This window comes from Oncorhynchus gorbuscha, linkage group LG11, assembly GCF_021184085.1.
Source record: "Oncorhynchus gorbuscha isolate QuinsamMale2020 ecotype Even-year linkage group LG11, OgorEven_v1.0, whole genome shotgun sequence".
Taxonomy (NCBI): domain Eukaryota; kingdom Metazoa; phylum Chordata; class Actinopteri; order Salmoniformes; family Salmonidae; genus Oncorhynchus; species Oncorhynchus gorbuscha.
In genome coordinates, this window is record NC_060183.1 from 30429885 (window position 1) to 30492460 (window position 62576).

Sequence of the window (62576 nt, forward strand, 5' to 3'; positions counted from 1 at the left end):
TGTTTGGGGTTTTAGGCTGGGTTTCTGTACAGCACTTTGAGATATCAGCTGATGTACGAAGGGCTATATAAACAAATTTGATTTGATTTCGCACCTGCCTGGTGTGTTCCTTGTTCTTCCTGATGCTCTCTGCACTTTTAACGGACCTCTGAGACTATCACAGTGCAGGTGCATTTATACGGAGACTTGATTACACACAGGTGGATTGTATTTATCATCATTAGTCATTTAGGTCAACATTGGATCATTCAGAGATCCTCACTGAACTTACATTACATTACATTTAAGTCATTTAGCAGACGCTCTTATCCAGAGCGACTTACAAATTGGTGCATTCACCTTATGACATCCAGTGGAACAACCACTTTACAATAGTGCATCTAAATATTTTAAGGGGGGTGAGAAGGATTACTTTATCCTATCCTAGGTATTCCTTAAAGAGGTGGGGTTTCAGGTGTCTCCGGAAGGTGGTGATTGACTCCGCTGTCCTGGCGTCGTGAGGGAGTTTGTTCCACCATTGGGGAGCCAGAGCAGCGAACAGTTTTGACTGAGCTGAGCGGGAACTGTACTTCCTCAGTGGTAGGGAGGCGAGCAGGCCAGAGGTGGATGAACGCAGTGCCCTTATTTGGGTGTAGGGCCTGATCAGAGCCTGGAGGTACTGAGGTGCCGTTCCCCTCACAGCTCCGTAGGCAAGCACCATGGTCTTGTAGCGGATGCGAGCTTCAACTGGAAGCCAGTGGAGAGAGCGGAGGAGCGGGGTGACGTGAGAGAACTTGGGAAGGTTGAACACTAGACGGGCTGCGGCGTTCTGGATGAGTTGTAGGGCTTTAATGGCACAGGCAGGGAGCCCAGCCAACAGCGAGTTGCAGTAATCCAGACGGGAGATGACAAGTGCCTGGATTAGGACCTGCGCCGCTTCCTGTGTGAGGCAGGGTCGTACTCTGCGGATGTTGTAGAGCATGAACCTACAGGAACGGGCCACCGCCTTGATGTTAGTTGAGAACGACAGTTTGTTGTCCAGGATCACGCCAAGGTTCTTAGCGCTCTGGGAGGAGGACACAATGGAGTTGTCAACCGTGATGGCGAGATCATGGAACGGGCAGTCCTTCCCCGGGAGGAAGAGCAGCTCCGTCTTGCCGAAGTTCAGCTTGAGGTGGTGATCCGTCATCCACACTGATATGTCTGCCAGACATGCAGAGATGCGATTCGCCACCTGGTCATCAGAAGGGGGAAAGGAGAAGATTAATTGTGTGTCGTCTGCATAGCAATGCTAGGAGAGACCATGTGAGGTTATGACAGAGCCAAGTGACTTGGTGTAACTTCTGGAGAGAGTTTGCTGCACTGAAAGTAAAGGGGCTGAATAATTTTGCACGCCCAATTTTTCAGTTTTTGATTTGTTAAAAAAGTTCGAAATATCCAATAAATGTCGTTCCACTTCATGATTGTGTCCCACTTGTTGATTCTTCACAAAAAAATACAGTTTTATATCTTTATGTTTGAAGCCTGAAATGTGGCAAAAGGTCACAAAGTTCAAGGGGGCCGAATACTTTCGCAAGGCACTGTATATATGCTGTTTTGGTCAAAAACCTGACATTTGAAATGTCACACTGACAAAACACGCGAGAAAGAGTCCATGCTCAGTAAAATACCCATTTCCAAAAGCTTTATTTCCAAATGCAGCAAATGTACAGGTTACTCAGCATCAGTGTTCTCATCAATGTCACACATTATGTTTGCTCTTACCAGGCAGTGTGGGAAAAATGCCCTTGTATGCCTTAGAAAACCCTGGCAAGACACCGCAGGCACATCACCACAGGCATCCACCTATGCCTCCAGGAGGTTTTGCTGGGCGTAGAGGTTGCAGTCAAACACTCTCCACTGCCATGTTGAGAAAAATTCCTCAATTGGATTCAGAAATGGGGAATATGCTGGCAAAAAAAAAAGAACGGAGAACCTGGGTTGGTCATTGAACCAGGCACGAACCAGAGCAGCCCGATGGAAACTCACGTTATCCCAAATGAAAACATATTGGACTTGCTCTGGTTGCCTTCCTGCTGAAGAATGTTATTGTGCAGCTTATCTAGAAATGGAAGGAGTTGTGTGTGTTGTGCCGTGTTGTATGGACCCACTTTGACATGGCGGTGGAGGACGCCACGATTGCTGATGGCTGCACATAGGGTGACGTTGCCTCCCCTCTGACCAGGGACTTGTATGATGGCACGCTGACCAATGATGTTGTTCCCCCTTTTGTTGGGTTGAACCCTGCCTAGTCGATGAAAATGTACTACTGTGGGTCAGCCATGGCATCCAGCTCAAAGATACTCTACAGAAGTATAAAAAATACAAATTAAAACACATTTTACTGTACTACAAATACAGTACTGTAGTGTACTACTGTACTGGTATGAAAGATTGTGTACTGCAACACATTACTATACAGTACTGTATTGATATGCTGGAGAGATGGGCCATACTCTAAAAATTATGTACAGTATGGCAATTACCTGCACATATTGGAATCGTTGCTCCTTATCTCTGAATTCCTCTCAAAAGGCACACAGTACAGCTGCCTTGTCCTTATGTGGTTCTTCTGAACGATCCGGTCAATTGTGGAAATGCTGATGCTGTCAATTCCTTGAAGACTCCCTGGTCTGCAACTATTTGGATTTGAATTTCCCTCAAACGGATTGCATTATTGGCAATCGCCATATTCACCAGGGCAGTCTCCTGCTCGGCTGTGAGAAGTCTCCGACTACCTCCAATGGATGGTCGCCTCTCAGTTCTGCAAAAATTTAATTTGATAGTTACTGACCTATGGTCATCCATTACTGTGGTAAAAACTACACTGAGAACAAAGTGGAGATTCAGTCCATATGCATTACAACATTACATGTATCACAGTAACAACAAGGCAAATGACCTGTTTTCCCTTCTGAAAGTACAGACAATGTATGCAACCGTGTAACGGCTTAGGTTGGCTTGCGCTAGCTGCCCAGCTTCTCTAATAGTCCTCCCATATATGAGCACATGATGAACTAGGGTGGCACGGATTTAATCTGAGATTACTTGTCTTTGTTGTTGTTGAGAGTTTTGAATATTGAAACGTGTGGAAACAGGTGAATAGTGTTTATGGTTATGGGAAATGTGTGTGTTTTGGGGAATGGCGTAAGGGTATGAGTTTTTGTGCTACAGGAACCAGTTTTTGTGTTTAAGCAATCAAGAAAAACTGTAATAAATGTAGGTTATTGACACTTTTATACTATTACGTGGGAGAATTTAATTTAGAAAATTTCTGAAATTCCATGACACGGAAGTACTTTTTTAGTGTTGCTGACGAGACGCTGATCATGTGAAGAGTTTGGAAATCAAATGCCCAATTGTGGTGCCACCAGACAGCAGAAAACAAGTAAGTTAACCTTTATTTATTCTAATTGAAATGAGTTTGTAGTAGTTAAGTGTTGAGTTAGATTACATACTGTGTACCCAGTCATTATTTCAAATAATTTTGGTGACTTCACAGCAATTGCTAGCTAGCCAAAACGTAGCTAGCTACCAGACTTAGCTAAATAAAAAGCCACGTGGATTCATCCACGACTCATAGTCACGTCATGAGATTTGTAAACGAAAGAGGAATACAATAAGACAAATCCAATGGAGTTTCCTATCTCCCCATTTATCCAGATGTGTGACACCGGCATTTCGAAATAGACCTGCTAACTCTATTGTTTCTTTTAAGGTTGGTACCTCCAGCAGGCAGAGAGGCAAGAACCATTCTTCCACCAGTTCAGGGACAAGCTACACTATTCATAATACTGTGTAATTGCAGTGCTGGTCTTTTTTAAACTTCATGTATTTGTATTGTTTAAAAAATGTACAAATAAAAGGAAATGTATGGTTGAAACATGCCTTTAATGATTATTTGTTGTAGCTGTTTGTGATAATTCCTTAAGTATTAATACATTCGTTTACATCATTAAGCATTCAATGTGTTATGAATGACCAAAGGTGTCTGACTTATAGTAAGTACAGGGTCATATTTGACCCGTTTCAAGAAGCTAGGGGTATTTTGCACGTCAATACTTCACAGGAGAGGCATTTTGATTTTGTAAAAATTATTATCAAAATGCATTTTTAGGGAGAAGTGCCTTCTGAAGCATGTGAACTTTCATGTGCCTTAATAACAAAGTTGTATGCCATCTGTAAATACGAATAAAATTGTTAGATTTACTAGCCTAGATGGTTTAGCCACAGAAAAAGACAGTGATGTTTTAAATGTATATATTTCGGTCCTTGACTAATAATGTTCTGAAGTATGTATTATGTCATGTTTCATGTGAAAACCAGGAAGAGTAGCTGATGCTTTTACAGCGGCTAATGGAGATTCTGATAAATACCGAACTCAATTTAGACAAGTGTCTGGGTAAGCATCATCTACTAATTATAAAATATGAATAAAATATTACTATCTGGGCACTTACAAGTTTTTCCTTATTGTAGGCTACTACTTTCACCACTTTTTGTCTTGAAATCATTGGTTGTTTACTACACTAGCTTACTCACTCTGTCCAGGACATGGCCTAACATGTGAATTCTTAAAGAGATGGGTGGGGCTAAGGCTTAAGAGGGTGTGAACGATTTTGAATAGGTGTAGACAAAGAGCCCTCCAGTAGGTGTACCAAAAGATTCAAGGGCCATTTTCTCAAAAGTGGAGTTACAAGTTCATCAACTTTCAAAGCAGAATTACTTTCCCATTGTTCCTTAACTGCAGTGTATGCTATACAATTTTGTAGCTGAGTCTCTACTTTTATCCAATGTAAAAAAACGAATTTCGCTACACAAGACCAAATAGAGGTGGTGGGTCACATATGATAAAAGACATGTATGTGTTATAAATGACCAAAGGGGTCTGACTATAATTTAAGTACAGCGTCATGCTATATAGAGTCTTTATGGATGTGTTATGAATGACCGAAGGTTCAGGGCGCTGTACTGCAGCGCCAGCTGTGCCACCAGAGACTCTGGGTTCGCACCCAGGCTCTGTCGTAACCGGCAGTGACCGGGAGGTCCGTGGGGTGACGCACAATTGGCCTACGTTGTCCGGGTTAGGGTGGGTTTGGCCGGTATCCTTGTCTCATGTGGCGGGCCGGGCGCAGTACGCGCTAACCAAGGTTGCCAGGTGCATGGTGTTTCCTCCGACACATTGGTGTGGCTGGCTTCCGGGTTGGATACTTGGTTGGGTTGTGTATCGGAGGACGCATGACTTTCAACCTTCGTCTCTCCCAAGCCCGTACGGGAGTTGTAGCGATGAGACAAGATAGTAGCTACTAACAATTGGATACCACGAAAAGGGGCAAAAAATTTAATAAAAATAAATAAATAGGTTATCAACGTTCTGCTGATTTATAGTCTCTTATGATCCACAGGTTACTGTAGGGTGTGAGAGGTATTTAAATGCTTGATGGACCTACAAAGCTTGCGTGTGTGTGTGCGTGTGTGTGTGTGTCAGAAACTAGATGATTTAGAGTAGTCCAACCTGAGATTACTGCACCAGGTATTCCTCTTCTGTTCCCATGCTGTTCCCATGCTTGATTACAACCTGTTACAATGGTGGTTGATCTTTCAGTGGGGGAGTAGGTGAATGTGTCAAAGACCTGATGGGCCCAACACCACACGGTATGGCTCGTTTTTGTTGCGTGCATGTTTGTGTACTGAGGAACATGTAACTTGGTTCCAGAAGAAAGCCACTTTCAATTTCTTTAGGTTGGCCTTTCAGCAAAGTACGTGTTTCTTGTTGTAATGTCATCCCCAGGCTATTGCACACACAGCACATATAAGCCTGGGATATCAACCATTCAAAGTTGGCCTTTATTTATTTATTTTTATTTCACCTTTATTTAACCAGGTAGGCAAGTTGAGAAGAAGTTCTCATTTACAATTGTGACCTGGCCAAGATAAAGCAAAGCAGTTTGACAGATACAACGACACAGAGTTACACATGGAGTAAAGCAAACATACAGTATAAACAAGTCTATATACAATGTGAGCAAATTAAGTGAGAAGGGAGGTAAAGGCAAAAAAGGCCATGGTGGCAAAGTAAATACAATATAGCAAGTAAAACACTGGAATGGTAGTTTTGCAATGGAAGAATGTGCAAAGTACAAATAAAAATAATGGGGTGCAAAGGAGCAAAATAAATAAATAAATAAAATACAGTTGTGAAAGAGGTAGTTGTTTGGGCTAAATTATAAGTGGGCTATGTACAGGTGCAGTAATCTGTGAGCTGCTCTGACAGTTGGTGCTTAAAGCTAGTGAGGGAGATAAGTGTTACCAGTTTCAGAGATTTTTGTAGTTCGTTCCAGTCATAGGCAGCAGAGAGGCGGCCAAAGAAAGAATTGGTTTTGGGGGTGACTAGAGAGATATACCTGCTGGAGCGTGTGCTACAGGTGGGAGATGCTATGGTGACCAGCGAGCTGAGATAAGGGGGGACTTTACCAAGCAGGGTCTTGTAGATGACATGGAGCCAGTGGGTTTGGCGACGAGTATGAAGCGAGGGCCAGACAAACGAGAGCGTACAGGTCGCAATGGTGGGTAGTATATGGGGCTTTGGTGACAAAACGGATTGCACTGTGATAGACTGCATCGAATTTGTTGAGTAGGGTATTGGAGGCTATTTTGTAAATGACATCGCCAAAGTCGAGGATTGGATGGTCAGTTTTACAAGGGTATGTTTGGCAGCATGAGTGAAGGATGCTTTGTTGCGAAATAGGAAGCCAATTCTAGATTTAACTTTGGATTGGAGATGTTTGATATGGGTCTGGAAGGAGAGTTTACAGTCTAACCAGACACCTAAGTATTTGTAGCTGTCCACGTATTCTAAGTCAGAGCCGTCCAGAGTAGTGATGTTGGACAGGCGGGTAGATGCAGGTAGTGATCGGTTGAAGAGCATGCATTTAGTTTTACTTGTATTTAAGAGCAATTGGAGGCCACGGAAGGAGAGTTGTATGGCATTGAAGCTTGCCTGGAGGGTTGTTAACACAGTGTCCAAAGAAGGGCCGGAAGTATACAGAATGGTGTCGTCTGCGTAGAGGTGGATCAGAGACTCACCAGCAGCAAGGGCGACCTCATTGATGTATACAGAGAAGAGAGTCGGTCCAAGAATTGAACCCTGTGGCACCCCCATAGAGACTGCCAGAGGTCCGGACAGCAGACCCTCCGATTTGACACACTGAACTCTATCAGAGAAGTAGTTGCTGAACCAGTTGAGGCAATCATTTGAGAAAACAAGGCTGTCGAGTCTGCCGATGAGGATGTGGTATTTGACAGAGTCGAAAGCCTTGGCCAGGTCAATGAATACGGCTGCACAGTAATGTTTCTTATCGATGGCGGTTAAGATGTCGTGTGATCCAGGATACCCCGGATTAGAAAGGCCTGCTCGCTGAAGTGTTTCAGGGAGCGTTTTACTGTGATGAGTGGAGGTCGTTTGACCGCTGACCCATTACGGATGCAGGCAATGAAGCAGTGATCGCTGATATCTTGGTTGAAGACAGCAGATGTGTATTTAGAGGGGAAGTTGGTTAGGATGATATCTATGAGGGTGCCCGTGTGTAAGGCTTTGGGGAGGTACCTGGTAGGTTCATTGATAATTTGAGTGAGATTGAGGGCATCAAGTTTTGATTGTAGGATGGCTGGGGTGTTAAGCATGTTCCAGTTTAGGTCGCCTAGCAGCACGAGCTCTGAAGATAAATGGGGGGCAATCAGTTCACATATGGTGTCCAGAGCACAGCTGGGGGCAGAGGGTGGTCTATAGCAGGCGGCAACGGTGAGAGACTTGTTTTTAGAGAGGTGGATTTTTAAAAGTAGAAGTTCAAATTGTTTGGGTACAGACCTGGATAGTAGGACAGAACTCTGCAGGCTATCTTTGCAGTAGATTGCAACACCAACCCCTTTGGCAGTTCTATCTTGTCTGAAAATGTTGTAATTTGGAATTAAATTTCAGAATTTTTGGTGGTCTTCCTAAGCCAGGATTCAGACACAGCTAGAACATCCGGGTTGGCAGAGTGTGCTAAAGCAGTGAATAGAACAAACTTAGGGAGGAGGCTTCTAATGTTAACATGCATGAAACCAAGGCTATTACGGTTACAGAAGTCATCAAAAGAGAGCGCCTGGGGAATAGGAGTGGAGCTAGGCATTGCAGGGCCTGGATTCACCTCTACATCGCCAGAGGAACATAGGAGGAGAAGAATAAGGGTACGGCTAAAAGCAATAAGAATTGGTCGTCTATAACGTCTGGAACAGAGAGTAAAAGGAGGTTTCTGGGGGCGATAAAATAGCATCAAGGTATAATGTACAGACAAAGGTATGGTAGGATGTGAATACAGTGGAGGTAAACCTAGGTATTGAGTGATGAAGAGAGAGATATTGTCTCTAGAAACATCATTGAAACCAGGAGATGTCATTGCATGTGTGGGTGGTGGAACTAATAAATTGGATAATGTATAGTGAGCAGGACTAGAGGCTCTACAGTGAAATAAGCCAATAAACACTAACCAGAACAGCAATGGACAAGACATATTGACATTAAGGAGAGGCATCCTTAGTCGAGTGATCAAAAGAGTCCAGAGAGTGGAGTGGTTGGTTTCGGGGTCAAGGCGATTTAGACAGCTAGCCAGGACATCGGTAGCAAGCTAGCATAGGAAGGGGGTCTGTTGTTAGCCACCTCTTGCGTTCCGTCAGTAGATTAGTGGGGTTCCGTGTGGTAGAGGGAATTAGTCCAAATCACACAACAACAAAAATAAAATAAAAACAATAGATATAGTTATAGAGGCCCAAGAATAAAAATAATAATAATAATAAAAATAAATAAATTGTCCGATTGTCTATTCTGAGAGCTGCCGGTAAGACAGCTAACGGTTAGCAGGCCGCAGATGGGCGTTCAGGTAACGTCGAGACGGAGGAGCCAGCCGGATCTCCTTCGGGTAGATAACGTCGGCAGTCCAGTTGTGAAGGCCCGGTGGGGCTCCGCGTAGGCAGTAAAACGGGTCCGGATAGGTGACTGCAGCCCAGGAGTGATTGACGGAGCTCAGGAGTGATTGACGGAGCTGGCTAGCTCCGCAGTAATTGATGTTTGCTCCGGAATCGACGAGAGCAGATAGACACACGGATAGCAGCTGGCTAGCTGTGAGATCCGGGAATGAATGTCCAGAGAGCAGTTGAAATCCAAGGACATGGAGAGAGAAATTGGTCCGGTAGGTTCCGTTCCGAGCCGCGCTGCGCCGTACAAAACTGGCGATAGATTTTCAAGCTAAAGGATAGCTGATGACCACAAACCGTGGTTAGCTGAATACTAACGATTTGCCAGTAAAGAAGCTAACTAGCTTCTGAACTAGCTTCTAGCTAGCTCCTGGCTAGCTTCTTGGAGTTTCTGGCTAGCTTCTGGCTAGCTTCTTGGAGGATTGCAGATTTGAGGTAAATAATACTTATTTATAAATATAAATTGGTGAGGCGGGTTGCAGGAGAGTGTTTTGAAGATGAGTTGATGGAAAAAAGAAAAAAAAATGTATGTGAAAAAAGTTGTAAATATATATATATATACAGGACACGACAAGACGAGGACAAAAGACTTGGTAGATAGTAAAAGAACAGGACGGACTGAAGACCTGTGGTCACTCAGAGGCTCTATGTCTTATGCCGTGTGACCAAGTTACTCAGAAGAAAAGATGATTTGGAACAATACAGGTATATTCTGTTCCTCAATTTATCTCCATCTCATGTACTTGGCTACACACCTAGACCAATTATGGGGAGTGAATGTGGAAGAGAGGAACCAACCTTCCTCAGAAGCACAGCATTGGTAGGATAGACATGTCTTACTATTGTTAAGCATATAATTGCCAACCATTAATATATACAGTGCCTTGCGAAAGTATTCGGCCCCCTTGAACTTTGTGACCTTTTGCCACATTTCAGGCTTCAAACATAAAGATATAAAACTGTATTTTTTTGTGAAGAATCAACAACAAGTGGGTCACAATCATGAAGTGGAACGACATTTATTGGATATTTCAAACTTTTTTAACAAATCAAAAACTGAAAAATTGGGCGTGCAAAATTATTCAGCCCCCTTAAGTTAATACTTTGTAGCGCCACCTTTTGCTGCGATTACAGCTGTAAGTCGCTTGGGGTATGTCTCTATCAGTTTTGCACATCAGTTTTTGATTTGTTAATTTTTTTAAAATATCCAATAAATGTCGTTCCACTTCATGATTGTGTCCCACTTGTTGCTGATTCTTCACAAAAAAAATACAGTTTTATATTTTTATGTTTGAAGCCCGAAATGTGGCAAAAGGTCGCAAGGTTCAAGGGGGCCGAATACTTTCGCAAGGCACTGTAAATAGTTGGCAATTACAATATTAATTTGAATGTTTACATATCTTGCATAACTCATCTCATATGTATATACTGTATAACATTATTGCATCTTGCCTATGCTGCTCTGTTATTGCTCATCCATATATTTATATAGTCTTATTCCATTCCTTTACTTTGATTTGTTTATTTGGTAGTTGTTCGATTGGAGTTGTTCGATTACTTGTTAGATATTGCTGCACTGTCGGAACTAGACTGTCTGAAACCAGCCACCCGGAGAGCTGATGAAAATGTGGGTTTGCACAACCAATGAATTTCTCCTCAAACTGTCAGAAATCGCCTCAGGGAAGCTCATCTGCATGCTCGCTGACCTCACCAGGGTCTTGACCTGACTGCAGTTCGATTTCAGTGGGCAAATGCTCACCTTCAATTGCCACTGGCATGCTGGAGAAGTGTGCTCTTCACGGATTAATCCCAGTTTCTACTGTACTAGGCAGATGGCTAACTGCGTGTTGTGATAGAAAAATTACATTTTAATTACATTTTGTTGGATATTTGACGATAATACACTTAACTAAACAGTGAGACATTTATGTTCTATTAAATGTCTGTGTGAACTGAGAGGAGCCTAAAAACCGACAGCTGTCATTCCATAGATAAGATGTGGTGGGTGTCACCGAGATTGAGAGAGCCTGGAGGAACAGAACAAAGGCCTCAGTATTCCTAATTATCCTGCCATCTGGGAGACAACACCAGAGGCAGATGACCATAGGATGAACCCAAAGTGGCTTATGGTGCCCCCCAATCTATATGGGAGGGGTGGTCAGCATGGTCTGTAAAGGGTAGGCTCTCAGGCCATTCTAATTATTTCAATAATTAATCAATATTAAATAAAGATGATTGCTTGAAGAAATGACAGTCTCTCTCAGTACTGAAATTTCCACGACAGTGTATGGTATCATGTTGGCGAGCGGTTTGGTGATGTCAACGTTGTGAACAGAGTGCCCCAAGGTGGCGGCAGGGTTATGGTATGAGCAGGCATAAGCTATGCACAATGAACACAATTGCAATTTATTGATAGCGATTTAAATGCACAGAGATATCGTGATGAGACATGACATGTCACCCATTGAGCATGTTTGGGCAAAATGAGCAACTAGGGGTCAGGAATATAATGTGAATGATGGTCTACATATCACATTTTCAGAGTTGTATTCATTAGTGCACACTGTAGCAAAACTTTTAAAACAGAAAACATGAGTTGTTGTTGGACAAGTTTAAGGTAGCCCCTCCCTGTTTCAGTCAGTTTTCTTCTGTGCAGTGTCTAATAAATACAACCCATTTGCACACGCAATGAATGAATGAGCACACATTGGAATATTCAACAAGGATTATTTTCCAAATTAAATGTAATACCATATCCCTTAACAATATATATTTGAAATGTCCAATGAAGCCTTGTTTTATATCAATATTAAATCATCTCCGAGTAACAACTAAAGATGCAATATGCAGAAATCGCTACGTAATTTCTTGGCTGCTAAAATTGGAAAAGTTCGACTAATTTTAGTTTGTGACAAAACAAGCAAGTATAGTGTTGAGAATTCTTGTACCATCTAAACTTTTCATAACCAAAAAAAAGCTGTTTGAAGCTGGTGTGCAAAACCAGAAGTAAAAGTAAAACGAGACTTAAGAACGGGAAGCATATAAAGAGCACACATAGACCAGCTTTACTGCTTCTTAGAAATCTGTCGTTTTCATTGAAAGCAAGTCTAACTCACATCTTTATTTCAATTTGGTCGGGTTGCCCAAAAATGTACATATTGCTGCTTTTAATTGCCTTACTGTAATTGTTTTCATTGTTTTGGTCACCATAAGGAAACTAACCAGCAAAGAAAAATTGGCACTTGCAACGTCCATTGGATTCCAAGAGTGTTTTCTCATGAAAAAAAATGTGCAAGCACCTCAATCCATGATGAACCAACATAGATATTGGGAAGAAACATTTGGCTGAATAGGGTCAAAATTGTGATTTCTAGTCGAAAGCGATGCAGCTATTCATTCCTTTCACATCTCATGTTTTAAAAAAGCAGGAAGTCTCTGTGAATCCAGACAACCACTCAAGCCCCCATTAACACGTTGGACAGTTCACAGTCCCTCCCTCCAAAACTTTCACACCAGAATACCCAGAATTGCTTCCTCTTTTTAAAGCAGACATGTTCACTGGTGGTGGGGACAGTTGGTAGGGGAGTTGTTAACCTTCCCATACGTTAACAAAGAAACAATGGCTCCATTGACTTGGCTGTATCCCGCCTCACAGCCAGAGCAGTTAAAGGTCCAATGCAGCCGTTTTTTATCTCAATATTAAATCATTTCTGGGTAACAAGTACCATACTGTGATTGTTTTAAATTAAAATGGTAAAAACAAGAAACCAAAATTGCTTCTTAATTATCAAAGAGCAATTTCTCAAGCAATACTTTTGCTGGGACTGTCTGGGAGTGGTCTGAGAGGGGAGGGGAAAACTAGCTGTTATGGGCAGAGAAAAATGTTCTTATTGGTCCATTAACTCATTGCCGGGTGCTGTCACCAGGCAGACCAAAACACCATCGCACTGAAACAGTATTCAATTTCAGGCAGACTTTTTAAACAGCTCTTACACTAAAAGGGCATTATCATAACTTTCACAATTTCACACTATTATTCCAACCTCATAGTGTGGAAATATGTAAAACGGAAAATCACATTTTTGAAGATCCTTTTTGCTTTATTTGTACTATTTTCTACATTGTAGAATAATAATGAAAACATCAAAATGATTAAATAACACATATGGAATCATGTAGTAACCAATAAAGGAGGGGTGCTTTGCTGGTGACACTGTCGGTGATTCATTTAGAATTCAAGGCACACTTAACGGACATGGCTACCACAGCATTCTGCAGCGATACGCCATCCCATCTGTTTTGCGTTTACCGGGACTATCATTTGTTTTTCAACAGGACAATGACCCAACACACCTCCAGGTTGTGTAAGCTCTATTTGACCAGGAAGGACCTGGCCTCCACAATCACCCGACATCAACCCAATTGACATGGCAGATTGAAGGAAAAGCAGCCAACAAGTGCTCAGCATATATGTGGGAACTCCCTCAAGATTGTTGGAAAAGCATTCCAGGTGAAGCTGGTTGAGAGAATGCCAAGAGTGTGCAAATAGAGTGGGGTGGGTGGAGTGAATAGAGTGGAGTGAAGAGTAGGGTGGGTGGAGTGAATAGAGTAGGGTGGGTGGAGTGAATAGAGTAGGGTGGGTGGAGTGAATAGAGTGGGGTGGGTGGAGTGAATAGAGTGGGGTGGGTGGGGTGAATAGAGTGGGGTGAGTGGAGTGAATAAAGTGGTGTGGAGTGGAGTGAATAAAGTGTGGAGTGGAGTGAATAGTGTGGAGTGGAGTGGAGTGAATAGTGTGGATTGGAGTGAATAGTGTGGATTGGAGTGAATAGTGTGGAGTGGAGTGAATAGTGTGGATTGGAGTGAATAGTGTGGAGTGGAGTGAATAGTGTGGAATGGAGTGAATGGAGTGAATAGTGTGGAGTGAATAGTGTGGAGTGAATAGTGTGGAGTGGAGTGGGACAGTGTGGAGTGGAGTGAATAGTGTGGATTGGAGTGAATAGTGTGGAGTGGAGTGGGACAGTGTGGAGTGAATAGTGTGGAGTGGAGTGAATAGTGTGGAGTGGAGTAGGACAGTGTGGAGTGAATAGTGTGGAGTGGAGTGAATAGTGTGGAGTGGAGTAGGACAGTGTGGAGTGGAGTGAATAGTGTGGATTGGAGTGAATAGTGTGGAGTGGAGTGAATAGTGTGGATTGGAGTGAATAGTGTGGAGTGGAGTGAATAGTGTGGAGTGGAGTAGGACAGTGTGGAGTGAATAGTGTGGAGTGGAGTGAATAGTGTGGAGTGGAGTAGGACAGTGTGGAGTGGAGTGAATAGTGTGGATTGGAGTGAATAGTGTGGAGTGGAGTGGGACAGTGTGGAGTGAATAGTGTGGAGTGGAGTGAATAGTGTGGAGTGGAGTGGGACAGTGTGGAGTGAATAGTGTGGAGTGAATAGTGTGGAGTGGAGTGGGACAGTGTGGAGTGAATAGTGTGGAGTGGAGTGAATAGTGTGGAGTGGAGTGAATAGTGTGGAGTGGAGTGGGACAGTGTGGAGTGAAGAAAAGTGCTATGTGCGGTTAACTATTAGATGTCTGTGATCATATGGTTTTCATTGTCATCCACTCAGACCTAAGGGATGAAATTAAATAAACATACAAGGATCAGAAAAACAACATGACACCGTGTTTTAGCGGCAAGCAGCCATCTGCACAATCTGTTAACTTTGCAGTGAATAGTGTGTCTAGTTGGAATATGTATAGGGGAGAGTGGGGAAACCTGAGCCTTACGGGTAAGTTGAGCCACCCTTGTTTCTAGGAAAACCATACAAAAAATGAATTATTTTAGGAAATATTTAGGAATTGGTGATCATTTCATGGAGTCTGAAGGAAGAAACCACATGGTAAAAGTGGTAAACAAGTTAGGTCCAAAAAACGGATTTTCAACAAGTCAAATTAATTTACCAAATCAATTGTGTTACAGGTTTCATGATGCTTGTATCTAAAGTAAATAATTGTAAGATTGTTTTATACATCAGTTGGGGTCTCTATCAGCTTCAATATGAGGTCCTAAACCTAGAATGAAAAGGCATCCTTCTAGCTGTGGGCTAATATAATCAACATGTTGGCCTTGGGGTAAGTTGAGCCAATGGCCTTGGGGTAAGTTGCGCCAATGGCCTTGGGGTAAGTTGAGCCAATGGCCTTGGGGTAAGTTGAGCCAATGGCCTTGGGGTAAGTTGAGCCAATGACAAGTTGAGCAAATTGAAATGTGTTCTGACCAAGCGTGTTGTAGGCATTATGGGATATGAGGTAACAACAGGGCCTGGCCTATGTTAAGTGTTTTAATAAAGATAGACATGGTTTTTAAAGGTGGCAGTAGTAGTATTTAATTCAATACAGAAATGTTTAGGCAGCTCAACGTACCCTGTACAACGTACCGTGTTGTACCAAGAGACCACTTTTTTTTGGACAAGGTATGTTTTCAAAACTTATATTTACATTAATTCTGATTTATTTCCAGGGATACACCACATCCTGAAATATAGCTAGATCTCTTTGTTAGAAGGAATACTATATTTTCCTTGACAGAGTGATGCTGAATGTAAAAAATGTCTCAACTTACCCCACTCACCCCTACTTGTGGTTGTCAACCATGGACCAGCACTCAGGCTGATGTAGTTATTGTTCCCACCGGGTGGGATTAAATAATTTTTATTTTGTTGTTACAAGTACTTTCAAAACAAAAAAAGAGGAGACCAGTCTCAACGGTCAACTGGTCCTTCTGTAGCTCAGTTGGTAGAGCATGGCGCTTGTAACGCCAGGGTAGTGGGTTCGATTCCCGGGACCACCCATACGTAGAATGTATGCACACATGACTGTAAGTCGCTTTGGATAAAAGCGTCTGCTAAATGGCATATATTATTATATTAAGGGAAAGTACCTAAAATATATTTGGATTATTTAACACTTTTTTGGTTACTACATGATTCCATATGTGTTATTTCATAGTTTTGATGTCTTCACTATTATTCTACAATGTAGAAAATAGTAAACATTTTGAAAAACCCTTGAATGAGTAGGTGTGTCCAAACTTTTGACTGGTACTGTATATCATTGCATGGTTTCCCCATGACTCCCAATGGTTTTGGTTAGCAGTGACGAAAGTTAGCTGAAGTTAGTACTGGCTGTTTTAAGAAATCCAAACCGAGGATTATGGTTTCCCTTGGGAGTAAGAAACAATATAACTGCAATGTCTAAAATACCGAACCTATCCTTTAAGTAATTCTTTTAGGCATTGTTATAGATCAATTGATACGAACTTCGGACTTAAATCTAAAAGCTTGGTTAGTAAAGTGTAATTCTTAGATTCTGTTATTCCATGTTTTCCCACAATATTTATTTATTCTGTTTAAGAATGCATTTCACACAGACACAAAATATTGAAGGATTTTTTCCCCATGTATTAAGTAGTGTATATAACCAATCATTACATAAAAAAATACACATTTTCTTCATAAAATATTTTCTTACATATGGACTCCTCTCTGCACTGTCGCCAGCATAGCTGCATGGTTAGTACACATACAACCATATTTCCTACAAAAAGCTTTTGTTTTCTTCCTTGCAAGTATTGTGTATGTTTACGTCATGTTTCTTTGGCTCACAGATAGGTAGGAAACATCCCAATCGGACAAACCCTCAATGTACAGTACCAGTCAAAAGTTTGGACACACCAACTCATTCAATGGTTTTTCGTTATGTTTTACTATTTCTACATTGTAGAATAATAATGAAGACATCAAATCTATGAAATAACACATATGTAATCATGTAGTAACCAAAAAAGTGTTAAACAAAATCAAAATATATTTTATATTTGAGATTCTTCAAAGTAGTCACCCTTTGAACACACTTGGCATTCTCTCAACAAGCGTCATGAGGTGTTCACCTGGAATGAATTTCAATTAATTGGGGTGCCTTGTTAAAAGTCCATTTGTGGAATTTCTTTCCTTCTTAATGTGTTTGAGCCAATCAGTTGTGTTGTGACAAGGTCGGGTGGTATACAGAAGATAGCCCCGTTTAGTAAAAGACCAAGTCCATATTATGGCAAGAACAGCGCAAGTAAGCAAAAAGAAAAGACAGTACATCATTACTTTAAGACATGAAGGTCAGTCAATTCAGAAAATGTCAAGAACTTTGAGGCGCTATGATGAAACTGGCTCTCATGAGGACTGCCACAGGACAGGAAGACCCAGAGTTACCTCTGCTGCAGAGGATAAGCTCATTGGAGTTAACTGCACCCCAGATTGCAGCCCAAATAAATGCTTCACAGAGTTCAAGTAACAGACATCTCGACATCAACTGTTCACAGGAGACGGCGTGAATCAGGCCTTCGTGGTCAAATTGCTGCAAAGAAACCACTACTAAAGGACACCAATAAGAAGACAAGACTTGCTTGGGCCAAGAAACGTGAGCAATGGACATTAGACCGGTGGAACTCTGACCTTTGATCTGATGAGTCCAAATCTGGGATTTTTGGTTCCAACTGTCATGTCGTCGTGAGACGCAGAGTAGGTGAACGGATGATCTCTGCATGTGTGGTTCCCACCGTGAAGCAGGGAGAAGGTGTGGTGGTGCTATCCTGGTGACACTAAGTGATTTATTTAGAAGTCAATGCACACTTAACCAGCATGGCTACCACAGCATTCTGCAATGATATGGCCATCCAATCTGTTTTGCACTTAGTGGGACTATCATTTGTTTTTCAACAGGACAATGACCCAACACACCTCCAGGCTCTGTAATAGCTATTTGACCAAGAAGGAGAGTGATGGAGTGCTAAATCAGATGACATGGCCTCCACAATCACCTGACCTCAACCCAATTGAGAGGAGTTGGGATTAGTTGGACTGCAGAGTGAAGGTAAAGCAGCCAATAAGTGCTCAGCATTTGTTGGAACTCCTTCAAGACTGTTGGAAAAGCATTCCAGGTGAAGCTGGTTGAGCATGTGCAAAGCTGTCAGAAGGCAAAGGGTGGCTACTTTGAAGAATCAAAAATATATTTGGATTTGTTTAACACTTTTTTGGTTACGACATAATTCCATGTCTGTTATTTCATAGTTTCTCTCTTCACTTTTATTTTACAATGTAGAAAATTGTAAAAGAATAAAGAAAAACCCTTGAATGAGTAGGTATGTCCAAACCTTTGACTGGTACTGTATATAAAAATATTCACAAGAAAAAGTACAAAACGGCACCTGCGGTTCCATCTTCACATTAATTTGGTTTAAGGGGAGACTTGGGGAGGGTAGAGGCTGTTGAACTTGTGTTTTTTAGATCAACAACATTGCAGTTAGCAACTGCAGGCGGACTGATCCACAAATCATAGTGCATAGTCATTTAGGATGCAAGTTGATTTGTAGATCAGTCAGTCTGCAATCTCCGACAGCAATGTAGTCGATCTCAAACACGCATACACAGATACAGTGTCAGAGTGCAGAACTTCATGTAGGGGGAGGGAAACCCCAGTCCTGAAGGGTCAGCTTGGATTGCTTACGCCTCTGTGATTAACTTAGTTGCTGATTGGCTGATGAGCCCACTGATTAAGGCTTCCCAAGCCTAAATTAATCGATGTGGATGGGAGTAAGAATCTGGAGTTGTGTGGTAGCTCCTCCAAGTTTAGTGTTTTTTTGCCCTTGTCTGAAATCTCTGGCATTGTAAAATAGCACTAAACTCTTTAAGAGGCCCCAGATTTCTCATATCGTCACTGGAAAATCTTGTATCTCCAAAAAGTGAACTTTTCAGGAATTGAACAAACAAAAAAAATGTTTATTATAGTTTTGGAACCTCAAGGTATTTTGAATGACTTTGATTGGTCCTAGAGTCATGAAACTTTTACAGCACGTGGAAGGGAATGACTGTCAATATACTGTATGTAAAAATAAAAATAAACGATGTCAATGGCCCATCAGAAACGGCTGACAAAGCTTGTCTAAATTCTACGAGTACAAAACTGCTGGTTGTATGAAAAGCTATTGGCCGTAACATCGGAGTTGTATAATCAATATCTATCAAATTTGTTAAGACATCCCAAATGCTTCAGAAACAAAAGCAACACATTTATAAGCGGCTAAAATTGTAAGCTTACCCATACGAGGACAACAAGATTCCAAACAAATGTGGCTAGTGCTGGTGCCAATACCTCGGGGAAGATTTTTTTTTTTTTAAGTCATAAAAAAATTTTTTTTTTTTTAATAATCGATGAATACTTTAACCATCCCCACCCGACACTGACACACACAACTCATTGTTTTGGTCACTATCAGGAAAGTAACCATCAAAGATTCATTGGCACTTGTAAAGTACATTGGATTCCAAGAGTGTTTTCTCATAAAAACAAATGTGCAAGCACCTCAATCCATGATGAACCAATATAGATCTTGGGAACAAACATTTGGCTGAATAGGGGCAAAATGGTGATGTCCTGTCAAAAGCGTTGCAGTTATTCATTCCTTTCAGGTCACGTGTTTAAAAGTCTCTGAATCCATACAACCCCTCCGCCCCCCATTCAAAAATGTGGGATAGTTCCCAGCCCCTCCTCCATGCCAACTCCAAGGCGTTCACACCAGAAAACCCAGGATTTCTCCCTCTTTTCAAAGCAGAAGCATGTTCACTGGTGGTGGAGGGGACAGTTGGTAGGGGAGTTATTGATCTTCCCACACATCCATAGAGAAACAATGGCTCCATTGACTTGTCAGTATCCCCCTCACAGCCAGATAAGTTAAAGGTCCAATGCAGCCATTTTTATCACAATATTAAATCATTTCTGGGTAACCATTTAGAACCTTACTGTGATTGTTTTCAATTAAAATGGTCAAAAATAAACACAAACAGATTCTTAGCAAAGAGCAATTTCTCAAATAAGAATTTTGCTAGGACAGTCTGGGAGGGGTGAGTGGAGAGGGGAAAATTGAAAACTAGCTGTCATTGGTAGAGTTTTGGAACTCGTTCAAGTTGGTCTATTAACTAATTTACTGCCTGGTAGTAGGCATGCAAAAAACTCCATCCCACCACAACAGGCTGTCTTTTCAAACAGCTCATATACTAAAAGGGCATTATCATCATTTTCACAATTTCACAGTATTATTCCAAACTCAGTGTGGAAATATGTATAAAACAGAGAGAAATCACATTTTTGACTGCACTGGGCCTTTAACATGGAAATCGCCGTTTAAAAAAATGCGGTCGATTATTAACTAGAAGTGTGGGCTTGTTGCCCAGAGGAATCTGAACTATGCATTGATTATCAAAAACAACAACAACGAGGGACACATTTCCCTCTTCAGAATCACACGCAAGAATATAAACATGTCTCATGTGAATAAAAATACATTGGTTTCTTCCAACTTCAGGGACAAACAAATTCTCAAAATATTCAACCCTTGTATTAGAACTCAATCTTCACTTTTCTTGGGCGTCCACGATGACAAAGTTTGGGAAACAGTGGAAGAATAACACTGGACCCTATTTTGGAAACTTTGGGAGTTATGCAGTGCGTGTATTGCACATACTGCATTGTAAGCAACTGAAATTAAAACGCAAATAACCTTTTCAAATGAAAATGTGAAACTTTTGCCAATGTGGTTTTCCACTATTCAGCTGAAAACCTGGAATTCTTCGTACAGTAGTACCTTTCCCAGAAATGTCACTGGTATGTTGTAAAGAACTTATCAAGAACATTGCACAAAGTCCAAGCTTACACAAACCCCCTTGGTCTTCTATATGCCAATCTACCATTTTAAAGCCACATTAATGAACACGTCTTCCCTGGCCACAATGGCGGTCTTCTAAATGCATAATGTATTTCTTTAGTGGTGGACAGACGTTGGTAAGATGGTCAACAAAGCCCTTCTCTTGGCCAAACAAAATGGCTTTGATTGTACTGAGCCCCATCAGGTCTTCGAGCTGCTCACCAGAATATTAAACTTCTTCCTCATAAGCATATAAATGGCTTACCGGTGTGGGAAAATAGTTGAAAAGACATCATATACAGGGCTTCCTTGCAAAAGAGACCTTGGTCTCAATGGGACCCCTTGCTAAAATAGGTTAAATACATTTACAACCAGTTTTGTCTGAAACCCCACACATTAGTGTGCTGTACATTTTCCACCCATAAAATCCGGAAGACGAGCAATGCCTTATATGTATGATTACAAGAAGGAAAGGATAAGGGAATCAGACACTCACATAATGGTTCACGCACAAATATGACAATATACCACACAAACATGAACGATAACGTTCAATAAAATAAATCTAAAAACTGAAATATTTCAAATTTTATATCCCTAGTCCAGTGTTACTTGGATCATTCTCCCATTTATCATGAGATTACTTAAAATATTTAGATATTGTGGTGCTGTCCGTCTTTTGCCTGCTAGTAGTACCATATAGTCAGGATTTGAGAACTGTTTATTTCCGGTGAGTGAATTTCCTCGGCCTTCAAAGTACTCCGTGTTGTTTCCGAGGCTGTGTTAAAAATGTTGACATTGAGGTGCTACCGTAGGGAGACAAGGAAGAAAGAAACCTTGGTGAGCGTTGAAACAAGTTCAGCACACACACATGCTAATAATAACAACGTCCCTCTGATAATGCTACATTGTATTGGGTGGTGTTGTGTAACACCCCAGGATTTCAGGGGATACAAGCTGGACATCCTCTGGTCTGGCAGCCCTGTGGACTGCTACTCCAAACAGTACACCTCCATTCACACAATCACACACTAGTTCCCACTCATGCGAACTTAATCTCAGATTCTCAACGTGCATTCACTCTTAATGCATTTTCTCTCAAATGCATGCACACAGGCACACACACACACACACACACACACAGTCCTCACATACCCCTGCATCTCACACACACACACTCGTTCCCATCTTCCATCCCTCCCACGCTCCTCCTTTTCTACAGCAGTAGCTACCCTATCCCCTGTCCGTAACCCAGGTTCATGCCTCCTCACATCACTTCCTGTCAGTCTCATCAGGTGTGCTCTCTCTGGCCGCTCCAGGTGTCTGCTAGGCCCAGGTACTCTGGGTTCTCTGCCGTGGGCGTCACAAAGTCATTCACCTGCCTGGGAGGAGGGTTAGGCCCCCCATCCCTCTCCCCACCACCACCCCCTCCGGCCACAGCCTTAGCCACTAGGTCCAGGTAGTAGGGATTGTCGAAAGCAGGAGAGGTGGAGCCGGAGGTCATCATGGGGACCAGGTACTCCGGGTTCTCCACGCTGTGTCCCGAGCTCAGGCCATTGGGGAGGTGCCGATGCCTCTCGGCTGCTCCCTTGCGGGGCAGGGTGCTGGGGCGCTCGACGGCCCCTGGCCGGAGGTCCTGCACCTCCTGGTTGATGTACTCTGGGGGAGGAGAATAGTTCAGATATGTAGTTTCACATAGAGATATACAGATTGAATTATATATTTTTTAAATGGTAGTCTTTGAACATAAAGAAGTACAGGTGAAGGCACAGCCATATTACGTGAATAACAAATTACAAATTAATAGGGACAACACAGATGTTTTTCAGCACCACGTATAAGTAGATGAATGTGTGTATTCAGACCGGAGTTCAAATACAATTTGTTTTCCTTCAAATACTTGAGCATTTGCTTGAGCTTGCTTAGAGTTCCAGATGCAAGGGGTAAGTTTACACTTATCCACTGCACTTATCCGCAGTGGTGAAAAAAGTACCCAATTGACAAAATTGAGTAAAAGTAAAGATACCTTAATAGAAAATGACTCACCCAGTAAAATACTACTTGAGTAAAAGTCTAAAAGTCTTCGATTTTATATATGCTTATTTATATATACTTATTTGGAGCTGGCCCCCATGGGAAGTACATTATTTTCTTTAGGAATGTAGTGGAGTAGAAGTTACCCCAAAACACAGATACCCCAAAACTCTACATAAGTAGTACTTTAAGTATTTCTACTTAAGTACTTCACACCACTGCTAATCCATTGGTTCCTGTGGACCAGGCAAAACAGCACAGGTCTATTGTGTACTGTCTATGACCTAACTCACCTGGTAACGCGTGATTATGATTATACGCATTACCCCTACGGGGCAGCGAGTGATGATTAAGATGATTATAATGATGCATCGATGACGGTCCATCCGTCTCCAGGTCGCTCTCTCCTCCATTGGGGAAGGTGGGGTCTTTGCAATAGCGCCCGGGGCTCGCTGGGGCGTCATCTGGACCCCCATCCAGGAACACAGAGTCCGAGTGTCCCCCCGTAGAGAGGTGTGAGGTGGTGCGGGCCAGGAGGGAGGGGTAATGGGGGTTCCAGGGCCCATTGGAGATGGCACTGGCCCCCATGGGTAGAGTGGGGTACTGGCTGCGCCCCAGGGTGCTAACAGAGGAGTACATGCTTCTTGGGCCGCCCGCCATGGAGGGCTCGCTGTCCAATCCATGGTCCGTACTCTGAGGGGGTGGAAGAAGAGTTTGTGTGTGAGACAGAGAGAGAGACACACAGAGACACAGAGAGAGAGAGAGCGCGAGAGAGACACAGAGAGAGAGCGAGAGAGAGTGTGAGAAAGTAGATCTCAAGGAAACTTACTATTAGGGGAAGAAATGTAAATGTAAGAGGCAAAAGGGGAGAGGGAAGGGGCAGGAGGAGGGGGAAAGATGGAGAACGGAAGGAAATGAGGGAAGAACAGGAGAGGTCGCAAATGTAAATGTAAAGTAGAGGCTAAGTGATCGTTCCAAAGACAGACAGGACAGAAGAAAAGGGTAAATGGGAGGAAAAGGCAGAGGAAATAATTCAGAGAGGACAAAGTGAGTTGAGTATTGACCCTGTGTGAGTGGTGTCGTGAGGGGCCGTTGGGGCCCGAGGTCTCCGCTTGGGGTCTGAAGAAGTTGGGCTGGGGCACCAGGTACTCCTCAGCATCCAGCAGGTCTCTGATTTCCGCTCCCTCCTCCTCCAGTAGCATCCTGAAGAACTGACTGTCAACCGGACTGGACAAACTCATCTTGTCATCATTCTGTCGAGAGAGAAGGGAGGGAGGGAGAAAGAGGAGGTGGAGGGAGAGGAAGAAAGGAATGATTTAGGAAATTAAGTAAGCTGGTAAACAAACAGATGGTGAGGGTTTGGCTACATGTATTTGAACAAACAAACTCACAGGCACACAGATTCCCTCATACTCATGTCACAGACTGGCAAACAATATCCACACATCAAGCATGTCTACAAGCACGCACACACACAGCCACCCAGTCACAGACGGACAGACGGCAACATACACAGAGACAACAACAGACACACACACCTGGATGACTACGTAGCGAGGTGGGTCTCGTGCCATGGCGCTGAACTCTGTCACCAGCTCCTTGAATTTAGGCCTGCTGTCTGGTTCAATCATCCAGCCTGTGTATCAAACGCAGACACAGTATAGTCTGAACTATAGTCTGAACTTAAATACATTTAATTTGTGTTGCGCTTTAAAAAAGACTTGAATGGATGAGTCTTTTCCATTTATTTGGAGCATTGGCCTATGAGCTGTGTCAACAAACTTTGATTTTGGGGTGAACCCCCCCCCCCCCCAATTTTGTTTGTATGGAAGAAACGCCACAGTTCCAGTGCCACTTACACTTGACCATGATCATGTAGACGTCAATGGTGCAGATAAGGGGCTGGGGGAGCCTCTCGCCCCCCCTCCAGCAGCTCTGGGATGTCTCGTGCCGGGATCAGGTCATAGGGCTTGGCCCCAAAGGTCATCAGCTCCCAAACAGTCACCCCTAATGAAATCGAGAGATACAGTTGCAGATAGAGATGGTTCCAAATGCTCCATCCAACATTACAAAAACAGTATGGTGTACTATGGTATAAATGCTGTAGTGTTTTTGCAAACTTTACTGTAGTATTCACGTTAGTATTTTTGCTGACTGTTCTATACTGTAGTGTTTTTGCAGACATAAATGTAGTATTTACTACAGTGTTTTTGTTGTATTATCTTTTACATAGAGGTGGCTTTCTCCTTTAGGAGAAATAATAAAAGAGCACATTTTCCTTAACCTTTAGGTAGGTAGGACTAGGGTGTGAATGGATAGTTCAGAGCTTCTGCTCCCTATTTCTATTACCTGTAGGGAACACAACGTGGTCTATATTCGGCATGTAGGTTTATCACTTATGGGTGTCACAAATTGTGATTATGGGGGAGGGGAATTGGCAGTATGCATTCAAATTCAACAATTTAGCATTTACTATAGTTAAAAAAGTGTAGTGTTTGCAGACATTACTGTAATTTTTACTACAGTGTATATTTGCAGATAATACTGTAGTAGTTACTGTAATATCCTACAGTATACTACAACATTCTATAGTAAGTACTACACATGATTGAGGGATACTACAGTGTGTAGTATAGTATTCTACAGTAAGTACTGTAGTATTCTATAATAAACTGTTGTTTTGTCATGTGTGATATTATGGCAATAACAGTCTATTCAAACTAGAAGGTAGTCTTTGAATGTTTGGTGCCAACATGGCAGCCATTTAAATGTTATATCTCACACTCAGTTTGCTGACTTTATTCAGAGCTATAGATAAACAGTTGTGGGCACTAAAACCTGTGGTACAGGTTTTTGTAAACAAACTATTGCTATTCGATTCGATACGAGTGCCTTGTTGCATACGCATTATGGCAATTGTTCTGCCTATACGACGTAACTTTTTATTGCCCACAAATGTACAGAGGTACTGTTGAGTCTGAAATAACAGTCGACGTTGCCGTCTTAGTGAACATTTAAATGCTTAGTGCCATTATTTCTATATTAAGTATGTGTATCAAGATGGGTTAGAAGTGTCTAGACTGACCGTAGCTCCACACATCACTCTGGTGGGTGAACTTCCTGTGGAGGATAGACTCCAACGCCATCCACTTAATAGGCACCTGAAGGGCACAGATACATCACATTGAGTGAACAAAACATTAGGAACACCTTCCTGATATCGAGTTGCACACCATTTTGCCCTCAGAACAGTCTCAATTCATCGGGGCCAACGGGATCCCCCAGTTTGTTATGTCAAGTTGGCTGGATGTCCTTTGGGAGGAGGACCATTCTTGATAAACATAGGAAACTGTTGAGCGGTTAAAAAAAACAGCAACGTTGCAGTTCTTGACACACTCAAAACGGTGCGCATGGCAACTACTACCATACCCCGTTCAAAGGCAATTAAATATTTTGTCTTTCCCATTGCCTGGTTAAATGAAATACAAAACTTCACCATCTGATGGCACAAATACACAATCCATGACTCAATTGTCTCATGGCTTAAAATGTCTTGTTTAACCAGTCTCCTCCCCATCATCTATATTTATTTATTTTTAAACAGGGATTCACCATTGAGACCAGGGTCTCTTTCTCAAGGGAGCCCTGCACATACAATTCATAGACAAAATCTAATAAAAATCAGATCAGTACAAAAACAAACTAAATAATAGCACAACAAACAATCAGAATTATTCCTCCGCAAACAGTTCCCCAATTAATATTTTAAGTTGCCCAAGCGGCATCAGAGCATCCAATTGCAGTTGGTTCCAGCAATGATGTGCATTAAAACTAAAAGCAGATTTACCTAATTCGGTAGAGACCTGAGACACCTCGAGTGACCAAACCTGCTCACAGGTTATCTCATATTTTTACAACTTTAATAAACAAAGTTAGGTAAGTTTGGAAGCTTGTGTAGTAGGGCTTTATAAACAAAAAGGGAGTGATAAATTGATCGACAGGACTTTAATGAGGACCAGCCCACCTTTTGATACAGGACGCAGTGGTATTAAATATTAAGACTGTCACCAGTGATGAAATGATTGGCACTATGGTAAACGGCATACAAAGTTTAAGAGTGGTAGCTTCTGCAATCTGGTAAATGGTGTCACCATAATCATGAACTGGCAGGAAAGTTGACTATACATTTTTTAATTTAGGGAGAGGGAAGATCTATTTCTAAAAAAGCCCACTTTAAAATCTTAGCTTTTTAACTAACTCATCCATATTTGTTTTTTAAACATGAAGTATTTGTTAATCCAAATGTGCAGATTTGTAGGCGGGAACCTGATAAATCATCTAGGGCTGGGTGATATGGCCAAAATTTCGTATCACTATATTTTTCAAATATTTTACAGTATTTGGTGTTATTTTAGGTTTTTATGAATAATAAAGGTTTTAAATACATTCATGAGAAGTTCATGACCCTAGGGTGGAAACATACATTATAAGTGATTTCAATGGAGCTTTCTCTATTCTGAATGTTTTATACTGTTCAATCCAACTTCAAACCAAAATAACTTTCTGCATTTTCATACATTTCTGGATTTCCTGCACTTTGTTATTATTTCCACACAGTGCCCCACAGAGCTGCATAATATGGGCAAAAAAATCTAGGCCCAGTTAATTGGTGAACTCATGGAAATTGAATGTTTTATCCAATTCTAAAGTTGGAATATAGTGGGCAGCACCTTGAATAAATTGTTGTTTGACATGACAATGAATGAATAATAAGCCATGGAGGAATTACTGACAGGGTAGAAACCAAAGTGTTGGTCAGTGTTTCCAGGGGACTCTCATTAGAGGTTACATTACATGTTTTCTTACCTCGTGTAGCTAGCTAATATATTCATGCTTCGTCTATTCTTCTCTGATTTAGTAGATACCATTGCACAAACAACCTGGCTGTGTGAGCAAGCTACGTTTGCGCTGACTCATTACATAATCTAACTAGCGATTAGCGGCTAACAATTTATTTGAGCTGGAACTTGCTATGAACAGAAAAACTAGCAGACAGTAGTTTGCAGACAGTTAGATACACAAACTAATAATGTAGTTATATATAATGATAGATAATAATGTAGTTAACGCTTGTAGAAAGCAGCCTCCTTGTCACCAACATCTTGCAGAATTAATGGTAAGAAAGTGCTAGTGACATCTTGGTTGAGCAACTGCTCTCTCCTTGAGTGACATGGGGCAGAGCTTGATTTGGGAAGCGGCAGGGGGAGAGGGAGAAAAGTAGCAAATGGAGTAAACCATTAAAAAACGGATATTACACGCGCCAGAGTTGCATGTCACATTTAACAAAACAAACATTGAAATACCATTATAGAAGGTAAAGTAATAACACAAACTGGTTCCAGCCCTAGAACAATCCAATGAATACATATGTATCCTTCTGAAACATTCTTGCGAGAACTAAAAAGAACACCAGAGCTGCCAACTCTCACGCATTGGCCGTGAGACACATGCATTTGACCCTCTTTGCACACTCTTACGACACACCTCGATTATCTCACGCATTGAAAAGTGCTTTTATTTTTCTAATTAGTCCATTATAGTAAGCGCATTAACTTACATCTGTGCTCCAAATCGTTTTGAAATCGGAACATCTGCGCCTGAAATTTAACATCACGACCGGAACCTCTATCATTGTCCTACTTTGCCACAGCCCGGTGAACCGCAGATTATTGAAGCATATGATTGAAGCATATGATTAGTCTAGCTATGTTAGGGATCAAGGGGATTGGATGCATGTTTTAAAGAAACGCCCATCAAGGTTAAGAGTGGAGCTGAATGGAGAGAGAGAACGTTATCCTCTGAGTTTATAAAACTGTAAAAATAGCAGCATGGAAGCGCTATTTAATGTACAATGTCAACAAAATGTAATTGTGGTTACTCCCACCCCTATTGCAGAACGCAGCCTTTTGTCAGCATGTCATCCACATTTTCATTAGTCCCCTGGTTTGGTGATTGGCATTTAGGCTGTGACAAAAAAAAGGCAGCAGACAGAACTAGAGCATGTTTTTGCAGGGAAGTTTGGTAGGGTGACCCGATTTGTAACTATGAAAATCATATTGTCGAACAGGTTGTGAACTAAAAAGTGTCATTCTTTTTGTTTAATTTTAGAGGGGGGAGACAATCAATAGAAACAGAATTTTATCTTATCTTCAGGAGATTTTATTATATATTTACTTTAATCAGTGGGAACATTTTTTTTTACATCGGGCAATAATGTAGGGTAATTACTCTGCTTGTCAGCAAGAACACTACTGTTATTCCCCACAGTTATTTTATTATTCCACTTCTTCTTGATGAGATTTTTCCCAATTTTGCAGGTGTAATCACATATTTGAAATCTGATATGCATACTTGTGTCTTTGAAAATGTATTATATGAGGCTATGTATTTTTTCAGCCATTCGTGGACAGTTTTGAATATGTCGTACAAATAAGCATTGGATATTGAATGCTCCAGGAATCCAAAAATATTTTTGACATTTTAGGGGGACTCACAACTCATTAACACATCATATTTTGTACATGTAGAATAAGATGATGGCAAGGATCTTCAACTGGTCTGCATAAACCACCTGAATATTGATATTCATTAGACTTTTCTTGAAGGTTGGGTGATTTTGAGAAATAAATAGTTATTACGAGAACATTTTCGAACACCCAGCACTTGGGAGACATCAGGGGTGGCCAACCCTCCTCGAGAGCAAGCAGGGTTTTCTTTCAGCCCTATTTTAAAAGAGATAGTTTACCCAAAATACAAAATGATTGTGTCCTTACCTTAAAAGCAGTCCATGGACAAGGAGAATACAATTTATGATTTGGTTACACACTGCCATCAACTATTAATATGAGTATTTCCTGTGCAGAGCTTTAGTGTAGTGGGAACACTCCTCGGCACGTGTCACATACAGCTTTCCACCTGAGAACAGGGATCAATCCCTGCACCCAACCTTCCCAATGTTTCTCCCATTTTCCTGTCTCCCCATCTCATTTAATTACTGTCTGAAAAAGTGTCAAACCACCCCAAAACAATATTAGCATACTCAAAGTAACAGTAGTCCTAAATACACCTGACATGTGTTAAAAAAATCTATTAAAAAAAAATCCACTCTGGTCTTTGGCCTAAGCCATGTCAGAATATGTAGAATTGCAGGAAATTGGCACAACTAGGGGCTGTGTCATTGGGCAATGAAATTCACATTGGCAGCCCTGCAACATGTATTTAGTCTTGCACGCATTAAGTACACGTTTTAAACCAACTAGGGCTTTCTGTAAGGTAACAAGGTCAGATTTAACAGCCTGGATTTAACAGGTGACATCAATAAGAGATCAAAAATTTCACCTGGATTCATCTGGTCAGTCTATGTCATGGAAAGTTCCTAATGTTTTGTACACTCAGTGTGTGTGTGTGTGTGTGTGTCTATATAAAAACACACACACAGCCATACCTTGCCTCCGTCAGCATGGTACTCTGTTTCGTCTATGTCCAACAGGCGAGCCAGGCCGAAGTCAGTGATCTTGACGTGGTTGGGGTTCTTTACCAGGACGTTACGTGCTGCCAGGTCCCTGTGCACAAGACGCACATCCTCCAGGTAGCTCATCCCCTAAACATAGACACACAGACACAAAATAAGAAATTACACCCATAGCCATTATGATCCCATGCAGACGGACGAACGAATGTATGATGGACAGATCATATCTTTCGTAGCCTCACCTTCGCTATCTGCACACACCAATTGAGGAGGTACTGGGAGCCGATGTGGTCCTTGTTCTCTCGGACGTAGTCCAGCAGGCAGCCGTATGGCATGAGCTGGGTGACCAACTGAACTGTGGAGGTCAGGCAGATACCCAGCAGACGACACACATAGGGACTGGCCACCCCGGCCATTACGTACGCCTCCTGTGTGTGTGTTTGTGTGTGTGTTAAAGAAAGAGAGAAAGAGTGAGACAGACAGTGAGAGTCTGTGTGTAAGGATTCATTAAAAGAAGGATGGGTTGATACCAAAACTCACATCCAGGATCTCCTTGTTGGCCTTGGGCGAAGTGTTCTCCCGCAAAACCTTGATGGCCACCGGGATCTTCACATTCTCCCCATCAGGAGCCCACGCCCCCTGGAATGAGTATATTCACATTATAATTAGGCTATAATCACGATGGCAACACCCATCCGTAGCACGCGCTCCAGCAGGTGTATCTCACTGATCATCCCTAAAGCCAACACATCATTTGGCCGCCTTTCGTTCCAGTACTCTGCTGCCTGTGACTGGAACGAATTGCAAAAATCGCTGAAGTTGGAGACTTTTATCTCCCTCACCAACTTCAAACATCAGCTATCCGAGCAGCTAACCGATCGCTGCAGCTGTACATAGTCTATAGGAAAATAGCCCACCCATTTTCACCTACCTCATTCCCATACTGTTTTTTTATACTGTTTTTATTTATTTATTTTTCTGCTCTTTTGCACACCAATATCTCTACCTGTACATGACCATCTGATCATTTATCACTCCAGTGTTAATCTGCAAAACTGTATTATTCGCCTACCTCCTCATGCCTTTTGCACACATTGTATATAGACTGCCCATTTTTTTCTACTGTGTTATTGACTTGTTAATTGTTTATTCCATGTGTAACTCTGTGTTGTCTGTTCACACTGCTATGCTTTATCTTGGCCAGGTCGCAGTTGCAAATGAGAACTTGTTCTCAACTAGCCTACCTGGTTAAATAAAGGTGAAATAAAATTTAAAAAAATAATAACATAGTAACTTTAGAAAAAGTTTGAATTTCAATAAACGATGTTGACAATCAATGTCATATTAAATTTCAAACTATTCGATTGGTATGAGGGTATCTTATAGACGACGCAAAGGCAGACAGACACTTGCACACACACCTTGTAAACAGTGCCGAAGGCTCCTGAGCCCAGAACTCTTAGCTTCTTTAGCTCGGTCTCCTTGAGGATGCGCATCTGGGCCTGATTGGGCAGGGCTCCGCTGGGAGTCAGAGGCTCCACCAGCTACAAACAGAGAGAAGATTCCCATCATGTTTAAAGTTAAAACTAGAACTGCAATCACCGACTCTTTCACTTAGAACTGAAACTTTTATCACGCTTTACGACAAGACCTACGACATTGATAATGCCCTGGGAAACACTACTAACATTAACTACAGGGGTTATAGAAGAAAAATTGTCGGGGGCCAAGTTAACCTCCCCTTTCATGTATAAAAAAATAAAATAAACAATAAAAATGTTTTAAAAGCATGACCATGTTCTTCGGGAAAGAGGATAATTTTGTACACGTATGAAACTTTTCAATGTATATATAAAAAAAAGACGAATCCATATGATGGAAATCCGTCGCAGTGACAGAACTTTAACCCCTGTAACTATAAGACAGACAGCTTATTAACATATTGTATGATCTTTACAAGTAGTAACCTACTGATATTACAAAGACATAATTTACAAGCTTCGCATTAATAATTTTCCAAATTCTGTCTTTTGAACAACCCCCCCCCCCATGATGCTTCGCGCCAGCCCCATGTGTCATGGCAGTGCCCACACGCACCTCATGCTCCTGGAGGATCCTCCTCAATGTCTCCTTCCTCTTGAGCTGTTTCTGTCGGCGTAGGTAGAACACCAGCAGACCCAAGAGGATGAGGAAGAGCACCGCCCCGCCCACCGCAGCCGCGATCGAAGTGCCCGGCCTGGAAAGACAAGAGAGCAACATTCACATTCATCAAGTACCTACTACTTTTACTAATGCTACTACACATTCATACACCCTCTTGGCTTCCTTGTGAATATTTTGTGAATGCATTGAAGCAGGTGTAAGTAATCCTCGGAGCAACAGGGCAACAGGCTCAAAGATGACACTGGAGAACTTCGGTTATAGAGCAGGAGAGATAAAAGATCACAATTTATTTTTACGACAGTTGGATAAGAGAGAATGGGAGATAGTTGGGTAGAGGGGAGAAACAGCACCAACGTGGTGGGTGTGGCTTGGAGAATAAAGAAAACTATTGAAAAAGAAAGACAATGGGATATCAGTTAAGAGTATTGCAGAGCATGACAGATATTTGTGATGGAAAACCTTACCCTGTTTTAGTATGGATGGGGCAGCCTCTTTCATCCTTCTGAGTGCACCTAAGAAAGAAAAAGCAGCATTAGCATTGTGCAGTTTTGGTGGTGGTGGTTTGTGTTCACGCGGCTGTTTGTGTGTGTGTTCACGCGGCTGTTTGTGTGTGTATATATATATCTCATGTCATATCGGTGTGTGTGTTTAAGTTGGTGTGTGTTTGCAGTCACATGCCCATTTGTGTGTGTTTTCGATCACATGCCCATTTGTGTGTGTGTGTTTGCATTCACATGCCCATTTGTGTGTGTGTGTTTGCGATCACATGCCTGTGTGTGCATGTTCACATGCCTGTGTGTTTGTGTGTGTATATGTCTCATGTTACATCTGTGTGTGTGTGTGTGTGTGTGTGTGTGTGTACACTCACGAGAGTGTGCAGTTGGTGTTGCAGGAGAGGCAGTGGCCCGTGGCGTTGCTGTATTTCCACACAGTGTGCTGCTCCTCCTTCAACCCACTGGGACATTTCTCCACACACACCTCCCCATCCTGGTAGTGCAGGCAATCTGTACATTGGTGGGCCCCCTAGAGGTAAGACGAAAGAGAGAGCTTAGATTCACACACACAGTATTTATTTTGTGGTCCTTCTGTAGCTCAGTTGGTAGAGCATGGCGCTTGTAACGCCAGGGTAGTGGGTTCGATTCCCGGGACCACCCATACGTAGAATGTATGCACACATGACTGTAAGTCGCTTTGGATAAAAGCGTCTGCCAAATGGCATATATTATTATTATATTATTTATTATTTAAAAACACATATATAGTCAAACGTTTTTGCCCACTTCCTGATTTTATCTGTTTTTTTTGCATATTTTTTTATATTGAATGTTAGCAGATCATCAACCAAAACCTAATATTAGATCAAGCGAAACGGAGTTGACAAATAACCACATTTTAAAAAACATATTTGATTTATTGAATTAAAGTTATGCAACACCTAATTCCCCTTTGTTAAAAAGGAATTGCCACCTTACACTCAATAACTGTCTGTGCCACCTTTAGCGGCCACCTTTAGCGGCAATGACTGCAACCAAATGCTTCTTGAAGTTGTTAAACAGTCTCTCACATCAATGAGGAATTTTGGCCCACTCTTGCATGCAGAACTGCTTTAACTCAGCAACAATTGTGGGTTTTCAAGCATGAACTGCTCGTTTCAAATCCTGCCACGACATTTGAATTGGTATTAAGCCATTCCAAAACTTCAAATGTGTCGGTTTTTAACCATTTTCATGTAGGCTAATTGTGTGTTTTGGATCATTGTCTTGCTGCATGACCCAGCTGCACTTCAGCTCACAGACGGATGACCCGACATTCTCCTGTAGAATTTTCTGATAAAGAGCAGAATTACTGGTTCCTTCTGTTAAGGTAAGTCATCCAGGACCTGAGGCAGCAAAGCATCCCCAAACCATCACACAACCACCACCAAATCAAATTTTATTAGTCACATGCACCGAATAGAACAGTGAAATGCTTACTTACAAGCCCCTAACCAACAATGCCATTTAAAAAAATATGAATAAGAAATAAAAGGAACAAGTAATTAAAGAGCAGCAGTAAAATAACGAGACTATATACAGGGGGTACCGGGTTAGTCAAGGTAATATGTACAGTGGGGCAAAAAAGTATTTAGTCAGCCACCAATTTTGCAAGTTCTCCCACTTAAAAAGATGAGGCCTGTAATTGTCATCGTAGGTACACTTCAACTATGACAGACAAAATGAAAAAGAAATTAATTTATTTGCAAATTATGGTGCAAAATAAGTATTTGGTCACCTACAAACAAGCAAGATTTCTGGCTCTCACAGACCTGTAACTTCTTTCTTTAAGAGGCTCCTCTGTCCTCCACAGGATTTGTTACCTGTATTAATGGCACCTGTTTGAACTTGTTATCAGTATAAAAGACACCTGTCCACAACCTCAAACAGTCACACTCCAAACTCTACTATGGCAAAGACAAAAGAGCTGTCAAAGGACACCAGAAACAAAATTGTAGACCTGCACCAGGCTGGGAAGACTGAATCTGCAATAGGTAAGCAGCTTGGTTTGAAGAAATCAACTGTGGGAGCAATTATTAGGAAATGGAAGACATACAAGACCACTGATGGCTGACTAATTGGTGGCTGGTGGCTGACTAAATACTTTTTTGCCCCACTGTACATGTAGGTAGAGTTATTAAAGTGACAATGCATAGAAAATAACAGAGTAGCAGCGGCGTAAAACAGGGGGTGGGCAATGCAGATAGTCTGGGTAACCATTTGATTAGATGTTCAGGAGTCTTATGGCTTGGGGGTAGAAGCTGTTTAGAAGCCTCTTGGACCTAGACTTGGCGCTCCAGTACAGCTTGCCGCGCGGTAGCGCAGAGAACAGTCTATGACTAGGGTGGCTGGAGTCTGAAAATGTTCAGGGCCTTCCTCTGACACCGCCTGGTATAGAGGTCCTGGATGGCAGGAAGCGTAGCCCCAGTGATGTACTGGGCCATACACACTACTCTCTGTAGTGCCTTCCGGTCGGAGGCCAAGTAGTTGCCATACCAGGTAGTGATGCAACCAGTCAGGATGCTCTACATGGTGCAGCTGTAGAACCTTTTGAGGATCTAAGGATGCCATGCCAAATCTTTTCAGTCTCCTGAGGGGGAATATGTTTTGTAGTGCCCTCTTCACGACGGTCTTGGTGTGTTTGGACTATGTTAGTTCGTTGGTGATGTGGACACCAAGGAACTTGAAGCTCTCAACCTGCTCCAATACAGCCCTGTCGATGAGAATGGGGGCGTGCTCGGTCCTCCTTTTCCTGTAGTCCACAATAATCTCCTTTGTCTTGATCACGTTGAGGGAGAGGTTGTTGTCCTGGCACCACACAGCCATGTCTCAGACATCCTCCCTATAGGCGGTCTCGTCGTTGATCACGCCTACCACTATTGCGTCATCGGCAAAAACAAAATGATGGTGTTGTAGTCGTGCCTGGCCGTGCACTTATGAGTGAACAGGGAGTACAGGAGGGGACTGAGCACGCACCCCTGAGGGGCCGCCATGTTGAGGATCAGCATAGCGAATCTGTTGTTACCTGTCCACCTGGGGCGACCCGTCAAGAAGTCTAGGATCCAGTTGCAGAGGGAGATGTTTAGTCCCAGGGTCCTTAGTTTATTGATGAGCTTTGAGGGCACTATGGTGTTGAACACTGAGTTGTAGTCAATGAATAGTATTCTCACATATGTGTTCCTTTTGTCCAGGTGGGAAAGGGCAGTGTGGAGTGCAATAGAGATTGCATCATCTGTGGATCTGTTGGGGCGGTATGCAAATTGAGGTGGGTCTAGGGTTTCTGGGATAATGGTGTTGATGTGAGCCATGACCAGCAAAGCACTTCATGGCTACAGACGTGAGTGCTACGGGTCGGTAGTCATTTAGGCAGGTTACCTTAGTGTTCTTGGGCACAAGCACTATGGTGGTCTGCTTAAAACATGTTGTCCTGGTAATCCGTCTGGCCCTGCGGCCTTGTGAATATTGACCTGTTTAAAGGTCTTGCCCACATCGGCTGCGGGGAGAGCGTGATCACACAGTCGTCCGGAACAGCTGGTGCACTCAGTGTTATTTGCCAAATGGAGGGCAAGGGAGACCTTTGTACGCATCTCTGTGCGTGGAGTAAAGGTGGTCTAGAGTTTTTTCCCCCCTCTGGTTGCACATTTAACATGCTGATAGAAATTCGCTAAAACGGATCTAAGTTTCCCTGCATTAAAGTCCCTGGCAACAAGGAACGCCACCTCTGGATGAGCGTTTTCCTGTTTGCTTATGGTGGAATACAGCTTATTGAGTGCGGTCTTAGTGCCAGCATCGGTCTGTGGTGGTATGTAGACAGCTATGAAAAATACAGATAAACTCTCTAAGTAGATAGTGTGGTCTACAGCTTATCATGAGATACTCTACCTCAGCCGAGCAAAACCTTGAGACTTCCTTAAATATCGTGCACCAGCTGTTGTTTACAAATATACATAGTCCGACCCCCCTTGTCTTACCAGACGCCAATGTTCTATCCTGCCGATACAGCATATAACCAGCCGGCTGTATGTTGATAATGTCGTCGTTCAGACACGACTCCGTGAAGCATAAGATACTAGTTTTTAATGTCCAGTTGCTAGTTTAATCTTCCTCGTAGGTCATGGATTTTATGATTAGGTTTTGGTTGAAGATCTGATAACATTCGGGATCAAAGCTATGCAAAAGTAGAGAAAATTAGAAATGGGAAAAACACTTTTTCACAGCACTGTAAATGAAAACATGCAGAGAAATTCATAAATGAAAATACACACAAACAGAGGGATATCGTCTACACACACACACACAAACGTAACACAAACACCCACTCATATACGAAAACACACGTCTTACCGGGCCTAGGCAGGAGGCAGAGCCATTGATGGGGCGACACTCTGAGTGACAAGCGCCACAGACTCTCTCGGAGTTGTCGAAAAACTCCCTCGGGGAACTGCACCAAACACATCATCATCAGCATCATCATCAACATTGTCCTCTTTACCATTGCCATAGTCATTATCACTGTTATCATTAACATCACAATCATCAACATCATCGCCTTATCTACACATCCAAACAGTCCACACACTACCTGCATCAAGATGATCTCAAGATGACCATTAAATCTTAGGTGGCTCTTTTAAGCTAGTTGTATCTTATTCTTGATACCATATTTTGTTTTGACTTATTTTTTCATGCTTATGCTAATTAGGCAAGAATTTGCTAGCTAGCTAACCAAGAACTGTAGCGATGTATTTGAGACAACAAGTGCGTATTGTGCAAATTGTTTTGTGTTTTCAATAAACAAACATTTGGAGACAAAATATAGTTCACATGTCAATAATCCTTTGAAACGAAGCCAACCCTGTCTGTTTTTCCCCAAAGTTGTACTCGTATCCGTTTTGTTGCTAGATGACCCACCAGTCTATACAGTGCCCTACTTTTGACAAGAGCTACATAATGCTGGGTTGTGTTCATTAAACACCAAACACAATGAAACAGGATGGAACTACCAGGGCTGGATTTATCTTTTCTGTTGCAAAATGTTTAACATATTCCATTGTGTGTCCTAATGAACAAAACACACACGTTCAACTCTTCACACACACTGCTGCTACTCTGTTTATCTATCCGGATTGCCTTGTCACTTTTAACCCAACTACATGTACATATTACCTCAATCACCTCAACTACCTCGTACCCACACACATTGACTTTGTACCGGTACACCTTGTACACAGCCTTGAGTTACCATTTATTTTTATTTTTGTGCAAATGTTCTTTTTAACTCTGCATTGTTGGGTAAGGGCTCATAAGTAAGCATTTAATGGGAAAGTTTACACCTGTTGTATTCGGGGTATGTGACTTCGATTTACTCTGTGTTGCATGACAACTTGGTCTCTTGGATTTTTTTTTTTTAAACATCATTCCGTTCTATTGGGAGATTGTGGCCAACGCTCGTGCAGCAAATATAGCCGACACCCAAATATTGCGTGCGCAAGCGTTGCAAAATAAAATGGACACATACATGTTATTCAGTCATTTCATCCGCACTGGTCGTACGCGTCAACGGGTGTCAGCGCAGCCAGGCGCTAAAACAGACCTTGGTTCTATCTGAGATGCTTGATGCGCTGCAAGTCCCGCCTCTCTTATCTACTCATTGGTTTTCAGGAGCATACAAGCATATAAGTTTTAAAAAATATTTATAAACGGCTCTTACAACGGGAGTTATTTTTGCGCGCGGTACCAGAATTCCATGCTGCTTTTCTACTAGTTGATTGTTGCATTTTGCTGCTATTATATTCACCCTCACTGCTTCATATTAGGCTTTATAAAACATAATTTTTTAACCTCTCAATCTCTTATCCTTTCTTCTTTTAGCAAAGCAGCAAGTATCTATAGTAAACTAATCAAAAATGTATTTTATATTTGAGATTCGTTAAAGAAGCCACCCTTTGCCTTGATGACAGCTTTACACACTCTTGGCATTCTCTAAACCAGCTTCATGAATGGGATTGCTCAACGCCCAGATTTTCTAGCGTTAATAAATAGTCGGAGTACAGAAACACAATTTTCTATGACTCCAGGTCAAAATTCTACAAAGATCAAGCAAAAAAAAACACACAAAAAAACATTATATGCATTTCAGGTAAAATAACAACCCAATGTTCATCTCCCAGGACAAATTGGCTCGACATGCACCCAAATTAATATACTTGGTTCACAGTTGGTTTAGATATTTTAACCTGTGTGTCATGATGGACAAAATCAACACGTGCGCGCGTGGCCAGTGTAGTCAGCATGTAATACTGTACAAGCTGCTTTGGTCTGATCAACCAAAGGAACCAGAGGGCAGATTCAACAATAAAAGCTTTTCAATTGATTGACTAAATGCTTTAATCACTTGATCCAGTTGTCATTTCCACATTTGTATCGATTTCCTCTGACATACTGTACACTCCCTACTCATTTTTGACCATCTCCATTTTGTGGAAGCAAAAGACGGCAATGTTTGCATTTCATGGCACAAAAATGCACCTTTTTCATAACATAGAGTTGTTACTAACGGCACCCCATACGTCTATCATCCCTGATAGATATTGCACTCCTCCACACACTCTTGACTTATTTTCCAGCCATAGGAGCCGGGAGAACGCGTGTGTACGTGCGTATGACAGATTGTTTGACCGTCTCTCACCCCTGATAGATGTCGCACTCCTCCACGCATTCCTTCCCACGCTGGAATTTCACACAGGCCACACACTGGCTGGGCCCTGGCCCCCAGCAGCCATTAGCACACAGCAGGTGACACATACGGCCCTCCACCACTAGGAGGAGAAGACGGGGAGAATTCAATTAGATTCAATACACTTTACTGATCACCAAGGACACAGCTTTTTGTGCCACATGGAACATACTAACATTCACACATGAATGCACACACACACACACTGATGTTTCTTCCATCTCAACACACAACCACCATACACACATACACATCAACATAGACATCCACACAATGTGCCTATCAGCATGCACGCGGTGCTGCTTTGTTTTCATTCATGAAGGGTGCGCGCGTTATGCATACCACACTCCTGGGGGTCCTGGTTGGCATTGACGATTCGGTGGGGCCCCTGGGTGGGGTGCAGCAGGGTCCCCCAGGGCAGGTCCTGGGTGTAGCAGAGCTGGGAGTTGTTGTGGAGCAGGACCAGACCCCCACTGATGCTCCTGAGTGAACGCAGACCCAGAGAACGGATCTGTATTGACTGGACCCCCAGAGAGAACACTCCTCTAAAAGGAAAGAGAGGAGAGGTGGGAGCCCATTTATTCAGTTAGTAGTATGGGCGAAGGCACTTTGCGCCGTGAGCTATGCTGTAAGTTTAGTTTAACAGCAGGTTTAGTTACAGCGCGATACAAGCACCACACACGATGGGGGGTGGGGGGGAAAATCGGTATAGTATGAGAGCTCCCGTTATTTAGAACATTTAAATCTATTTTTTGGGAGTGAAAAATGTTGGAGGAGAAAATGGGGTTAAGAGGAGTTAGAAGGATGGTAGAAGAAGGGTAAAGACGGGAGGAGTGAAAGAGTAGATAGCTTGACGGAAACACAGAAAACGGAAAGCAGAAAACCCCATAGCAGTAGCAATTGCACAGACGTCCATCCACTAACCTGCAATATTTACAACATCACCCTGCAGGCTCAGGCAGCTGTGCTAGGTAATCATTAGCTTTTATAACCCAACGTTCAAGGGATCCTTGACCAGACAGACATGCATAGAACATGGACACATATAATGAGGACAAACGTAGACAGGCAGGCAGCAGGAAAAAGAGAAAGCAAGACAGACAGGTAGATGGATATAATTCATATTGACTGGCAAGACAAACAGAAAAAAAGTATTATTATAGAAGACAGACTTCATGAAACATTAGTAGACCAAAACTAGTGGACAGACGGACTTGGCCGGCGGACTGACAACAGACATGATACTGTAATGACATGGCGGAGACGAACAGACCGATGGACAGTCCCACAGACTTACTTATAGAGCATCCTTCCTCGGATCACTTTCAGGTTCTCAAACACACTCAGGTTAGTCCAGTTGGCTGGCCACGCATCAATGTACAGATATCCTGTAGGGAACAGAAACACACACAAACACGCACGCAGAATCAATGCTATCCCAAAAGAAAGTAACGCGTGTGTGTGTGTGTGTGTGTGTGTGTGTGTGTGTGTGTGTGTGTGTGTGTGTGTGTGTGTGTGTGTGTGTGTGTGTGTGTGTGTGTGTGTGTGTGTGTGTGTGTGTGTGTGTGTAAATGGCTGTGCGTGTTTGTGCGTGTGAGTGCATGTGTGAGGGTAAGTGTGTGTGTGCATGTGCATTCCGTTGTTTATGTACACATGCATGCATGTACGCATATATGCGTGAGTGTATGCGTGCATATGTATGTTAATGTGTACGCGTGTGTTCAGTACCTGTGATCTCCACCAAATTCTTAAATGCATCCAGCTCACTAAGGGTCAGACCTGTCATGTTAGCCAATGGGTCGCTGGACAAAAGGAACACAGAGATCACACATGAGTGTGGTCAATATGGACATGAACAACACCTTAACAACTCAACATGTGACAGCAAATGTGAGGTGAGTTTTCAGGCATAAAATAGCTGCTGTGACATCACCCTGGAGGTTAATGCTGCTACACAATAGCCACTTGGCCCATTATTGTGTCATATCCGTGCGAGGCAGTGCGTGCTAGTGCCAGAAAGGTTTGAAGCGATTGCTTCCTGTGAGGAAGCGTGAATGTGACAAGTTCTTCCATACTAGTTATTTACAGGAATGACTCCCTTGCTGAGTCTTTCTAGTGTTAGCAAACAATGGCTTGCATGGAGATGGCACAATAATGGGCAAGGGGCTCGGACCCGATTGGATTGAGCTTGCCAGTAAACTGAAAACCTCGCCCAGGTTTTTAGTGGCTGTTGGTAACAGACAAATCCCCCTCTCTTAGTGGGCCAGATATAAGGTAGAAAAGAGACAGTAGAGCAGTTACCCTGTGAAGCTCTGTGGAAGGAAAGCCAGACTGCCATAGATCTTATTGCAGCCAGTGAACTGGGCCACGTTGGAGGAGCTCACCCAGGAGGAGCTCTGGAGATCACCCATGCCCAGCCCATAGCACACTGGAACACACATAGATACAGTCAGGGTGAATAAGCACACACGCAAATGTTAAAACACACACACCACCACCATCACCACCACCGTCATAACATATGAGCACATACGAACTCAAAAACATACACACACAAACCTTTTGGACATTCCCCTTCACACTTCTCACACTTCTGTGTCTGTGTCTCCTTGCCGTCAGGCTGGGTGATAATCACTTCCTGGTTCGCTTTCGGACACACCATGGTACAGGCCACCTCCATGGCTAGGTAGTTATCTATAGAAAGAGAGATGTTGATTTTAAAATATAATTGAGATATTTCTGTTTCTATATGTTTTCCTTGGCAATGTACAGTATGTGTCGCTACACTCTCCATGATAATAAAAGCCTTTTGAATTAACCTCAGACTTAATTGAGAGAGAGAGTGTGTATTCAGAAGAAATAGGCGAGAGGGAGGGATAGAGAGACAATATAATTCCTGAAAGAGACAGAGAGAGAGGAGAGAGAAACAGAGACGGACATAGAAAAAGGGACATTTATATATACAGGAAAGTAAGCCAAGCTTACAGGGACATGTCTTGACGCAGGTGGCCCCGAAGCTGAACTTCCTGTTGGGGTTGGGTTTGGACACGAAGGTGACCGGGTCGTAGATGGTGGGGGGCGGACAGTTGTCTTTACACGTCCCACTGTCGTTGAAGTGACGGCACGACTGTAAAACAGAGGCAGTTCTTTAGCAGTTTGTCCGAAGGAAATTAAAAAGTTAGGTTGTGCTGCAGTATTGGCAGAACAATTGACGCAATGCGTATGTAACACACCACCGTATGTTGTCTTTGCGCAACTGTAGGAACCAATACAGTGGAAAATTGACACATCGGAGGCAAGAGTCAATACAAATTATTTAAAATAAGACAGGGAGTTCCTGTGTGTGTGTGTCTGTCTGTCTGTAATGGCAGTATTCTCACCAGGCAGTCTGAGTCTTTGGGCCCAGTGCAGCCGGCAGCACACTGCATGTGGCAGCAGTCATTGGGATCAGGTCCCTTACAGCGCAGACACCCCGATGCACAGTGCACATGGGTCACTATACGGGGAGAGAGAAAGAGAGAAAGTGTGTGAGAGAGAGAGACAGAGAGAGAGGCATAGACAGAATGGAGACATAAAAACAAACAGATTGAGAGAAGAAATGATGGAAAGAGACAGACTCACAGGTCTGGCAGTCTTTCTCTGTCTCTCCCCAGCAGCTTCGCTTTACACAGGCAGGGGAGCACTTCGGACCTGGGACAAAAGAAAAAACGGTCAACAACGCCTTGACAGACAGACGGTCACCGATGTTGACCAAACATTGACCTCTGGAGACAGATTGTTGCAGAGACTGACCACGCTTCAATCATAGCGATAGTTGACTGACAAATGGGATGTACAGTGCCTTCGGAACGTATTCAGACCCCTTGACTTTTTCAACATTTTGTTACGTTACAGAATTATTCTAAAATGGCGTATATCAAAAAAGTCCTCAGCAATCTACACACAATACCCCATAATGACAAAGTGAAAACAGGTTAAGAAAAAAAACAGAAACACCTTATTTCCATAAGTATTCAGAAACTTTGCTATGAGACTCGAAATTGAGTGCAAGTGCATGCTGTTTCCATTAGTCATCCTTGAGCTGTTTCGACAACTTGATTGGAGTCCACCTGAGGTAAATTCAATTGATTGGACATGATTTGGAAAGGCACACACCTGTCTATATAAGGTCCCACCAGTTGACAGTGCATGTCAGAGCAAAAACCAAGCCATGAGGTTGAAGAAATTGTCCGTAGAGCTCCGAGACAGGATTGTGTCGAAGCATTGAAGGTCTCCAAGAACACAGTGGCCTCCATCATACTTAAATGGAATAAGTTTGGAACCACCAAGACTCTTCCTAGAGCTGGCCGCCTGGCAAAACCAAGCAATTGGGGGAGAAGGGCCTTGGTCAGGGAGGTGACTAAGAACCTGACGGTTACTCTGACAGAGCTTTAGAGTTCATCTAAGGAGATGCGAGAACCTTCCAGAAGGACAACCATCTCTGCAGCACTCCACCAACCAGGCCTTTATGTTGGAGCGGCCAGACAGAAGCCCCTCCTCAGTAAAAGGCACATGACAGGCCGCTATGAGTTTGCCAAAAGGCACCTAAAGACTCTCAGACAATGAGAAACAAGATTCTCTGGTCTGATGAAACCAAAATTCAAATCCTTGGCCTCAATGCCAAGCTTCACGTCTGGAGGAAACCCAGCACCATCCCTACAGTGAAGCATGCTGGTTGCAGCTTCATGCTGTGGAGGTGTTTTTCAGCGGCAGGGACTGGGAGACTAGTCAGGAGCAAGGCAAAGATGAACGGCACAAAGTACAGATAGTTCCTTGATGACAACTTTCTCCAGAGCGCTCAGGACCTTAGAATGGGGGCGGAAGTTCACGTTCCAACAGGACAACAACCCGAAGCACACAGCCAAGACAACGCAGGAGTGGCTTCGGGACAAGTCTCCGAATGTCCTTGAGTGGCCCGGCCAGAGCCCGGACTTGAACCCGATCGAACATCTCTGGAGAGACCTGAAAATAACTGTGCAGCAACGTTCCCCATCCAACCTGACACAGTTTGAGATGCGCAAAGAAGAATTGGAAAAACTCCCCAAATACAGGTGTGCCAAGCCCAAGCCTCATACCCAAGAAGACTGGAGGCTGTAATTGCTGCCAAGGGTAAAGGGTCCGAATACCTATGTAAATGTGTTTTATTTTTGTATAAATTAGCAACAATTTCCAAAAAGCGTCATTATGGAGTATTGCGTAGATCAATAAGGGGAAAAAAAAAAAAATAATATACTTTAGAATAAGGCTGTAACCTAACAAAATATGGAAAAAGTAATGGGGTCTGAATACCTTCTGAAGGCACGTGTGTGTGTGTGTGTGTGTGTGTGTGTGTGTGTGTGTGTGTGTGTGTGTGTGTGTGTGTGTGTGTGTGTGTGTGTGTGTGTGTGTGTGTGTGTGTGTGTGTGTGTGTGTGTGTGTGTGTGTGTGTGTGTACACATGTCTGTGTGTGTACACATGTCTGTGTGTGTGTGTGTACACATGTCTGTGTGTGTGTGTACACGTCTGAGAGTACGTGTGCGTATAAACTCCCATAACAGGAACACTCACAGTTGGGGGCCCGGGCCTGCAGGCGGAGCTGCTTGGCATGCGTGTTCTTTTCATCCAGTGTGTCCCTCCACTCCATGTGCTGGGGGTCTGGGAAACAGAGCTGGTGGTTTCCCCAAATATGCACTCCACCCAGCAGGATCTCTATGGGGTTAACAGGACAGGGAGAGAAGGGTCAGTTCAAAATGTTCACAGAGGAACTGACAAAAAAACCTAACAAGAGATTACATTCCTTGAAGTAGTCACTGATGAGAAATGATGGGACAGGAAAAAGCCATGTGGTAAAGCCCTTGCATTCACCTGTTCCATCATGTCTAATTAGTTGTTACGACAAAGAAGGAAAGATGCACTTTTAAAGAATTAAAAAAGGGGCCGATAAGTGTCCAATCCGCCCCTTCATTAAATTACAATTACATCCCTCCTGTATCCCTAAAAAACTGCCCTCTCACTCTCTGGCCCCTCCCTCACCTGTGAGACTGCGGAGGCGGAGCACCCTCAGGCCCACCCCTTCTTGAGGGAGGGTGTTATCCAGGACAGCCAGAGCATAGCTGGAATTGTACAGCTGGCTTCCCCGGATGATGCGCAGGTTGTCCAGCGGCACCACACTCACAGACACACGGGCAATCAAGACGTAGCCCTGCACCTCCACGATACCCTGGAGAGGGGGAGGGACGGAAGAAAGGGGGGGATGTTAGCATTGATAACAGGTGAGGGAGAAGAAGAAGAAAAATCAGGCAAAGAAAACATACCTGTAGGAAGGAGAGGTCCGGCTTGCCCCGAAGGTGTGTGATCTCTAGGTTGCCGTGCACCACCTGGCAGTCAGTGTAGAGCAGCCGCAGGGTCTCATAGTGGTTCTCCAGACTGGAGGGCAGGGCCAGCTTCATGTCTGTGCCCAGGCACACTGACAACACACACACACAAAATAGATACGTTAATACATGTTACCTTTAATTTAAAGAACAGGATCCTGAGTTGAAGCGCGGCTTTGTGTCAACCAGTGTTTCGGCGAATCGTGACGCCTTTGATTTGGGTAAATTGGTAATCAGGTGTGCCATTTCTGTTGCATGTGCCGAAAACAAATGGAGGCGTTTTATTGTCACATACACTGCAGGTGTATCAACAACTGACAATATACAGTACACCATATAGTACAAGTCTTTTTTCACTTTAAGATTCACTATAGGTGTTTTCCTCCCTCTACCATAGCATGATGAATACAGTCATATGCATATTGTCTGTATAGTGTGCACATTGACATAATTTCTTCCTAAAGACAGGAAAGAAAGAAGAGCCTAGTCTTCCACTCACACACACTAAATTACTTCCTCCCCAGATCCCTGGAAGACTCCCATAACACTTGTCAACCCTCCTCCCAGAAGTTCAATTCCACCCCCTCTCTCCCTCCTCCAGGGCTATCACTTTCCCTCGTTTTGGAGACAGCAAGCCGGACACTGGGTGACACAGGATACAGGTTAACAGGAAATGCAGAGAGAGAGAAGAAGATGATTTGGCCAATGGCTGAGCCTCTGCCAAGGGTCTCCAAAGTGCATGGCTTTGTCTCAAATGGTACCCCTTTCCTTACATTGTGCACTGCTTTTGACCAGGGCCCATCAAGTTTAAAGATTCAAGTTTTTATTTGTTGTAGGTGCGGGATACTCATGGTATACACTGTCCAACTAAATGCTTACTTGCTGATTCGTTCTCAACAATGCAAACAATAAGAAATAATCAAAGACATGAATATGAACAAGTAAATGTCAGTAGAATATAATAAATATTTTAGCTTAAGTGTAATACAAGAAGGCACAATTTAATATTTACTTTAATATTTACTTGTGTATTGTCGAAGGGGGGATGGGGTCAAGTGTATAAATTGAGCAGTATAGTAAGAGTCTGGTAGCAGAAGTTGTGATGTGTGTGTGTGTAGCTTTAATGTATATACACACACGCGCGTGTGTGTGTGTGTGTGTGTGTGTGTGTGTGTGTGTGTGTGTGTGTGTGTGTGTGTGTGTGTGTGTGTGTGTGTGTGTGTGTGTGTGTGTGTGTGTGTAGAGAATCCGAGCAGTTGGTCAGACCTGTTCAAGTGTTCAGCAGTCTGATGGCTTGTGGATAGAAACTGTCTCTGAGCCTGTTGGTATCAGACCTCACGCCCGACTGTAGCGGAGAGAACAGCTCGTGGCTGGGCTGTGTGGGGTCCTCGATAATGCTGCGTGCCTTCCCCGGGTACCGTTTTGAGTAGATATCCTGGATGGGTGAGCGCATGGTCCCAGTGATATACTGGGCCGTCTTCAACTCCCGCTGGAGGGCCTTGCGGTTGTGGAAAGAGCAATTCCCGTACCATGTTATGATGCAACGAGTCAGGACACTCTCGATGGTGCAGCGGTAGTATTTTGAGAGGATACGGGGCAGCATGCCAAATTTCTTCAGCCGCCTTAGAAAGTAGTGACGCTATTGTGCCCTCTTGACAAAAGTGGTGGTGTTGGTGGTCCATGACAAGTCCTCGATGTGAACGCCGAAGAACTTCAAACTCTCTACTGCAGTCCCGTTTATGTGGATCGGGGCATGTTCCCTCCTCTGCTTTCTGAGGTCAACAATCAAGTCCTTTGTTTTGCTGACATGGAGGGAGTTGTTGTCGTGACACCACAATGGCCGTTCACTTACCTCCTCCCATATAGGCTGACTCACCATTGTTGGTTATGAGTCCTACAACCGTGGTGTTGTCAGCTAACTTGATGATAGAGTTGGTGTTGTGCAAAGCCAAGCAGTCGTGTGTGAACAGGGAGTACAGCAGAGGACTGAGAAAACACCCCAGGGGGGCCCCTGTGTTAAGAGTCAGAATGGAGGAGGTGTTGTTGCCAGTTCTCACAGCCTGTGGTTTGCCCATCAGGAAGTCCAGGATCCAGTAGCAGAGAGTGGTGTCCAGACCAAACTGAAATCAATGAACAGCATTCTCACATAGGGGTTCCTCTTTTACAAATGGGTGGAGGCCGTGTGTACAGTGATGGAAATGGTATATTCCGTGGATCTGTTGGAGCGGGAAGGAAATTGGAGTCGGTCCAGTGTGCCTGGCATGCTGACCTTGATGTGGGCCACGACCAGGCTCTCAAAGCACTTCATGATGACGGAGGTGAGCGCGATGGGGCGATAGTCTTTTGGCATGTCACCTTGTTTTTCTTGGGCACTGGCACGATAGTGGTCTCCTTAAAGCATGTGGGACTACAGCCTGGGACAGGTTGAAGATGTCCGAGAAGATGCCCATAGGGCTCTGGTAAAAAAAGTAGTGCACTATATAGGCAATGTAGTGGGACGCAGCCAAAGAGATACGAGTCGTTATCGCGCCTCTAGTACTGTATCGTGTACGAACTCTTATCACATGCTATGTGACGTGTAGTGTGTTCTAAACACAGCCCAGTGTTCTCACAGTGACCTACATATCAGCTGCACCTAGGGCTATTACGGTGACCATATTACCGTCAGTCATGAGTCATGATGGCACTCAAATTCCATGTGACCAAGCTCTGATGCTGCTGATGGTCATTAGTAGCCTACCAAACTTGCTATAACTACCTGGTACTCCGCACTCTATTGTCCCTCTAATCACTCTGACATCAATGCAAATCTAATCAAAAATCTAATCAAACACTTCACGAGAGCCCATGAGATCATGTTCCGCAACACTTCTATAGGCTACGCAATTGCGTGAGAAAACAGAGTGATGGCCTCTATTAGAAAAAGGAGGATCCCATCAGCTTTCTATAGGTTAGTCCTATTATATTTATTTCTCAACCTTCCTCAATATTACACACATTGCTTATCTTTACAACAGGAGTATACCCTACCTGACTGACATGAAAATGAACCACGAGAAAAGCGTCCTCCAGTCGCTATTTATGCGCATAGATGACATGCGTCTTTTCCCCGCTGCTCCTGTTTCGAGACAGGTGCATGATAATGATCCATTCTAAATCAAAACCAATTTCACACATATATTATTTAGGGTTTGTAAAAAACAAGATTAAATCAAGAACAGTCTGATGGGTGACAAATTACAGCCGATCACTTGTGAATGATGCCCAGCTTAAGGCAAACAGTGCATGCTTTTTTTGTGCAACTTCTTCAAAATCATAGTCACACACCTCATGTAGCCTAGCCTATAGGGATCACAACTAAAGTGGCCAAATAACTTCTTAAAATGAAGCACATTAATCCGCTTTACAGTGGTTGTAGAGCCTAGCTGGCATACGTACGCAGCACGTGAGTTTCAAGACTGGGGAAGATCATTTTCGCCATAAACATGCATCACATGCATAGTCGCATTAGTGGTCACTTTTGAGAATGGTGTTTTCCTGCTAATGGAACATTTGTGTTTATAGCCTACTTCCGTGTGCGCATTGCTGTGTTTATAATGTGAAGAAATAGCCTAATAGTTGATCAACATTTTAAGGTAAACGTTTTCATCTGTTGCGTCATTGCATTAACTTGGGATCTATTGCATCCCCACAACTGTCCCGGACTTTCTTTGGAATATTTATTTCTCGCCCAGAATAGATAAACTTTTGTACTATGGGGGAAGAGTAGATTGACATAGGCTAGTGCTTTTTGCTGTTCGTTTGGCCTACTCATCTTGTTGGCTGACGAAAAGGAAATGTGGACAGTTCTTCCAATATCGTCAATATGCGCCTCGGTATTGGATAAGGAAGCGCAATTGCGTCCCAGATGTGTCTGTCTTCACTTGTAGCATGTGAGAAAGACCCGATCACGTGACTGAGATCCATGTGAGTGAGAGGTCCTTCGGCACGCAGCAGGGAGAAGGGAATTATAATTATTATATTCAGCCCAAGGGCATAACGGCTACTGGCCGCAAAAGGCATGTTTTTTGGGGGGGATTATGGCCACACAAAGGGGATGCAGCCGGGAAATTTGACGTATTATCAAGTGGCTTGTCAAATTGTGAATGAGAGACGAATGAAGTGCGTACGGGCTGCGCAAAAAAAAAATAAGCAGAGCTCATGCCTTTCGTGCGACTTTTTTCAAATCATCATTAATCGCATCATGCAAGCCCGAGAATGTATTAAAATTAAACATTTAGGAGTACCTGTTTCTTTATTAATCACTCAACACATAACAGCCGCATGGGCGCACTCCATCAAATCCTTGAGAAATATCCTTTCGATTTTATTCAGCTACGTTCAATTGTATTCTTCATACTATAAAATGATGCTACGGAACTCTAAGCAAATCTTGTTTGCTAAATGAACTAGTGTAGCCCACAGCAATATGGCATAGTCAGATCAGGGCCTAACATAAGGACAACACAGAGTATGCTACTCTGTTCTTCTCAAATAAACTACATTTTCTTCATATCATGTTTCTTTAGACCTGTCTAAAATAAATAATGTATTTATTGTGATGGTGTAGGCTATATTATAATAGATTTATTAGACTTTTTTAAATGGTTGACAGTCACCGGCTGACAAAATGTTATGACCGCCACAGCCCTAGCTGCAAAAAGGGAAATGTTTGTTAATCTAAAGACTGTGTGTGACTGTGGGAGATGCTAGACGCTATACAAGGCAACAGTAAACAGGTCGTTATCCAAACATATGTTGCATGGATTGATGAGAGAGAGAGAAAAAAACAATTAAGTGTTTTTTCCCCTCACTGGAATTCAAAACTATGATAGCTCACAATGGATGGGGTGTCAGAGACTCACTCCACTGCTTGAAAGGGAGATGCATTGATATAAAACATGATTTATTTTTATGGGCAGACGAGGGACAGTTATACAGATAGTAGTCTCGCTCGACTATACTTCTGGTAACAGAATAGTCGATGTCAATGAAATTATCAAATCGATTCCCTGTTGTGACTTGTGAATGGGCGGAGCTTATAGATCCTTACGGTAAACTTGATTCACAATGAGGATATGCATTCATGTACAAAATGCCATGACTGTATCTCAAACAGGACATCTTCTTGTTCAAAGTTTGCAACTTCAGTTGATTACTATCGCGCCCTTACTGTAAATGCCGGATCTCTACGACAAGACGCATCATTCAGCGATATATAGCGCACCACTTTTGACCCTGGCTCATTTAGCAGATGCTTTAATCCAGAGCGACGTCAGTTAGTGCATTCAATGCAGGTATATACACAATCACATGTAAAAAAAGTAACGAGTCAAACGGAAACTGATCGTGTTATTGTAGTTAAAGTGGTCTGTTGGCTGGTGGCTACTTAACTGGTCTGTAAGTTAGATGATTTGAAAACATTACGTCATTTTTCAAAATGGAGGCCAGTTATCTCTACTAAAATCTCAATTGATTCAACTATAAATAGTACATTATACTGACAAACTGTAAAGTTGACTTGACTTTGTTTTATTAAATTAGGTGTTAGTTAGGATAAAGTTGATATAACTAAAGTTGAAGTAGATTCAACTAGGAATAGTAGTTTAAACTGACAACTGTTGAAGTTGACTTTTAACTATCTTTTATTAGTCGAAGAATATTTTGTGTAAGTAAGGATAGCTTGACATGTAAAGTTGATAGAGCATGAAAAGGCCATGCAACTTTACGACTGTAAATAATACGTTGAAACAAATTATTTTCTACAGTGTAGATCAAATGACAAACTTCTTATACTTAAACTTCCTATGTTATACTGACTTGGTCATGTAAAATATTTCGTAGGGAGCTAAAGAGGAGATTGTTAGATTTTTTCCCGAAACTGCTTTCATTTCTTTACTGACCCACTAAATCAAGCCGAAACTCACTCCCACTTGCATGGACACACGCACTCACACGTGTGTATGTGTGTACGTGTTTTGTTCATTGTCCGACTTTGGCCTTGAGTAGAAACCCACCCCTTCCTTTCCCTATCCAACCAATTACTGTAAATACTCTTACTCTCACTCTCTCTTTCTCCAGCTCTCTCTCCTTATCTACTCCCTCTCTCCTCATTTCAGATCTCCCTCACCATCTCCTTCCCTTCATCCATCCCTCCCTCTCTTCCCTTCTTTCTCAGACGGGCACAAGTGCTGGCGTTATGCATGTGTCAGTGCCCAACAAAGGAATGCCACTGACACCTAAACAAACACACATTCACTGAGGTGCTCCCTGATCGCTAATGCTGGCTACATAGCGCTTCTCCACACCGTATCCTAGCAACTTCACTTGGAAACGTCCATTTGCCAAACGCTTTCTGCAGTAACCACCCAGGCGGTGGTGTTTTCTGGGAAAAAGAAGAAAAAAAATAACACACCAAACAGTTCGGTCAGCAATGAGAACCTCATGAAAACTACAGAGCCCACGTACCCCGGACTATTCCATGAAAACTACAGAGCCCACCTACCCCGGACTATTCCATGTCTATCATGACAGTTGAATGCAATTATCTAACACAATTCGCTTGAAAATGTAAACTGCACGTTAGTTTTGAGAGAGTAATTATTAGTGTTTGGGTATACATTCATGGATTACATTTGCCTTTATGAAAGTGAGGATGGAACGCCATTGAGGTTTTGAATTGAAAAATAAAATGTTTCAAGTTAATGTGTCCTTCTACTTCTTGTAAAGCATACTTCAAGATTCAAGTCTTGGGGTCTTTTCAAAACATGGCAGCTATACCTTTGGGACCGTCAACTTCTCATGAAATGTGATTGCTAGTCATCCAAGATTACATTTTCAAATCAAAATATTTTTCTTCCCACATAAAACTTGGAAATCCTTTGCTCGCTATAAGCGCTCAAGTCAACTGCTTTCTGGTTTGTCATTGTTGGAGTGTACCAAATGTCTTTCATGCATTAACCATGACTGACAGGCTAATTAGGTCAGCTTGAGGAGAGTACCTACTAAATGTAAATTGAATGTGACCTATACCTACCTGTACTGCAGGAGCCTTCGAAAGCTAACAAAACCAAACCTGCACGGGTAGCCTGCCAGTCAGCAAAGGGTGTGTGTGTGTTGTGTGCACTGACTAACAAGAACAACGTTCACGGCTGCCAGCAATGTTACTGCAGGTGTAGGTTAATTCAACCCGGAAAAGCTGCCACCACCGAGACACACCAAAACAATTCCCTTTGCTCTACCGCCCCTTCAACTTCCTCCTTCACTGGAACCCTAATCACCTCCTACCCCAAGCTACTCAGCATCTTCCTTTCAAAACCTAGTATTGTCCGACAGATAAACAGACATCATTTAAAGGTGAAATCTGGAATTCCTTTGTACTCTGATGGCCACATGGCAAATGAACAATCAAAGCTAGTAAAAGAAAAGCACAAAAACAAACATAGTTCTATTTCAGCCAATCAGTACACCCGCCCGCAAAGACCCTCCCACTCAGTCCTGTACATAGCCCACTCAATAACAGAAACTAAATTACAGATTGCACCTTCAGGTGGGCTTTGCCTCCCCAACAACCCTAATCCTAGCAACTTGCCTTGGATAAACATACATTTCTATTCTAACTCCCCCCAAAAGCATTCCTCCTTCTTTCCCTTGCAAAGTACAAACAGGTATTGCTCAACTGACAGGAAGAACAGGATATGTACCTGTTGCTGCAGTGCAGAGCGTACTCTATGCGCATGAACATTCACTCTTTGTCTCACACACACACACACACACACACACACACACACACACACACACACACACACACACACACACACACACACACACACACACACACACGTCAATAGAATGGCAGGCAGAGTGCAACACACACAGTACACGCATGATTGCTCCTCCAAACCAATCTGAGGACCGGTATCAGAAAAATAGTTTCTTGCAGGTACAACGTTTCACTGTAGACATCCCTTGCGTTGAGAACCTCAATGCACAAAATGTAGCTCTATTGCATTTGATTGTTCAATTTATTTTGGCACGCAGCCTGTGGAAGGTCCTAGGACAGAAATGTTGCAGCAAACGCATCTGGTTCAAAAACAAAACTGAAATTGAATGCTGTAGTAGAATCCATCCAACAGTCCAGTCGTAGCCTTGTCATTTTTCACTCCGTCTCTATCAACAGGGATCAAGCTTTGTCCACAGGTAAAACGTGGATGTATTTTACTGTAGGCCAATCAAACATCAAGCCGGCAGTTATAATGCATTGTAAAACTGGTCATACAAGCATGTTTGACTGACTGTCTTATAATGTCTTGTGAAACTTTAAAAATAAGACATTATAAAGACATTGGGGCTCCCGAGTGGCGCAGTGGTCTAAGGCACTGCATCTCAGTGCTAGAGGCGTCACTACAGACCCTGGGTCGATTCCAGGCTGTATCACAACCGGCTGTGATTGGGAGTCCCATAGGGCGGCGTACAATTGGCCCAGCAGAGTCCGGGTTTGGCCCGGCGGAGGCCATCATTGTAAATGAAAACAAGTTTTTAATTTACTTGCCTAGTTAAATAAAGATAATAATAAAAAAGCCTCATATATGCTTATAACAACTTGTAAAACACTATACCTGCAGGCTTTAAGTAATGTGTTACCAATATGTTCAATCATTTCAATGCTCATACGCATAGAAATAAATACTCAAGTACAGAAATAATAAAAGTGTCCTTCTTTTGCTGTGTTATGAAATAATATATATTAAGCTTATAATAAAGGTCATGCTTTTTGGGCCCTTTTTGGGGCACTTTGTTTTTACTGGTATTTCCAGCATTATCCACTAGAGTTGCTGTAGGTATAAAACCCTAGGAAATGTTATTTAAAATGGCACAAACTGTCTCCAATCAATCATTGTCTGGTTGTGCATGCGTGTTTGGTGGGAGTGATGACCTGAGCCAGGGTAGACGTAGCTCTGCACATAAAACCTATTATTTGGTAGGGAATATTATTTGTAGGTATGTGATTCTACATCTCACTTTGGCTCAAGCTGACTTTCCTCTCCAACGAACTCGGAAGTTGTAGCTGAAAATGGGTCAACTAGGGGCAGTTAGGGTAGAGTTATTGAAACCAACCATAGAAGTGTATTGTAGTGAATCCGAGGTAGCCCCGACCGGGACTCGAACCTGGCTCCAGCGACTGTCAAGCCAACACCTTAACCATCACGCCAAGAGGCTCAAACCTCTTGATGAGCTACACTACCCCCATCCTTCGCTCCTCCATACCAAATCCATCACATGTACACACCTCTCAGATGGCCTCCTTGCACTTCTGACACCAATGTATAGAAGGGGGGAAAAAAATTGACTGGGACTTGAATCCTGATCCAGCGAGTGTCAAGTCAAGAGGTTCGGACCTCTTAGAGTAACAGTTAAGGTGTTGGTTTGACTCACCCCTTTAACTGCCCCTAATTCATCTATTTTTAGCTACAACTTCCGAGTCCGTTGGAGAGGATCAGCTTCAGGAAAGTGAGGTGTAGAATAACTGATCTAGAAATAGTAGTCCCTCCCAAATAATAGGTTGTGTGTGATTAAGATTTACAGAGCTACACTTCCCCTGGCTCAGGCCATCCCCCCGCCAAGCGCACACGCACAATCCAGACATTCAATGGAGACATACACTACATGACCAAAAGTATATGGACACCTGCTCATCAAACATCTCATTCCAAGATCATGGGCATTAATATGGAGTTGGTCCTCCCTTTGCTGCTAGAACAGCCTCAGTTCTTCTGGGAAGGCTTTCCCAGAGATGTTGGAACATTGCTGCGGGGACTTGCTTCCATTCAGCCATAAGAGCATTTAGTGGAGGTCGGGAACTGATGTTGGGCGATTAGGTCTGGCTCGCAGTCGGCATTCCAATTCATACCATGCTGAAACAGGAAAGGGCCTTCTCCAAACTGTTGCCACAAAGTTGAATGCACAGAATCGACTAGAATGTCATTGTATGCTGTAGCGTTAAGATTGCCTTTCACTGAAACTAAGGGGCCTAGCTTGAACCATGAAAAACAGCCCCAGACCATTATTCCTCCTCCACCAAACTTTACAATTGGCACTATGCATTCGGGCAGGTAGCGTTCTCCTGGCATCCGCCAAACACAGATTTGTCTGTCGGACTGCCAGATGGTGATGAAGCGTTATTCATCACTCCAGAGAACGCATTTCCACTGCTCCAGAGTCCAATGGCGGCGAGCTTTACACCACCCTAGTCGACACTTGGCATTGCGCATGGTGATTTTAGGTTTGTGTGTGGCAGCTTGGCCATGGAAACTCATTTCATGAAGCTCCCGGCGAACAGTTCTTGTGCTGACGTTGCCTCCAGAGGCAGTTTGGAACTAGGCATTGAGTTTTACAACCGAGGACAGATGATTTTTACGTGCTTCGGCACTCGGCGGTCTCGTTCTGTGAACTTGTGTGGCCTACCACTTCTCGGCTGAGTAGTTGTTGCTCCTAGATGTTTCTACTTCACAATAACTGCACTTACAGTTGACCGGGGCAGGTCTAGCAGGGCAGAAATTTGACGAACTGACTTGTTGGAAAGGGGGCATCCTATGACGATGCCATGTTGAAAGTCACGGAGCTCTTCAGTAACGCTATTCTACTGCCAATGTTCAATTTTAGACACCTGTCAGCAATGGGTATGGCTGAAAAAGCCAAATCCACTCATTTGAAGGGATGTCCACATACTTTGTATATACACTACCATTGAAAAGTTTTGGGTCACTTAGAAATGTCCTTCTAGGCAGAGTTGCAAAGAAAAATCCATATTTCAGACTGGCCAATAAAAATAAAAGATTAAGATGGGCAAAAGAACACACTTCACTGTTGACGTTGAAACTGGTGTTTGCGGGAACTATTTAATTATGCTGCCAGTTGAGGACTTGTGAGGCATCTGTTTCTCAAACCAGACACACTAATGTACTTGCCCTCTTGCTCAGTTGTGCACCGGGCCTCCCACACCTCTTTCTATTATGGTTAGAGCCAGTTTGCGCTGTTCTGTGAAGGGAGTAGTACACAGCGTTGTACGAGATCTTCAGTTTCTTGGCAATTTCTCGCATGGAATGGCCTTCATTTCTCAGAACAAGAATAGACTGACGAATTTCAGAAGAAAGATATTTGTTTCTGGACATTTTGAGCCGGTAATCAAACCCACAAATGCTGATTCTCCAGATACTCAACCAGTCTAAAGAAGGCCAGTTTCATTACTTTTTTAAATCGGGACAACAGTTTTCAGCTGTGTCAACATAATTGCAACAGGTTTTTCTAATGATCAATTAGCCTTTTAAAATGATAAAATTAGATTAGCTAACAATATGCCAATGGAACACAGGCGTGATGTTTGCTGATAAATGAGACTCTGTATGCCTGTGTAGATACTCCAAATTCTATGTACCAAAAAGTATTGTAATTTCTAAACTGTTCACATGATATGGATGAAAATACCCTCAAATTAAAGCTGACAGTCTGCCTCATTGTCAGTGTATTATTTCAAATCCAAAGTGAAGGAGTACAGAGTACAACAACAAAATGTGTCATTGTCCTAATACTTCTGGAGCTCACTACTCCTAGCAATATACCTGCAGGCTGCAGTGTTACCAATGTCTTTTAAAAATGTATTCTGAGGCTGGAAAATTTGGGGATGACGTTACAGATATGAGGATACACTAGTCATTAGTCAGTTAAGTTGCATGGTGTCCAGACTAGCGAGTCATCATGCTTCATTGAGTTTTAACTAGAGTGAGTGATACCAAGTTGAGAGGCTGAATCACCTCCAAGTGAGTTTCAATCAATGGGTGCATTGGAGTGTGAGAGTTAAAGGGTTGTGAAGACTGTCCAACACACACACAGAAAGCTACATGCTCTAATCTGAGTGTGCACATTGACATAGAGCCAAAGGTTTCAGTGTGTTCCCACCTGTATAATAGGAACCCGAGCACAGTTGCATATCAAACCCCAACAGCTGACCTTTGGAATATCGACCTTTCAAAAACAAGGGTGTGTGTGTGTCCTTTCTGTATCCATAAGTCTTCCCGCTTTAGCTCAGTAAGATTCGGTTTCTATTGCTGTTTTAGTGAAAATATGAATATATTTACATGACTTGAATGTGGTGCTTTGAGTGCAATGAAAACATTACTATGAACACCAATGTGGTAATGATTTGCTTCCAAAGAAGATAGAGACTGACTGGTACAAAAACTGTACAGACCTGTTACAGACAATGCAATTGTATTTGGTAACCACGTCACCTGTGACTAGTAGCTATGTGTGTGTGTATGTTTTTGAACCAAAACAACTAATGAAACACACACCACTTTTTCAAAGATAATTGATTTCTGATTCAATTCCAATCTCAGTTTTGTATAGAGCTTGGCACTACTTTGACTTCTCCACAAACCATTTTTTTGTAATTGGTTTGTGCAAATAGTCAACCAATTCTGACCAGACTTGTGATTGCATTCAGTTGTGGACCAATGTTATTGTGTATCATGTCCCCTGGCAGTTTTGAATCTCATTATGCACTGTCTGCAGCTGTTGACTAGGTGTAAATTGTGGGAGCTGTTAAATCAACTGAACTTTAGATCGCAAAATGCAATAAGTAAGTTATGCCTCCATGTCAAAGAAAAGGCTACAACAGATAATGTAGGCTAGCTATAGGCCTACATTGAGAAAGTTTGTATCTGTGATTCTTTTTAGTCTTACAAAGACTGAATTTGATATGAGACAGTTGGAGATACAACAATTACAACAATTGCATCAATACAATTGTACAGTAATAGCTTGGTTGTTGTGAATTAAATTCACGGTGGCCTTTGGAAAGAGGTCGCCTACATGTAGACCTATGTGTTTGCAGAATATTTTGCTCTTCCATTTTCAGTTTTCACTGGTTAATATTTGAAGTGCTGCAGTTAAGAGTGACAAGTGGTCTGTTCTATGAGACAATGTCCTCTTTAGCGCAAGCAGTGAATAATTGACCTCGTCATGAGCCCTTGGAGCATACAATGCAATCACTGTTGTTTTGATTTTGTTTACCACAAAAGTGAACTCTTCTCAACTATTCGTACAAGTGCTATTTTCACGTAAAGTTGCTAAGCAGGTTCTCATATTTCTTGGCGGCGTAGGCTACTTAAGGCCTACTTGTTTCACTCCAATGCTACTCTGTGTCACTATACACTTTAACACAACAACTGTTAAATTGTAACAGCATTGCCAAATTAAGCGCGAACTCCAGCTCTTTACTGCGCTTCCATTTTGACCGTTTGTGTCGTTATCAATAGTGGCTAATAAATCTCGAGCCACAACATTGAAATCAGTGCGGGGGGGTGGACTCGCATAGGAATGCGGTCTATTGTCGGAGCACAAAGTCATGCTCTCTGGGTCGAGTGTAACTCCCCACAGTTTCGAGAATTCACATTGTTTTCAAGTATTCCAAGGTTTTTACATAGGCCTATCACATTTGATTAATTGAATTATTCCGACACTGTGTTAAAGAGAAGAGGATCCAGCGTGAGACCCACCTTCTCTGCCCAATGCGCCCGAAAGTCCGACCAGCAGTAACCGGAGAATCAGGAAACTTCTCGCCGCCTCCATCGATTGCGACCACCACTAGTCCATAGTAACCCACACTTTTTTATTCCTACAGAGGAGCGCCCCTACACCTTTCTTCGTGCAGTTAGTTTTGAGGTTGTTTTTCCAATCCCAGTAACTTCCTCCTCGGAATTCCGTGCCTGTGGCTCGCCTCTCCGTAGTAGGCTTGCGTGACACAGCCAGTCGGCGCGCTCCCGTGAAGGGCTGAATGGGGAGTGGCAGATAGGGCCGATTGACTCCAACAGACCCAATAGAGTCGCCCGCGGCCCGCCTCAGTCAGAAAGTCACTCAAAATGGTCTGACGAAGAATTATCTGGGATTCTACATATTCGAGATCTTCAAATCATTATTCATTGCTTATACAAGTCTATGCCGTAGATTTAGTCTTATTCAAATTCTCCACTGTTCTCAGTCCCTTCTCCGAGAGCGCGAAATTAGGAGGAAGAAGAATAAGTCTATTCATACCAACTATCCACTCTCCACCAATATCAGGGTCAGAGTCCAACAGACTGCATATAACTAATCAGGAAACAGCACAAAACTATTCATAAGTCCATCTGTGCACATGCTCCATGTCTTGCACAAGGTTTGTTCTCGGTCAAGCCTGAATGTTAGGTTCTCAGAAAGTGAAAGATTGATATGGTTAGCTATTGATAGCAACAGCGTGGAGGGGTGCCTTGCTTCACTGCATGACATTGTCCAGGTTCCAAAAATCTTTAAGCATTGCCTTTCCTCATCTCCTTTCCTTCATGAACCAAAAGAGGTTAGGGCAGGTTATATTGTGTGGGGGGGGGGGGGGGTTAGTCGCGGGGGGGTTAGTAGTCTTAGGGGTAGAAGTGCACAGTCATGGCCTACCTATATGTTATAGAGTAGTCTAAGTTAGGTTTTAAATGGTTTAAAGGTAATTTATTAACAGTGATTGAATTCTTAGTTTGTGTTTTTTTTCCAACTCATTATGTATAAATGTGTGAGTCAATTTTGTGTTTGCTAAATGATGGCTTTTAAGGCTGCACTGTAATGGATTATCACCTGTATAAGCCTATTGTTACCGTACAGCCAATACCCTATAAGATCACTACTTGGCAAACAACATACAATTTCATACAATTTGAATCAATGAATAATAACTGTTTACTGATAATTCACAAACGTCCTATTAGTTAACTGTCTAATTAGCCTATTTGTAAACCCTTAAAGTAGAGTAACCTCCCTTAAAGTAGTCCCATTACGGGCAAGTTAGGTCCATAAACAATGTGAGAAGGTTGAGAAATAGATCCCTTTCCCGTTTCATTTTCAGTTGAAAAGTAAAAAATGTCACGATCTTCAATAACAGGAGCCCCATTCAAAGGAGCCTTACAAGGCAAGACCTGGGAAGTTATCAATGTGGTGAGAGATACTGTTGAGGGGTGAGAGGCTCTGTATGGACAGCTTCCCTAGTAACTGCAAAGCAGCATCTTTTTTAAAAGCTGCAATATGTAACTTTCTGGGTGACCTGACCAAATTCACATTGAAATGTGAGTTATAGGTCTGTCATTTTCCTTGAAAGCAAGTTTAATAAGCAGTATATATATTCTACGTACATTATTTCTATGCTGTTCTAAGTTGTCAACCGTGATGGAGAGGTCTTGGAGCGGGCAGGCCTTCCTTGGGAGAAAGAGCAGCTCCATCTTGTCGTGGTTGAGCTTGAGATGGTGGCCCGACATCCAAGCTGAGCTATCTGCGAGGCATGCAGAGATGCATGTCACAACCTGGGTATCAGAAGGGGGGAAGGAGAAAAGTAGTTGATTGTCATCCGCATAGCAATGATAGGAATGATCATGTGGGGATATGACAGAGCCGAGTGACTTGGTATATAGAGAGAAGAGGAGAGGGCCTAGAACCAAGCCCTGGAGGACACCAGTAGTGAGAGTATGTGGTGCAAACACAGATCCTGGTAGGAGCGGCCTGCCAGGTAGGGTGCAATCCAAGAGTGTGTAGAGCCTGAGACGCCCAGGCCTGAGAGGATGGAGAGGAGGATCAGATAGTTCACGGTGTCAAAGGCTGCAGATAGATCTAAGAGGATGCGAATAGAGGAGAGAGAGCTTTGGCAGTGCGGAAAGCCTCCGAGACACAGAGGAGAGCAGTGATCCGTCTGACTGGCTAGGGTCAAGAAGATCGTTCCAAGAGAGATAGCAAGAGAGTTGGTCAGAGACAGCAAGCTCAAGTGTCTTGGAAAGATAAGAAAGGATGGGATACCAGTCCGTAGTTTGACATCAGAGAAGTCAAGTGTTGATTTCTTGAGGAGGGGAGCGACTCTGGCAGTTTTGAAATCAAAGGGGACGCAGCCAGTGTTCAGGGATGTGAGGAACAGGAGAAGGTCTCCGAACCTTATCAATCGCAGGAGAGGGTGGAGAATTAAGGAGGAGGAGAAGGTGGAAAAGAGTTTCCTAGGGTTAGAGGCAGAAGCTTGACATTTGGAGTGATAGAAAGTGGCTTTAGCAGCAAATACAGAGCAGCCATGGAGCAGGAGGGGAGGGAGGAGGAGTAAAGTGGACATTGCGAGTCGTAGGTTCCAGAAGGGAGGAGAGTAGGGTCGAAGAGGTAGAATCAGGAGATAGGAGGGAGAAGGATTTAGCAGAAGGGAGAGATGATAGGATAGAAGAGGAGAGAGTAGTGGGAGAGATAGAGAGCGAAGATTGGGATGATGCATGACCATCTGGGTAGGGGCTGAGTGGGTACACTGTAAACCCTAACAGTGTCATGCAGTAACAAAAACTGAGTGATGTAAAC

The 62576-nt window shown here is 42.8% G+C and overlaps 1 protein-coding gene across 1 annotated transcript; it reads right to left on the reverse strand.

Moving 5' to 3' along the window:
* Positions 1–18810: 18810 nt before the first annotated feature.
* Positions 18811–60304, reverse strand: erbb2 (erb-b2 receptor tyrosine kinase 2). Its single transcript, XM_046369328.1, is given in 28 exon segments — positions 18811–22412; positions 23081–23480; positions 23852–24040; positions 24326–24423; positions 24647–24710; positions 24712–24794; positions 25873–25948; positions 30292–30447; positions 30561–30746; positions 30859–30957; positions 31740–31862; positions 32416–32554; positions 32946–32993; positions 33350–33504; positions 37359–37455; positions 39703–39832; positions 40093–40295; positions 41048–41138; positions 41479–41552; positions 42052–42178; positions 42310–42444; positions 42736–42877; positions 43131–43246; positions 43372–43440; positions 45337–45477; positions 45802–45988; positions 46083–46234; positions 59738–60304. Coding segments are annotated over 28 exon segments (3921 nt in total). The 5' UTR covers positions 59811–60304; the 3' UTR covers positions 18811–22044.
* Positions 60305–62576: the final 2272 nt, after the last annotated feature.